This window comes from Lycium barbarum, chromosome 9 (assembly GCF_019175385.1).
Source record: "Lycium barbarum isolate Lr01 chromosome 9, ASM1917538v2, whole genome shotgun sequence".
Lineage (NCBI taxonomy): Eukaryota > Viridiplantae > Streptophyta > Magnoliopsida > Solanales > Solanaceae > Lycium > Lycium barbarum.
In genome coordinates, this window is record NC_083345.1 from 35,016,191 (window position 1) to 35,088,279 (window position 72,089).

The 72,089-nt window shown below is 38.3% G+C and overlaps 1 protein-coding gene, 2 long non-coding RNA genes and 1 other non-coding gene across 4 annotated transcripts; 1 reads left to right on the forward strand and 3 right to left on the reverse strand.

Annotated features, from left to right (window-relative positions):
* The first annotated feature begins 2,473 nt into the window (after positions 1-2,473).
* LOC132611239 (uncharacterized) lies at positions 2,474-3,182 on the forward strand. Its single transcript, XR_009571517.1, has 2 exons — positions 2,474-2,753; positions 2,896-3,182. It is a non-coding gene; the product is annotated as an uncharacterized LOC132611239 (long non-coding RNA).
* A 979-nt stretch (positions 3,183-4,161) lies between these two features.
* Positions 4,162-7,210, reverse strand: LOC132611238 (two-component response regulator ARR17-like). The gene is made up of 5 exons (XM_060325663.1): positions 6,640-7,210; positions 5,165-5,244; positions 4,966-5,043; positions 4,777-4,847; positions 4,162-4,414 (listed from the first exon to the last, which is right to left on the reverse strand). Exons 1-5 carry the CDS (start codon positions 6,782-6,784, stop codon positions 4,327-4,329), a joined length of 462 nt encoding a protein of 153 aa, XP_060181646.1. The 5' UTR covers positions 6,785-7,210; the 3' UTR covers positions 4,162-4,326.
* Positions 7,211-20,227: 13,017 nt separating this feature from the next.
* LOC132612457 (small nucleolar RNA R71) lies at positions 20,228-20,333 on the reverse strand. The gene has a single exon (XR_009571816.1). It is a non-coding gene; the product is annotated as a small nucleolar RNA R71 (small nucleolar RNA).
* Positions 20,334-32,608: 12,275 nt separating this feature from the next.
* LOC132611241 (uncharacterized) lies at positions 32,609-38,487 on the reverse strand. Its single transcript, XR_009571518.1, has 3 exons — positions 38,305-38,487; positions 38,138-38,230; positions 32,609-33,002 (listed from the first exon to the last, which is right to left on the reverse strand). It is a non-coding gene; the product is annotated as an uncharacterized LOC132611241 (long non-coding RNA).
* Positions 38,488-72,089: the final 33,602 nt, after the last annotated feature.

Consider the following 72,089-nt stretch of genomic DNA (forward strand, 5'->3'; position numbering starts at 1 on the left):
CAGTGAGTGCAATCTATTGACTTCAACTCAAACTCTCTATGCTTAATTTAAAACTAGTGTATACAACCGCGCTTCGTGCAGTCATGAGAACAAACAAAGTAAGATTAAAAGTAATGTCATAGTTTTGTTTAAAAAACTTTTTTTTTTTGGATTTTTATAACACCTTTTCGAGATTCTATCTTTATAGTGTTTTTCTAACATTTCCTTCACTAAAATTATTTGACAAAGAATTTTTAGAAATATGCAGGTTCAGTATGAAATAACCCATTGAGATCAGTATACTTGAACTTGATTAAGAAATACAAAAAATAAGAAAATAATAAAAAAGAAAACAAAGGTAATGCAAAAATCTGGAGATGTAAATCGACGCATCTTTTCATTATTCATCTAAAACCTATTTCTTAATAAGGATAACTAAATGTATCCATTCTTGTTGCACGTTAGATCAAATTCCTAGTTCTATTACTTTTTCCTCCTTTTTTTATTTTATCCCCTTCTTTTGTATATCTCAATCATATTCTTTTACGTCTTTCAGTTCCAACAACTCATTCTTGTATAGATCATTATATGTTTGGTTTGATTGTTTAGCACAACTTTATTTTCAAAATGAATATGAAATCTCAATAATTTAAGAAGACATAGTTGTAACAGTATTTTTAGATCAAAAAAGTAGTAGAACAATTTCATACTATATTTCATGAATTTAGTACTGCTTAATTACTAAGTGATCAACATAGAAATATTAAACGATCAACATAGAAATATTAAACTTTTAGCAAGAGAACCTTTCCGATTTACTTATCTGACCTACCGTTGCCTCCTTGGGTATGCAACTACTTATAATATGAAGTAATTACGAACTGATACTTCTTTTCAAAATTTAAACATACAAAGTAAAAGTAAACCAATTTTATCCATCTATGAAATATAACAAATATATAAAAGGAGGAGCTAAAACATACATGGCCTGTGAAAAATGTCAAAAACATTTTAAAGAAAACTGAGAATACAGGAGACAGAGAATTCCGTTATTGTAGAGTTTTAAGCATCTATTTACATTTACAAAAAGCGAACACACTCAAAATCAAATACTCCTATCAAATATCAAAGAACAAAAATTTGACGCCAACATATCTAAACCTAATGAATCAAATAAATAATCCATCAAATAAAACAACGTCCTCCCTGTGTCAAAAGAATAATTTTTGCAGAATAAAGAACTACAGGAGAAAAAATTGAGAAACAAAGAAAAGTTAAAATTTCCTTTTACCTTATGTACCATCATAGCCATTTTTAATGTTGTTATTGTGTCATGAGCAATCAACTTTTTCTAATCTTCTCAATTTTTATAGCCTGCCAAGATGAAAGTGTATATCCTTCTCTTCTCTTAAAATTAAATATTCGAATAGCTATATATATTGCACCTGAGATGAAAACAACCTAAAAATATTTATTTTATGTAGCTTATCTTTTAGAACTTAGAAACACGTCAGTCTTTACTCTTATCATCCAAAATAATATTTTCTCCAAACTCACCTAGATAAGAAAATTTACAATATTATTACTAAAATGACATGAAAATTCAAATAGTAAGGTGACAGAAGTTGAGAAAGATTAGGGGGTTTATAAAAAAAAAAATATGTCAAAGATAAACTATTAAAATGTTGAAATTGAGAAAGCTAAGGAGCAACAGAAATGCGAATGTCCAACTGTTGTTGTCTTGTTTGGTTTATATATACTAAGATTAAGCATTTCACCTTGAATGAATACCACATTCAATATAATTAAATCATAAGAAGTGGAGTGGGAAAAGAGTGTATCGTGTAAGAGTAATTAAGGGAATAATTAAGAAAGTGGCTATTGGACTTGCCAGTAACGTAATAGGAGTAATAGTACGTGCACATTTACACAAAATAATAATAGGCATTAATCATAGGAAGGAGAAGATAACTGAAGGAGAATTAGATGCGGGACTTTAATTTGAGTTTTTCACCGTAATGAAGAAATTTAAAGAATTGCTTCTTTAGTTTTTTGAGATAGCATATTTACAAGCATATATAATTAAGAGAGTTAAATGAGTGATTTTTGAGATTTTTTAATCATAGCACGTAAATGTGAAAAATATAGAGAAAACCCCAGAAAAAAGAGAAAAAAGATAATTGTGCTTCTAGGCCATAGAGAGATGTCACATCACCTTGTCTATGCCTACCTTTATATTATATATAGATATAGATTACATATTCATACACTATTACAAGGAGCAGTGCATCTGTATTTTCCAATCTGACCTTAAAATATTGGTGCCTCCACATCTATCCGAAGCGTAACAAACTAGTACTATAATCATTGTCCCCTAACCTTTGAGAAAAGAATTTGCCCTTTTTCATATTCTAATTATTGTCAATATCAACTAAACCACCTACTTAACGCCACGTCTGATTTTTGGTCCAATTAGATTAGACTTGTAATTAACCAATTTGCTGAAACTTTATATTAGTAGGGTACAAGCTACTTGCCAAATGACTATAATTGTGACACCCATGATCCAACACTAAATTCACACGCTTTGTAACTCTTTTTCAATTCAACTACAAATAGTCTTCCTCCCAATTTTTTCTGCTTTGATACAGCTATTCAACTTCCAACCAATCTCCTCCATAACCTCCTTGTCATAAATCTGTATTATAACTCTCACTTTTGATTTTCTTTTAGCTTAAGAATTAGAACAAGAAAGAGGAGGTTCTTATCTCAAGGTAATCTATGCTCTCTGCCTGAGTTGTTGATCATTTTTTTATCAAAGATTTGATCTTTTTGCTAAATTATCAGAGTTTTCATAAGGGGTGTTTGTTAGTTTGCAAATTGAGTTGTGGGTAATCATTGGTTTTGTATATTCAGGTGAAAATAAAAGATGGGTCATCACCACCAAAACCATGAAGGAAAGAGAGAGAGGCCAAGAATATTGGCATGTTGTTGTTGCCCTTGTTTAGTAGTGTCCTCTACATTCTCTATGTTAAAGAGGTGTCTCTTTGTGGCCTGTTTTCCTGTTTTGCAGTGTTTTGGATTAGATGAACACAGACATCAACATCACCATCACAAACATTTCTGACAATACTCACAATTTATAGAACTGATTTTTGAGTCTTGAATTCATAGCAAGATTAACTTCTGATTAGCTGTCGAAATTCATAGGTTCATTAATGTTTTTTAAAGTTTCAACTTAGGTTGTTGGATAGTATTTTACCTGTATTCTGCTAGTTTACTTCTGAGCTATTATTTGTTGACCTTAAAACAAAAGGAAATTTGCAGGCACAAATTATTATTCACAAGGTTCCAAAATATTACTCCTATGATGTTTAGTTGGTACTTGATTGACTGGGGAAGGCACTTATTATATGTAGTCTAGATATGTGCTAAGTATTTTCCAGCTACAAGGATGTCCTTGACCATAAGAATTTGTGGTTTTAAAATCATTTTCCTCAATTACTCCTCTGTCTTCTCTTTGCAATCAATTTTGTTCCTTAAGGCTTAAAGGCCTTTGACTAAAGCCCTTACAAAAATGATATATTTATTTCCAAGAGAAACAAAATGTTGACGCTCTGCTATGTCGGATTATACCTATGAAAACGCATTCATAGTGCACTACTGCTGTTGAAATACAAGCTGTTGAAATACCTCATTTTATGGCCTGAAATTACCAGCTTATAGACAGCGGGAACAGAGCTAGAAGCTCGGGTATGGGCTTATTAGTAGCTTTTGCTCAAAAAGTGTATTTATATCAAGAAACTCAATAAATATGTACAAATATTAGATTTAGACTCAATTATTATCACTTGAAGTCGTCATTCAGAAATGCATTACCCCATAAAGTTAAAATCTTGGCTCCGTCTCTAAAACACAAAGGTGGGAGAAAGAAAGAAATTCAGAAGCAGAATATTCAGTCATTTGCCTTTTTGTGCTGATGAAATCAGGTCTATTTTTATTTTATCTACAGAGAGTTAACTGAGTATTGACAATGCTGATGAACAATTATCAAGAAAATAAAACGTCAGATTAAAGCTATCAAACAGTCTGTTTGGCCCCAGTTATGTTAGGTGTTAAGGTGACCAAAGGGGAAATGTGCTTCCCTTGATGCTTTTAATCCTATAATAAACTCACAATTCATTTGTGCCTTGTGAAAACAGGGATTAATTCTTTGTATATCATGCATACCGCAATCAAACATTATCAGTCTGAGAACTCTCATAATCATCCCTCTTATGCAAAATATTTCACAGCTTTTTTTTCCTCTTCATTTCATCTAGAAGATAAAATATTACTCTATTATTGTCATTGCATTAGTTGACATCGTAAACTCTTGACATCAGAGTGTTTGAGAGGTTTCAGCATGAACATCTGAGCCCCTTCTTCCATGCATCTGTTCATTTCACAAAATTGTATTTATTTGATTAGTTACATATCATGGATAACGGAGAAACTAGAGAGAAAATCAAAGAACGTGATGATAAACTCATTATATTATTCACTACATCACTATTTATAGAGAATTAAAGCTAATAAATAAAAGGAAATATGTTATTTCCTTATATAATCCTAAACTAAAGAAGGAAAATAAATATTCTATCATTAATACAGATTCTAAAGCAATTATAAAGTATCTGGAAAGCAATTATAAAGTATCTGGAAAGCAATTATAAAGTATCTCGAAATATATTTTAACATGACAGAGTTCAAAACTCGAACATTTTTGGTAATTAAAGTAGCCAATGATAAACTTACTGATCAATTCGAGTCGGGATGTTCTCAGATGACATAATCACGACTGGTACATCCTTCAAGATCGAGGATTCCTGCTTGCATTTCAACTAATTAAATTTGTGCTAGAAAAAACCTCTTGGGGAAAAACTAATTAAAGAATGACAAAAACAGTAATCTTTAAAGAATGTTAAACAGTCAAGTGAAGACTACCTTGATTTTCTTAAGCAGCTCATAACCAGTCATTCCTGGCATGCAATAATCTGTTATTATCATATTAACCTTTGAACCCTGTTGACATTAATACAAAAAAGGAGAGGAAAGAAAAGATCATAAACATTAGTACTAACATTCCTTGCAGAAAGAAAGCAAATATAAAAATCTATAACTATTTAATTCAAGAAACAATTACATTGCCAGTTGTAGAGTGCTTCTGATCAGATCCCAAACCCAAGTACTCCAAGGCCCTCAAACCATTTTCTGCTGTTGTCACTGAAACAAACTCACAAATTTTAGAAACATAAGATCCAACTTATTCAAATAATCAAATGACGTTTCACACTCATGTTAGAACCCATGTTAGAGCGAAACAATTGAAAGATTCTTTTTTCCAATTTAACCGTATCTGGTATTTCGAGGCCGATTGGCCCGACTAATCAAGATTTGTGTTGAATAGAACTACTTGCATACTTTAGCTTAGTTATTACTACATGTGATCTGAAATAGATAAAATTATCTTTACTAGGTACAGATGAATCAACTCGAAGCATGTTGCCTTAACTTCCGGCCATACCGAGCTAGTTAGGACGAATTCTTTTCCTATATATAATACTATTATGTTATTATTTTTGTAAAAATAGAAAAATAGTGAGAATGACATAAATTGAGTCTAAAAGTCTACATCAAAGGATTCGGAAAGATATGAGCCAAACACAAATTCAGTGTGATCACGTATACAAAAAGGTTGGCATATCTAAAAGGTTGACCCTAAAGTCATATAAATCGGTATCATTTTACTTTTCCTACACATTTACCCTTTTTCCCCATAGACTCTTCTCATTTTTTTCTTTTAAATTTTCTTTAATTACCATTCCTTGAGGAATAAGAGGGACAGATGATGTCATAGAATATCCAAAATTATGAAAAAAATCAGACTTTCTAGGGAGGAAACGAAAGAGAATGATGAATAAATTCATTGTATTATTCATTGTCTATTGTTTTCTGCATTTTTTTTTTAAGATAGAAGAGTACTTCATTATTTATAAATAAATAAAGATTAAAAAATAAGAAGAATATGTTACTTAAATATTTTATGATAAATGTAGAACCTAGACTTCACAAGAAAATAAGTATCCTAAATATTCCTAGACCAAAATTGAAAAATAAATATTCTACCATTAAATAACGTCGAAGAAAATTAAACATTAACACGAATTTCACCTAAACCTATTATTACTCCCATGTGATAATGGAGTCAACATAAGTATGTATATTTAATAACTTTAATCTTTATCATGTTCTTCATATTTTCTCTTTCGAGGAATGGTTTTTCTTGCATATATAATGCCACGCTTGAGAAAAATTCAAGATTTTATATGTTGATGGAGAATAAGATAGAGAGATTCAAACATATGCAACTTATAGTACTTTTAACAATTTTCAAATATGTAAATTTTATTTTAACAAACTTCAAAATTCTATGTCTCAATTAACGCAAAATTTGAACGTTTTGACTCACGAATTCAAAAGTATCACATAAATGGGACAGAAGAAGTATGCAGTTTTTTTTTGTTAGATAAATAGAAACCGAAACACATACATTATCCTATTTATTGTCCAAAATTAACTATAGAAAATAAGACAATGGAAGAAATAGAGAAGTATTACCTTTGCAAGAGGATTTCTTGAGTAATCTCTCAACAAGTTTACGATCAACAAGGTTGTCATCAACAGCTAGAACATGTGGTTCATCAGCAGGACAAGGTTCCCCTATCCCCCTTGAATTTGTCGAAGACGAAGAATAAAAATCCATTCTTTTTTTCACCCCACTTAGTAAAACACACAAATATGTCACTTGACAATATTAAGGATAAGAGATGCTAGAAGAAGAAGAACATGCAAGAAAGAAGGAAGAATAAAGAATTTAAGTGTAAAGAAAAAGCAATGTAATTGGTGGGTATTTAAAGTGGGGGTTGAAAGGAAAAGAAAGATTCTTGGAATTTCTTGGGAATATGAAGAAAAGATTTTGAACAAGTGGGGGTTGAGGGTGTGTTTAAGGGAAGGAATCACAAAAAAATAAAATCAAAAGTGGTCACAGATGTTTCGTGATCTCAAATTTTGGTTTTCTTGATTCGATGTATTCCGTCTCTCAAATCCTCTTTTTTTTTTTCTTTTTCTCTCGTATATATTGTATATCAAAATTACAGTATCTTTATCTGCTCTGTTCCTCAGATCCTCCCTCCAGCTCATTCTTTTTAATTTCAAAAAAAAGAAAGAGAAGATATAAATCCATGCATCATTTGTTTCGAGATATTTTGACGGCTACAGTAACCCGTTGTTATGCACCAATAACAAAATTTGATATTTAAATAATATTTAATTGTTAAAGCAAAAAAGATGTAAAATTCTAAGCTTAATGACAATTTGTATAAAGACAGAAAATCTAATCTTTTAATAATGGAAATATATATTCATATAATATTCTTTATATATACAGTGTATTAAAGTATCAAAATATTCGGTAAGTATCTATTACACCTCGGAAAATTTCCCGTTGGTACGCAAGTAAATGAACTAATGATGTGTGCGAGGAGTGCGAGTGTATAATGTTTCATGGGAAATGTATGTAAAGGGATGTGGATGATTAGAATGAAAAGTCGAGAAATGAGAAAAATTGAAAGTTGGCAAAACTGCCCAGTGGTCGTATAGTGCAAAATACGGACCGTAAAGTGCAATACGGTCCGTAAACTTGACGTCGTAAACTGGCATGTCCAACTTCAACTTTTTGCCAGCTGAGGAAATGGCTAAAATACGACTTGGTGGACGGACCCGTAAAGTGATTTACGGCCCGTAAACCATGGTCGTAAATCACCATGCATGCAGGCCAAAGTTTCTGGTTTTGCTTAAGCTTAAAAACGACCACGAGGGACGGTCCGTAAATTGAAATACGGACCGTAAACCTCCATGGACGACCACTGTTCACCCAGCACAGATTTTTCAATTCATTAAATATGAGGATCAAGACTTGTCTTATTTCATTTACAACATTACACCACTTCTCTCTAGAACTTCCCTCTACATTTATTTTATGAGTTTTCAAGGATTATAAGTCATCCATAACATTAAGACAAGTAAATCAAGGATAAGGGAATCATCAAGGATCATCCAAGTCAAGAAATCCAAATGGAGAAAAACTAGGGTTTTGCTCAAAGAAGAGTATTATCAACCAAAGCTGGTTCCTACAACTTCTAAGGTAAAATTCATGATTTTTACAAGATGTTTGAGGTATTGGAGAATTAAAAAAATACATGGATTGTAGAAAATGTGGTCAACTAGGTCATGAATGATGAATAGTGACATTTTGAGAAATAGTTTGAATTGAGTTATGAATGTTGTTGTGTTGTGATATGAATGTGTTATAAATGGTATTAAGATCATGAACTAAACACTTTAGACGAATGGACGAAGATGGGTGTTATAATCATGAATGTGGGTGAATTAGAGGCAAATTGAGGAATCTAGATAATGTGGTTAATGTGAATGACTAATGGCCATTGTTATGACATTAATGAAGGTATAAACGCTAGCATTGGAAGGGAACGTGCAAGTGTAAAATAGTTCGACGGAAAGGTATGTAAGGCTAACCCTTCTTTCATAAGGCATGGTTCTTGGCCAAATTCCTAAATTCCTCTATATGAGTATGTTGTCTCCACATGGTTGGCATTCCGAGCTCATAAGCTCACGACCCTTGATATGTACTATGATTTTACTATGTTCCTCGCTTGACGAGTAAGTCCATAATGTAGATGTAACGATAGTGATGAGGATAGAAATGATGATGAGAGTAAAATGAGATTAAAGATGCTTACGAGCTATGATGTATGTATATGTGCCTATGAAGGGCTATAATGATACCCCGAGCTTATAACGCCGGGTAGGATATATATATATGTATATGATTATGTATAAAGTATGTATACGATTACGTAACGCGCGCACACCTCTGCAGAGGGTACGGATAACCCTGATGCCTTGGTAGGGCCAGGTATGTATGACCTTGAGCCTTGGTTGGCCAAGTATGTATAAGACACCGATCCCATGAGGTCGGGTATGCTATGTAAATGCTATGTATATGAAATGACTATGTATATAATATGAATATGAATGTGAAAAGACTATGTATAGGAATACGAATAAGGACATGTATACGAATATGAGCAGAAGTATGGTACGAGTATTATTATGGGATACGAACGACGGTGTATGCAAGTAAGCGACATGATGATGATATTACTGTCTCCCCTCCTATGCTATCTTCATATGATATCTATTATGCTTCTATATTGATGTTGATCATGCTTTACATACTCAGTACATTCTTCGTACTGACGTCCTTTTGTTTGTGGACGCTGCGTCATGCCCGCAGGTGCGCAGGGAGACAGATTTGATCCTTAGCTGCTTATTCGGAGATTTCATAGAGAGCTCCATTTCCTTCGGAGCCATATCATTTGGGTACTCAATCTTTTGTGTATATAATTATGGGCATAGCGGGGTCCTGTCCCGCTAATGTGATATGTTATACTCTTAGAGGCTCGTAGACATGTGTGTGTGTGGGTAGATGTGTTTGGCCTTGTCGGCCTATGTTTTGTATATCATTTTGTCGGCCACGTTGGCCCATGTATATTGATGTGGCATGAATGCCTATGATGATATAAATGTGCGGTTGTCCATATGGGACTAGTTGACGAATGAATGGAAATGCATGTATGATTATGTGGACCACCTAGATGTAAGTATAAGAGTAAGCTAAGAGGGTGCTCGGGTGGGTTAGCACCGGGTGCTCGTCGCGGCCCCGAGTCGGGTCGTGACAGTATCGCTAGACTTATTATTGGTAATTTCCGAAATTCTACTTCTACAAAGATGGTTAATTATTTATGCCAAAAAAAAAAAAGTTGTTATAGAGGGGTAATTTTACAAAAAAAACATACCGTTATAAAGATGGTTGTTATTGTTATAGATAAAAAGTTGTTATAGAGGTCAAATATAACTTAAAAAATTGATGCCGCGAAAAACCTTATTATTATATAAGGATGTCGTTATAGAGATATTTTGTGCATGTACTTATATTTTTATTTTGAGGGTAATAATTAAATAATCCATTGTTGTTTTTTATTAAAAAAAATAGGAAGTAGGTCTGAGAAAATATCTATTTGATATGGTCAGAATGAGATAGGATCCAAAGTATGTGCAGGCAAAATAGAGAGTATTTTGAAAGCAATGGATACAACCTGGCTGCTAAATTCTACATTATCCAAAGTATCTTTGCTAAATCCTAATAATGGGGACCAAATCTAGGTGCTTGCATTGTTAGGATATTCTAAAACAATTTTTTTTCCTTATACAACTAGCTTAAGAAGATGTGTTGTCTCAAATATTCGGAATAGATGTGATTGGTATTAAGGCAAATATTTTTCGATTTTCACAAGAAATTTTGTCTCACTGTTTGAATTTTTTTAAAATTTTAAAATTCAAATTTTAGAATCCCCTTTCAAATGTACTTCACCAATTAATTCAGATGCATTTAGTGCGTCTTTTCACTGCACTAATTAATACGTCTACGTTCTTCCAGATTTTGTTCTCAATTCAAATTTTGAATGTATTTTCAAAATAAGTTGTGGTAGTAATTTCTTTCTATGTACCGGTTGTGACTACCAGAACAATAGAATTATTTGTTTTATGCAGCAAACTTCTTGTTTCACATATAGAATTTGTGCACTACCTCCGGTACGTCCATACTCTCTTTCAAAAATACCGTATCATTAAAAAGATATTTAATAACAAAAATCATAAATTGTCTAAACATTCTTCATAATCTCTAAAATGTTCACTTGATTAACACTCCAGAAGTTATAGCACTAATAGTGAATTTGACTAAACAATAACTAAATGCTTCTTGCTTTTCTAAATCAAATATTTCGAAACAAATTTAATTTGTCAAAACGATTAATATTTGACACAACGGAAGTATCGACTAAGCGCATTCAAATTCAACTTTTTCTGAACTTAATCCTTTCGGTAGAATTACTATCAAACTCATTAAATGTGTGATGAAACTGAAAATCTGCAGTTTATTTTCCCCCCAAAATAGGACTGGAGGATGTCACACAAATAGTGCGTTAGGGTGAATAAGAATTTCCAGTATCTTTATATTTAAGTAACAAATCGTTTCAGAACAAAAAAATAAATAAGGAACAAATTGTTTTAGTGCATGCAGTTTACTAAATGAACTAAAGGCTCACATGCTATATAGAGTTGCTTTATACAGTTCCATAAAGATGTCATGACTAAGAAAAAACAAAGATGCCAAACTCTATATAGAGTTACTTTATATAGTTCAACACTTCCATCTTCGGGAATTCCAATATATCTGCAAGGATCCGTCGTATTCTGTTGAATTGTTTGGTTTATGTATTTTTGGTATGTCTTTGTGGTATTTAATTGCTAATAAAAGCAAGAAATTCAAATAGTATATTGATGATTATATTCGTCAGACTCATTCATATCGTTGCTAACATATGTACATAAAAGAGGTTATATATATATATATATATATATATTTTATACTTATTTTATTTGGTATGGTTTTGATCTCTCTTCAAATACTTTTTTTTATTTGCTACCTGGTGTTTGATATCTGTATTTGGACTCGACTAAATTCGGATTCACATCGGGAAACATGTTTTCAAAGTGAATAACTTAAATGGTCACAATCATAATAACTTATTTTTCACTAAAGTCACTTATGATTATTTATATCAACAAAGTCACTCAAGTTAGATTAATTTTCTCACAAAATTAATACCGTAACAAAAAAATTAAATGTCAATGTGAAATATTTTCAACATGCGCAAATAAATAGTCGGTGTGAAATAAAACTAGAAATAGATGATAACATGACACTTATGTATATTTGGATCTGCATATTACAAGCAACAGTAAATACCTTGAGGTGGTAAATTCCAGAGAGCGATACATTTTACCTTCGCCGAAGATATGCGAGTGAAAACCATTTTTTTTCTTGAAAAATATAAGAGTGAATCCCACTTTACCCCCTAACATTTAGGGGTTGAGAAACAATATCCCCTTCATATATTGAATGAGAACGATAACCCCCTTATGTAATACTTTTCGGTAAAAGTTTTTTTTTTTTTTTTAAATAAAGTTCTTTTCTTTTTCTTTCTAGAAGTAAAGTATAAAAATGAAAAGGGTCAAATATAACTCTGTGCTATCAGAATAGGGTCAAATATACCCCTCGTTATACTTTCGATCCAAATATACCCCTCTCATTATACTTTAGCACAAATTTGCCCTCAAATTTAACGGAAAGACATGTGTCAAGCTCAGAATCAAATAACCCACCCCCGACTTTAAATTCCCGATTCCTTTAGAAAATCACCCATTTAATTGACCCGACCCATTTATCTTTCTTTTATTTTTGAAGTTTTTCCTCATTTTAAAATTAATATGCTATATACAAAAAATAAAAAATCCACTCTCTTGCTTCTCTTAATTACACTTTTTCCTCTCCTCTATAACCGTTGGCTATTTTCATTGGGATTTAACAAGACATTGTTCAAAGGTTGGAGCAGGTCATTGTGCATTTTCTTTTGTTTTGGGTTGTCTGAATGTGTGCTCCATATTATTTTTCGTCACTAGCCCTCAAAACTTTTTCTACTTTCCTTGTTCATGAAATCATATCAGTTCCTCTTAGATATTCCTTGGAATTTCTCAGAGATATGTTTAGTGATATTCAGTCTTTATCTCAGTATATTAGCATATTGAAATGTTGCTAACGGTAGAATGATTTTTGTTGTTTTAATAAATGTGCAATTGGCATTTGTTTGCAAGTTTCGAGTCAGATAAACGAGTGATTTCCTAAAGGAATAGAGTATTTAAAATTGGGGGTGAATTATTTGATTCTGAGCTTGACACGTGCCTTTCCGTTAAAGTTGAGGGCAAATTTGTGCTAAAGTATAATGAGAGGGGTATATTTGGACCGAAAGTATAACGACAAGGGTATATTTGGACCGAAAGTATAACGAGGGGTATATTTGACCCTTTTTTGTTTTTATATTTTAATTCTAGAAAGAAAAAGAAAAGATCTTTATTCAAAAAAAAAAAAAAAAAATCTTACCAGAAAGTATTACATAAGGGGGTTATCGTTCCTATTCAATATGTGAGGGAGTATTATTTCCCAACCCTTAAATGTTAGGAGGATAAAGTGGGATTCACTCAAAACATAATGTTTACAAAATTATAGTAATAAAAATATTACAAAGGAGAAATTAGTTAAATTATATTTTTTTAATTAATAATTAGGTTAAAAAATTATTGCAAAAAATTAAAATAAGAAAGATAAGCATAGTATCATAAACTACAAAGGAAAATGTTACGAAGCTAAACTTAAGAGGAGGTTTATGTAATTATCTATTTTTTTTTCTTTTTCGTAATGACTTTATGGGGAAACTAGTCTAAGAACATCAGTGATTTTCTCGATACAAAATAATCATAAGTGTCAATAACTTATTATAGTTGGGTGACCACATAAGTTATTAATACACAACTAGAATGGAGGTTTTAATTTTCACATCAACACTTAGTGAGAAATTTGTGCTATAAGATATGATTTTCTCACTTTGTTCCCCGTAGTGACATTGATGTCGTTAATAGGCAGCCTCTTGGAAACAAAAATTATTACTCAAATCTTTCTTTAACTAAATAAAATAACATAATTGTGTGTACATCGACGGATTGTCTTTTGGTCCAAAAGGAAATATTTTGCATCATCCTTGTATAAAAGAAAAGGAAACAAAAAGAAGAAGAAAGATGTTCCAAATTCCCAGGCAAATCAAGATCCGATTCGATCGAAGAAATCAGGAGCAAGAGTACTGCTAAGATACACCGACCAAGTCACAATCTTAGAATTTCACGAGTCTTACGAAATAAAATCTTTGCTATTTCTCGATAGATTTTCTCATACGAAATTTCAGAAACTTCCAAGAAATATATGGACAAACGTACCTAAGACATCAAATCAATTTCGAGGATATGAATAGAGAGACCTATTCAATTCATCAATTTTTTTTTTCTCCGTCTCTGTCACTACTTACCCTAAAACCTTGTAGGGGACTGAAGCGAGAAAAAAAAAAAACCCTACCTTTGTATATCCTAAACCTAAAACCACTAGATCTTGGCATGGCCACAGTGGCCGGCAGCCTGTTACATCTCGGAAATTTCGAGTCGTGTGAATCATGAGTAGACTAGCACGAGCCTAAAGTGAACATGAGGTCCTTATGAGATTAATGAGAGTATTTAATAACTTTAAGTGAGTACTTTAAGATTTTGAAGTCATATGAATATGTGGAACTAAGTTCGTTGAAGGAAGTGAGATATGAGCCATATTTGGAAAGGTTCTCGCTATAGTTGAGCTAATAGTTATTTAGTAATGTCTTGAGGAGGGACTATAGGGCCTCTTAGATAGTTAATGAAGTGTTCTACAAGTGCCAAGAAGGATATATAAGGATTGGAGGTCAAACGAATCGAAACGAGCGACTCATCGGATAGGGTCACTTTGACGGACCATTTGACGGATCGTAGGATATTTGACGGCCCGTCAAATGGTGGAGCACCACCGCATAACGGTTACAGTGAAATGTGCAAAGCTGGGCAGTTTGACGGTGCACTTTGACGGACCGTATAAATTTTGACGGTCCGTCTAAGTGGGCTTACAGTGAACTGTGAAAAGCTGGGCAGTTTGACGGTGCACTTTGACGGACCATATAAATTTTGATGGTCCATCAAAGTGGGCGTAGGATTGCCCGTCGGGGTTTTAAGTCACGCTTTATATATTTCGTTCCACTTCATTTGGACTCATTATTTTCCCCAAAATAGATCCTTGAGCTCTCCAAAACCCTCTCTCTAGGTCTATAAACTAATCCAAGCCAAAACCCAAGAAAATCTAAAAGATTTAAGAGGTTCAAGTGCTAAGAAGCTTGTTAGGGCTTGTGGAACTCAAGTTTTTCCTTGGTGTTGATGTTAGGGTTTTTCACTTTAGTGGAGTAAGTTGATCGAAGACTTGTTCTTGTGAGATTAAGGTAAGTTTTACATCTCTTGCATATGGTTAAAGTTGTTTGATTGTTATACCATGTGGTTGAAGGAAGAAAAGTGAAAATGGAGTTCAAGTATGAATTTGAGGATACTATGAGCTATATGTTGAATTGATACTCTTGGCATGTTATGAGTATAACCTTGTTGTAGATCTAATGATGTTGAGGAAGTATTGTGTGTAAGTGTATATGGTGTTGTGTTGTAGTCCTTGTTATGAATGATCATGAAAAGGGAGTTTTGGGGATTAAATGACGCTTAAATTGAATGAAGTCTCTTGATTATGGTATTGTTGATAATGTCATTGTTGATTGAGAGTTGTTTTGGAATTTGGGAGAAGTAGATGAAATAGGGGAAATGCTGCCCAATTTCTGTTAGCTCATGAACTATTTTAGTTTGACTTTAAGAGTGTCCTTAAGACTTAACCTTGGTATGAATCATTTTTAAATGTAGATCTCTCAAGCTTTAGCGGTGAACATTATATAGTTAAGAAGACAAAGAGGTATGTAAGGCTAACCCTTCTTCTTAAGGCATGTTCCCATTTGGCGTATACCTTCACATGAGTCCCATAATGTCTTTCATAATGACTTCATTTCCTAGAATCATTAAAGCTCACAGTTCTTGATATTCTCATGACACTAATGGTCCTATCCTATGATAATCGATCTCCTAAGGAAAGACATAATGAAAATGACGATGATGATGATGATGTTGCCGATACATATATACTTCTATGTATGTATATGTATAAGTACAACTATTAACAACACCAAGCTTATATGGCCGGGTATGATATCTAACGTGCACGCACCACTTCAATTGGGTACGGATAACACTGAGCCTAGGTAGGGCCAGGTATACATAACACCGAGCCTGGTCATGGCCGGGTATGTGAGACACTGAACCTCTACGGTCGGGTATGATATTACTCTGTATATGTATAAGCGCATGTAATGGAAGGTTCCCATTAGAAAAAGGGTAAGCGAATATGATGAACGTCGCTAGAGGTATACATGGCTTTATCATCCCATGATTTTTCATCCTTATGTTATAATTCATGCTTCTATTTATGCTATTGATTATGCTTTACATACTCAGTACATTGTTCGTACTGACGTCTTTTTGGTTGTGGACGCTGCATCATGCCCGCAGGTGGACAGGGAGACAGACTTAACCCTTAGGCTGCTTATTCAGCGATTGCTTAGGGGAGCTCCATTTGATCCGGAGCTGTAGCTGTTGGTACTATTCTTTTGTGTATATATGGGCATGGTGGGGCCCTGTCCCATCCACATGATGTCACCTACTCTTTCTAGAGGCTCGTAGACAGTTAGATGTCTTGTAGCCTTATCGGCTCATATTTTTGTATATCATTTTGTCAGCCTTGACGGCTTGTAAATATGTATATGAGCATGTTTGTTGATGTTGATATAAAAGCGCCTTAACCCGATAGAAAGTGTATTACCGATGCATAGAGATTATGAGTAGGCTATGTGGCTCACCTAGTTATGTTTGTGAAAGTATAATGGGAGGTGCCCGGTGGGTTAGCCCCGGGTGCCCGTCACGGTCCTCCGTTTGGGCCGTGACACAGCCAGCCACCAACAACGGCTGGCCTGCCAAATACGGATCAAAACAATTCTGCAAATTATCTAGCAGCTCTTCATAACAATACCATTCCTGAAATATCTGAACCTATAGATTTTAAAATCATCACTTATTTATATGGAGAACCTACCATGACATGGACAAAGAAAGAATTTGATCGATTATGTCTCAGGCAAAATCTACAATATGCAATAGTGGTGAAATTCTCATACGGTAGACCTGATATACAATCTTTGAGAAATATCATGCCGATACAATTGGAGATAAAAGGAAAATGCACTATTGGATATTTAGAAGAAAGACATGTGTTGATTAGACTATCACTATTGGAAGATTATGCTGCTTTATTGTCGAAAGCATGGGAGTTACATGTTCGAAATAGGTATTTTCCAATAAGATTCTTGAAATGGGATCCATGGTTTAATCCGAAAGAGGAAACCACAATTGCAATAGTATGGATCTCATTTCCAGGCCTTCCAACAAACTTGTTTGATAAAAAAGCAATGTTTTCATTGGCCAAAGCTGTGGGGGAACCATTGGTGATCGACAAGGCCACCAACAATAGAACAAGGCCAAGTTGTACAAGAGTGAAATTAGAGGTGGATCTAATGAAAGAATTGCCAAAAAGGATTCTGATTAAATGTGTTGATGAGAAAACTGGAGAAGTTAAATCTAAATGGCAACATATTCAATATGACTATTTGCCAAAATATTGTACCCATTGTAAATTACAAGGGCATGATATGGCAGGATGTTGGAGTATTCATCTAGAGTTTCGACCGATGAAGGAGAATGAAAAAGACGAAGAGAAGGAAAAAGTCAAGAATGGTAACATGAATGATAAGAAAAATACACTGGAGACACATCAAAATATAAATCAGGAGGACAAAGGAAAAGGGAACAAAATTGAGGAACAAAAACCGATTCCAAGTGAGAAGCAGAAACAAAGCATACCTGGTGGGAACTGGAACGAGATGAAACAATGCAAGTAATGCAGCATAAGCAAAATAAAGAGGCTAATGGCAGAGTTAATCATGGGGAAGGAGGACAAAAAGAGAGGCATACCAATGATAACCAGAAGAGGGAGAAAATGGCAGAGAACAAGAACCAATTTGAAACTTTGGTGAACTTGGAGGAAGGGGAATCTGGAAGAAGCACCAATGATCATAAGAAGCAAGAGGAAAATAATAAGCAGGTTGAAACTTCAAAACCCTGGGTAGAGGCCTCTTTTGGGAAACAAAAGGACAAAGGAAATGGCACTAAAGCTAAAAACAAGGCTCGATCAAACAATAAGGAGAATGATGCTGAGTCTCAAAAACTCATAGATAGTGCTGACAGTGAGAATTCAAAGGTGGAGGAAACTACAGTCAATAATATTCAACAGGAGATGACCAAAAATAATATAGGACCGGCCAATGAACAAATACAAGTGGATAACAATAAAGATACTATAGCACAGGCCAAGGACAGACATAATGATTCCTCAGAGATTGGCAGCTCCGGGGTAGAAGATACTGCTGATGATGCAAATCAACATGATGAGGTAGTGATATGCCGGGAAATTATGGCACATTTGATACTCTTTTACGAGAAGTTTTACTTGTTTTTAGGCAAGTATGTGCTGTTTTGATGTGTTTTTGACATGTTTCAGGTAAATCGGGAAGTTCGGGTTCAAGGAGTAGAAGTTACAGAAAAGTTGCACTGAAGCTTGATTTTCACGGTCCGTAGAAAGTTGCATGGACCATATTTCTGGTCGTACAAAAGGTGGCAACGTAACAGAATGTCACAGTGGATAGATGCTGAACCACAGACACTTATACGGACCGTACAATATTGTACGGGCCGTATAAGATGCGACGATGTTGGAAGATGCTTCACGATCAGGATTGTACGAGCCGTATAACATTATACGAACCGTGGAAGGCCAGTTCGTATTATTCGCTGCAGACACCTGGATGAAGGTCGTATAAGTCCTGTACGGTCCGTGGAAAGTTGTACGGACCGTATAAGTACCGCCTGGGACTTAAGTGCAAATTCTGTAATTTTACGTTTTTGAAATCTATAAATAGTCCACTGTAGGGTTTTAATTATTATCAGTCATTATATTTTTGACTTTTGGCTTAGAACATTAAATACTCTCTAGTTTTTGAAGGTTCAGACATCAATTCAAGTATTATCAATTCCTTTGTTTTCTTCCAAAGTAAGCAATTATGAATTCTTCAATTTCTTATTTCTTGTTCTTTGTCATGAGTAGCTAAATTCCCTTACTAGGGTTGTGAACCCAATGATGGGTGTTGTGTGATTGGGTTGTGATTGATATACACATAATGACTTATTAGGGTTTATTTATTCTTCATTCTTCATTCATAATTAATGGTAGCAAACATTGATTAAAGCCATAAACCTTGATTTATTTGGGAAATAATTAGGGTTGGTAAGAATAAATAACAAGGACTCAAAGCTTTAAAATTTGTTTAATAAATTCACTTAGGAATAAGAAGAATTTACTTGGCATGATTAATCGTTCTTCATAGTTACTTTCTTATATTTGGGAAAATCATAGAAAGAGATAATCTTTATTTATTGGGAAATAGTAGAGATTCATATAGTAATTAAGTGCATTCATATAATGATCCATTAGAAGTATATCAAGATCAATACCCATGATCATACACTCTATCTAACGGGGACACAACCTTAGTTTCTTTTACCATAAATTTCCACCAAAGCAAGTAGATAACAATTAGTCATAGTAAACCAACTATTACCAAAACCATCGGATCAAGACATTAGACCTAAGCTTAGCATCCTACGACTTTAGTAACCTTTTCACACCATATTCCCTGTGGGATTCGACCCCAACCTTGTTGGGTTACTATAATTGACAACGTCCGCGTTATACCATTAATAGGTGTAATTTGAGCGTATGAAATTTTGGCGCCGTTGCTGGGGAATACGGTTTTGAAATTACTAAATAGTGTTTGCTTTATTGAAGTCTTTTGCTTATTCCATCACACCTTGTTTGCTACTCTGTGTAAACTAGGTGAACATGAATCAAAATCAATAAAATTAACGTGCTGGTAACCAGGGGAATCGGTTGAACAATCAGGCGAATGAATCAGATGATGAGAATATTTTCGCTGATCTTGTTCCGGAGGAGGACTATGCATTTGCTATTGTTCAACCTCGAGTTGGAGCTACTACTATGAAAATTGACTCCTCTCTATACCAGTTGTTGAAGCTTGAGGGATACTTTCGGAACTTTACCGAGAATGACCCTCAACGTCATTTGCAGAATTTTGTGGATGTGTGTGCTAATCACATCCAGAATAACGTTCCACAAGATGCTATTCGGTTGAGGTTATTCAAATATTCCTTAACTGGAGAGGCAAGAACATGGTTTGAGAAGCTGCCCCGAAATTCGATTACTTTATGCGCAGAGATGGTGGCTGCTTTTCTCACAAAATGGTACCCCCTAGCAAGAAGGCTGAAATTCGTGACAAGATCTATGAATTTAAGCAGCGACCGGGGGAACAACTATATGAAACCTGGGAGAGATTCAAAGAGTATTTGCAGAAGAGCCCGAATCATGGTTTTCTAGAACACATATTAATGGAGAAGTTCTACCGAGAGCTAGATCCAATCATGCATTCAGTTGCTAATAATGCAGCTGATGGTTGTTTCATGAACAAATCTTATCGACGAGTGACCAACTTACTTAACAAGCTGACGACTCATAATCAGGCTTGACACTCAAACAATACTGATGTGGTACCGTATGGTAGTGCTATGATCCAGAATATAGTAAAAGAGAATCAAGACACCCAGCAAACATTGGCAGAACTTGCAACAACTATTTCCTTGCTAACGAAGAAGTTTGATGAATCCCAGATGAAGAAGATAAATGTTTGTGAGGATGATACAGTTTTGCCAAAAGGGATGTACCATACTCAAGATGGTCCGTTCCATGATGGGCCACCTATGCAGGTTGAAGATGCTAATTATGTTAATAACTCTCAAGGGGGTTACCAAAGACAGAACTACCAAAGTGATTATCAGAATCAGAATCAATGGAGACCTCAGCAAGGTCTAGGTGCTTATAACAACTTTGGGAACTACAACAATAATTATGGTGGTGCGAACCAAGGGAGCTACAACATCAGTAACAATTTTGGGAACAAGAGTTCTAATCCTTATATACCACCGAAAGGGCAGTCAACAGAGCAAGGTAGTTCGAAGGTTGAATCAATGCTTGAGAAGTTCTGGCCAATCAATCTAAGTCTAAAAGGACTTTATCTGGGCTGACAGAAACAGTGGATTCCCATACAACGGCTATTCAGAAGCTTCAGTCACAGATGAGGGATATTTCTAGAGAGCAGCACCCTCCTAAAAAGGGAGGACTTTCGAGTGACACTACTCCAAATCCAAAGAATGGGGGAGGCGGTGTAAACCGTGTGTTTGCCATCACTACTAGGAGTTGTAAAATACTCCAGGGGGTTGATGAGAAGGTGATTGATCTTGAGCCGATAGATGAAGAGGATTAGGTGCAGTCTGAAGCACCCATTATTGTTGATGAGAATCCTACTGTTATATCCCGTATTTCGCATATTCGGAAAATCTGAAATAATTGTGACTTGTAAGAGATGAGGTAATATTTTGACTTTGGTTAATATATATGTTGTGGTTCATGAAAAATATTGACGCGAAAATATCGAGGAAGGCTAGGGGCAAAATTGGAATTTTGAAAATTAGTTTCGTGAATTACAAATTATTTAACCAAGTAATTGGGCTAGGAAAAAGTCACAAAAATAGAGGCCCAATTTAAAGGGGTGGCCAACCAACCAACTATGGCCCAAGCCCATGTGGGATACTAAATGCAAGACAAATAAATATAGGAGGGTCCATGACTAGTCTTCATTTTTTTAGAAAGTTCAAGAACATAAAAGAAGGAGAGAGTGAGAGCTACAAAAAACAAAGGGGGCCATTCGGCCGTGTGAGAGAAAAAGAAAAAAATAATTGTTGGAGCTCAAATCTTTGGTTCAAAATTCATCTCTTTTGAATTCCTACTAAGCCCGGAAACCCTCTTCAACGTGATGCAATTTTAGAGGCAAGAAAGTACTTTTTTTACCAAGTGGAAAAATTGGAAAAGGTAAGAATTCTACTCCTTTCTTATGGAAAATTTAAATTGTTATAGTGAGTAGAATTTAATGAAAAATGTGGAGATGTTGTGTGTGGTGTGTGAGCCGTGTGTGTGTGTGTGTGTGTTGTGGCCGTGTGGTGTTTTTGTGAAGGAAGATGAATTGAAATTGTTTAGTATGTTAATTATGTTGTTGTGGCCTTGTGATGTGAATGGAAGATTAATGGTTCTAGTTGACATGAAAAAAATTTGTTGTTAAGTTGTTGTCGGAAAGTATGTGATTTTTTTTATAAATTATGTAATTGTGGGAATGGAGTTGTAAGATGCAAATTGTTGTTGTTGTTGATGAAAATGGAAGATGGAAAATGTGTTGTGAATGTTGTGTCGAAGGTTGGAGGTTTTGGGTGAATTATGATTTTTGGTGGGATTGTTGTATATTTTGTAAAATGATATGAAATGCTTTGGAATTGCACTTGAATGATCTTAAATTGGTATTGAGTGTGTAAGTGTCGATATTAGCTTGAAAATTCGTAGTTGAATTGAATGTTGATGAATTATGTTGAAAGGAAGGTTACTAATGTTAGAATGTGTTTTGAATTGATTATTGATGTTATTGGTATGGTTGTTGGTATTGTTGGTATGGTTGTTGATGAATTTGGCCGAGTTTAATTCTCGGGGATGTTGAATTTACAGGGGAGATGCTGCCGAAATTTCTGTAGACAAGTACTAGTTAAAACTGAATTTCTAAGTATTTGTAACTAATGTTTAGTAATTGATAATATTATTGTAGATATTGGAGAGCCCGAGACTTGAGTCGGGATTTGTTTGGCGAGTGATCGAGATTTGTTAGTGAGCGATCGAGGTATGTAAAGCCTACCGTTCCTTCTTTTTGGCATGATCCTTTTTGGAATAAACAAAAGTGTATATGTATGCTTATAAAGAAAATCCTACTCTTAGATGCCACTAGGATGACTAACATCTTTGACCTCCGTAAGCTATCCCATATGGTTCGATACGCATTTATGATGTTTGAAGATTCTAGTTGATATGTTTCCGAACAATGTCCGAAAAATATTTGATATGGCTAAAGCTTTGGATACATATATTTTGATACGTATATATGATCTTAAAGGCTCCATTTGATTTTCTCCTTAGTAATGGTTGAAAGCTCCCCTAATACAAATGTTACTTGAATTTTCCAAAAGAGCTTCTGAAATGCTTTTAGAAAGTTCTGTACTTCAAAAGTTCGTAACTTTCGTATATTAACTCCGATTGACCCGAAACTGATTTCTGAGCCTTCGGATGTCGTAAAAATATTTATTCATTAAGTTTTGAAGCTTATTTATTTATATGCATATGGTTTCCGCACTACTCCGCTCATGCCTACTACTATGATATCGTTCGCCGGTTCCCGGGCCGGTTCTGTGATCGTGCGCACTATGGTATATTCGGCAGTATGATGTGTTACGGTTCCCGAGACCTCGCCATAGGGTCGGGTACCGCTTATATATGGCGTTATGATGTGATATGACATATGATATGTTCTGGTGTTGTGATATGTTATGATGATACGATATGTTCGGGGATTGTACGGAGATGTGAAACCTTCTGGAGTATGATGTGTTGTGGCGCCAGCGTCGGAGTGGCGGCCACGTTCCTGAGCCCTATGCATGATTTTTTTTATTTGCATGATATATATATATATTCAGCACAGGTTTTGATATACTAATTCTGTATCCACATTCTGTACTCCTCATTTCGGTTATGATTCGGATTTCTGTATTTCATGCTTTGCATACTCAGTACATATTTCGTACTGACCCCCTTTCCTCGGGGGCTGCGTTTCATGCCCGCAGGTACGGACGTTCGTTTTGGTGATCCTCCAGTATAGGATACATATTCTGCCACGTGGATTACTCCTTTTGATCCGGAGCTCATATTTTTGGTACATATCTTCTGTTATACATATTCTGTATATATATGACTATTTGGGTATGGCGGGGCCCTGTCCCGTCATATGTTCTGTCATGATTTGTAGAGTCTTGTAGTCATATATGTGGGTCATGGGTCATGTTTGTTCGTTTGTGATTATGATCTGCGTCTTAATGCGGCCCCGTTTGCTATTATGGCCAAAACGGCCCATTTGCTTGCATATGTGTGTATATCTGGGCGATGTCTATTCCGCCAGCCTACAGGATTTGATATGATGTTTCTGTGCGGGCGACCGCTTAAGATGATATTTGTTTCAGTATCTGTTTAAAATAACGTATGTTAAGTTTGAATAAATCTTTGATATGTCGATCTGGTACGTAAGTCTGTTTGGGTGTCCAAATAGGGCACCAGTCGCGGCCCACGGGGCTGGGTCGTGACACCTACTGACAAGAAAGTTGTAGATATTCCAGAGATGGTCAAGCAAGCAGACTGTAAAAAGGGCTTTCCGCCCTTTGACGTAACTTTTCAAATCTAAACCTCCCTTTCCTTAGAGGTTGGTAAAGAAGAAGGAAGATGCTAAGTTCGAGAAGTTTTATGATCAGTTGAAGCAGTTATCTCTAAAGTTTCCCTTATTGGAAGCTGTCAAGGAGATGCCCGGTTTTGCTAAATATTTGAAGGATCTGCTGACCAAGAAGAAAACGGTTCAACATGAAACCGTGAGTTTGACTCACACTGTGAGTTCCATCATTTCAACTACAATTGTTAGAAAAAGGGAGATCCTGGGGTGTTCACCATTCCTTGTTCTGTTGGGCACCATGATTTTGCTCGTGCGTTGTGTGATAATGGGACGAGTATTAATTTGATGCCCCTTGCTATATACAAACAATCAGGTTTGGGGATGCCAAGGCCAACAATTAAGAGGTTAAAAATGGCTGATAGGTCTATCAAAAGACCTGTTGGGGTGGTTGATGATGTACTTGTGCGGGTTGGTGATTTTATGTTGCCCGCTGATTTTGTGATTCTTGATTGTGCTGTTGATCGGGACATTCCTATTATGCTGGGGAGACCTTTCCTTGCTACAGGGAGAAGATGGTGTAAGCCGCTGCATTGAATTCGCTGCGCGACAACTATCCAGATCCAATGGGCGCGTCGGGCAGCCAGCCCCGAGAGGTAACGCCTGATATTGCTGCGTCTGAGGCAGCACAGTCCCGAGTCGAGGAACATAGCGCCTAGGGTGCCCAGGTATCCCTCACCATTTTTAATATTGTACCTAGAGTCGATGCATTGGGGACATTGCATGATCTTCAGTTGGGGGTGGGGGTACATGATCAGGTTGTTTGTTGTACATAATTGTGTAGGAACCCCCTCGGCTTTTCTTTGCCAGAGTTCTTTTCCTGAGGGGTTTTATTTTGTTGAAACTGGCATGTTTAGGATGTTTCTTAGGTTGAGTAGAGTAGTTTTGACTTAGTTGGTATTGTTCTGTAACTGATGGCATGTTGTGATCGTTTGATGAAAAGGTTGGACCCGTCGAAAATGTGAAAAATGCATACTTAGAACAATTATTGGGTGACATGATTGATTTTTTATATGACATTATGATTGTTGGGGTGTTGTGTGCGATAAATGACTACTTAGGAGGTCACAATTGTAAAAATAATTGTCCTTATGCTAATGTATGTGTGAATTGTTAGTTTGGTTTTGTTTATGCATGTATAATCTAGAACTTGCCCGGTTGGTCGTGTTTGAAATCCGAAAGTTAGTTTGGTTGTGAGATGATCTTAGGCTTTCTTTGTATAACTAGTCACTTTGCCTAAATAAGCCTCACCAAAATTTGAAAATATCTCTAGTTTTCCTTTTTGAGCCTTTTGACCTTTTTCTTGGCTAGCCAATTATGAAACCTTACCCTGTGTACAATTAATCCATCTTCGCACCCGTTCTCTCCTTGATGCTACTAGATAGATGAGGCAAAATGCCTAAGTTGGGGGTGAATTAAATGTGGAGTAGATGTTAAAAACATAAGTTGGGGGTGCTGGAGTTTGCTAGTGGGAATTTGATGTGGTAGTTGCATATATATAAAAAAAAAAAAACACACACACACGCAAAAAAAAAAAATGAAAATAAAAAGGAAAAAATCAGAAAATTGTAACACAAAAAGATTTGCAAGTTAGATAGGAATAAAACCACATCGAGGTCGAAAACTTGAAAGAAAATAAAGGGGTTGGAAAGAAAAGAGGTGAATTAAGGTGAAGAGATGTTGTAGTGTTCAAGGAGGGGGAAGTCACTAATATCCAAAAAGTATCCTACCCGTTCCTAAGCCTACATTACAAGCCAAAACAAATCCTAATGTGATCACAACCGAACGAGCCTAGGGTGAAAACATAGAAAATAAGGGCAAGCCTATGGTATTTGCATGGGTAGATATGAAATTCTTTGTGAGTGTGAGTGTTTTTCTCTTCTCGTTTGTCTTTGTCCCATTCTTATTGTATATATGTGTGTTGGGACATTCTTTGGTCTATGTGAGAGCATAAGGATGAAACTCGAGCAAATTGAAGTGACCGCCCAAAGTAGCGTTTGTATGCATCATAATATGCTCGATAAGGTGATGTCATGCATTGAAGCTTCATTTTTATTCATAGCATTCTTGGGGTGTGTATATCGTTTGACAGTCGAAAAGGGGAGGGGGGGGGGGGGGGCACCTTGGAAGAAAAATATGCATGCCGATAGTTCAGAGTCAAAACCAATGTAGACATTATTACTCTATGATATCTAGATGTTAGTTGAGTCCTAGTTGCGTCCACTACTTGCTTGAGGACAAGCAAAGACTTTGAGTTGGGGGTATTGATGTGCCGGGAAATTATGACACATTTGATACTCTTTTACTAGAAGTTTTACTTGTTTTTAGGCAAGTATGTGCTATTTTGATGTGTTTTTGACATGTTTCAGGTAAATCGGAAAGTTCGGGTTCAAGGAGTAGAAGTTACAGAAAAGTTGCACTGAAGCTTGATTTTCACGGTCCGTAGAAAGTTGCACGGACCGTATTTCTGGTCGTACAAAAGGTGGCAACGTAACAGAATGTCACAGTGGATAGATGCTGAACCACGGACACTTATACGGACCGTACAATATTGTACGGGCCGTTTAAGTAGATGCGACGATGTTGGAAGATGCTTCACAATCAGGATTGTACGAGCCGTATAACATTATACGAACCGTGGAAGGCCAGTTCGTATAATTCTCTGCAGACACCTGGATGAAGGTCGTATAAGTCCTGTACGGTCCGTGGAAAGTTGTACAGACCGTATAAGTACCGCCTGGGACTTAAGTGTGTTTACCTCGAATTTGGATAATCAATTAAATTTGTGAGTGAGTATAAGATATGTGGTTAAGTCTCAATCTTCTTGATAAGAGAAAGATATATGTATAGATATGATATGAAGAGAGCAATGATAATCAGTGGTTTGCTATATACTTGTATGTTTACTAATGTATGAGTGTTACTTGATTGAAGAAATGTAAGAAATAAACACAACAAATGTGACCGAAATCAGATATTTGAGAGAGATTTTTTATATTTTGGCTATTACAAGAGTTCTTGATATGAGGAAGCCAACCCTTTAAGAGGGGGACAATGCCCCTTATTTATAGTAGTGTCCTATGGGCTTCATACAACATGAACAATAAAATAATGATGAAAAAGCTATGAGTTGGATTAGGTTGGGTTAGGTTGGCCGTACGGTCTGACACCCGTACGATTGGCAGTTGAGCATGGTAGAACGCTATCGACGCGTGGCAATCGCGTAACGGATCTCCCGGATCAACGACCATGACCAAAACGAACTAACGGCCAGGATCTCCCGGACTAATGGTCACGATCTAACGGACTAACGGCCACGATCAAACGGACTAACGGCTATGATCAAACGGACCAACGGCCACGATCAAACGGACCAGCGGCCACGCTCAATTCGGCTATGGAGAAATCGGACCAGATGATGGTCTTCCCTCTTTTCCTTCGATCTCTGGTCTTACCGGTTCTAACATATGTCCGATTTTTACCGTATACAGATAGCCCCCACACTTTTCGGACTGTAGTTTTATCGGAGTAACGGGAAGTGGATGAATCACGCCTTCATTTCATTCTTCCTCCATTTTATTTTCTTCACTTTACTTTATTCTCTCTTCATTTCGTCACCTCTAATCATCTTTCATCTCAAGTTTGTTGCTAATTTAACCGTTTATCCCCTTTGGTTCATCGCTTGTATTATGAACTGTGGAAGTCTCGGAGGATCACCCTTGAGCAAGTCGGGCATGGTTTTGCGGATCTTTCGGCCCTGATACTTGAAGCTAAGAGGGTCGAGGAAGAAGCTAAGAGAGGCCTCGAGATTGACTCCCACGACTCCAAGCGGACAATGTCCGAACACTCCGGATCCAGCCATACCGGATAGAGCAGGGGCTGTACTTAGCCTTTTGTTTTTTGCTTTTGTAGGGGTTTCCGGTGTAAAGACCTTCGTATAAATGGAACACACATTTTTCTTGATTTTCTTTATTCTTTTGCTTGAATATCTGTTATGACCTTCGCCCGAGTTGTCGGTCCGATTTAAGGACAAGCAGACTCAGAGTCATTATTCCGCGTTGTGCCTGAATATTGGCTTTTCTCTTCATCCGGTATGTTTTGTCCGGGAATTTGATGGAGTTTTTGCCCGTGAGACTTATCTTATGCTTTGTGAATTCAGACGTCTCCGAATCACGATGGGCATTTTTAGGGCCAGTATTTTTTGGCTATTTTTTAGGGATGGTATTTTTCGGACACCTGAATCTCAGCCTTAGCTAAATTTTGATGTAACAGTCCCCGTTTGAGGGGTTAACGATTTTGGCTCGGTTCACTATGACCTTGTTGCCTTTATCGAATTTCGACCGTAGTGCCCGGAATAGGGTATACGAATGAAGTAATGCCGAAATACGGCGACAATCATCGAGGTAGAGTATTTTAATAAGAAGACATCCGAGATATCGTTATCCGAACTTTCGATGATTTTTGTATTGCAAGTATTTGTACAAGATATGAGAATTTTGTTTCCTTCTGCTTTTGCCGTAGCTAATACTGTTTGGACACGATTCATTCTGATCGTTTGGTCCTTTCATCGACACCGAATGCAGAAGATCCGGTTTTAGTTTTGCCGTAGCAAATATTGGGGGGACACGATTCATTTTGATCGTTTGGTCCTTACACCGAAACCTAATGCAGAAGGTCCGGTATTGATTTTGCCGTAACAAATATTGGGGGGACACGATTCATTCTGATCGTTTGGTCCTTACACCGAAACCTAATACAGAAGGTCCGGTCTTGATTTGTTGAGCTCATCTGTGTTCCATTAACCGGGGTAAACCTCGATGTGGGTATAAGTCCCCTAGTGCTTATCCGAGCTGCAAGATCAGGCGAGCGCTATCAAGCCCCCATTCGTAGGCCGTGACCCCGAGTTCCCGGGCGTTTGTCCTTATCTTTGTTAAGTAACACGTTGTACTTGTTGCCTCATCAAAAACCTTGTCGGAAAACCCATTTTGGGACAAAACCGTACTAAAGAAAAGAGTGCAACACGCGTTTTCAGACCTAGATCCTAACTTTATCTGGTACATGACTTCCTGCAAAAAGAAAAAGGTTAAACATGAGGTGTCCATATCTTAGTAGTAACATCCCTTCAAATGAGCCATATTCCAGTTGTTGCACAATCGCTGCCCGTTCATGGATTTCGGCTGATACGATCCTTTGCCTGTTACCTCAGTTATCTTGTACGGTCTTTCCCAGTTCGGACCCAGTTTTCCTCCGTTGGGATTCTTGGTGCTCAAGGTAACTTTCCGAAGCACCAAGTCTCCAACTTAGAAATATCGAAAATTGGCTCTCCGATTGTAGTACCTTACCATTCTCTGCTTCTGGGCTGCAATACGGACCAACACGTTTTCGCGAAGTTCATCCGCGAGATCGAGTTTCACAGCCGTGGCCTCCTCGTTTGACTCCTCGGTGGTATACCTGAACCGGGGACTCGGCCCGTTTATCACCCCCGCCCGGAGAAATGACTCGGGCCATCCCTTGATTTTTCCGACCTGAAGCTTGGTTTTCGAGAGTATGGCCGATACCTTTCCCTCGATGGTCCGGCCTCCGGTTCGTAATTCTTTCGAGATCTCTCCAAGATTTTGTTCATTTTTACGGGCCCCGGGGGAAGCTCGAGTTGGTCATCCTCTATCCGAATTTTTGACTTGTATCGGTTATGGACATCCGCCCAGGTCACAGCCTTGTATTCCAGCAAGCTTTCCTTTAATTTGAACGAAACCGTCGAGCTCCGAACATTGAGCCCCTTTGTGAAAGTTTGTGCGGCCCATTCCTCCGGAACCGGGGGGAGCTCCATTCGTTCCCTTTGGAACCGGTTGACAAATTCACGCAATAACTCCTCGTCTCTTTGGGCTATACGAAAAATATCCGCCTTTCGAGCTTGCACCTTTTTGGCTCTGGCGTGTGCTTTTATGAAGGCATCGGCGAGCATTTCGAAAGAAGTGATGGAATGCTCGGGCAGATGATCGTACCAAGTCAATGCTCCTTTTGACAGAGTTTCCCCGAACCTTTTTAGCAACACGGATTCGATTTGATCCTTTTCCATATCATTGCCTTTTATAGCATATGCATATGAGGTCACGTGTTCGTGAGGGTCCGTTGTGCCGTCATATTTTTGGATATCCGGCATTTTGAACCTCTTCGGGTTCAATTTCGGAGCCGAACTCGGAGAAAAAGGCCTTTGGATGTATCTCTTCGAATCCGGCCTCTTCAGTAAAGGCGGAGCCCCCGGGATTTGATCCACCCGAGAGTTGTATGTTTCGACCCTCTTTTCGGTTGAGTCTACTCGCTTTGCCAAAGTTTCGAGCATTTTTAGAACCTCGGTGGATGAACTAGCTCCGGAGCCATTGCTTTCAACCATCCGTGCCTCATCTCTTCTAGGTTCAGCAACACCCTCCGCCTTTTTCGGGGTCGTTTTATCTCTTCCGTTTTGCAACTGGGCTATTGCGATTTCCTGTTCGGCAATCGCCGCTCTCTGTTCCTGCAACATTTCAAAAATTAAACGCAAGTCAATATTATCATTCGGGGTATCCGGTTCTTTCCGGACTTGTGTCCTGGACAAAGTAATTGAATTGTTAGTATTTAAAGGGTTAGTGGCCGGCTGGGCAGCATTCTCCTGGTCCACGGTGTTTTGTTGGTTGAGGCCCTCCCTCGAATTAACGGGGTTAGGATCAGCGGGGTTTGGAAATCCTCGTGGCCCGCTGCCTTCATTTTCGGCCACGATCTCGTTGTTGTTGACGTGACCAGATTGCCCACTGTTAGCCATTTGGTCCGTTTTTTCAGAGATGAACAGTAGATGTTTTTGATTTTGATGGGTAAGATAGAGATCAAGATCAAAGACCACTATTATCCTGGCCCCACGGTGGGTGCCAATCTGTTTACCCCGAATTTGGATAATCAATTAAATTTGTGAGTGGGTATAAGATATGTGGTTAAGTCTCAATCTTCTTGATAAGAGAAAGATATATGTATAGATATGATATGAAGAGAGCAATGATAATCGGTGGTTTGCTATATACTTGTATGTTTACTAATGTATGAGTGTTACTTGATTGAAGAAATGTAAGAAATAAACACAACAAATGTGACCGAAATCAGATATTTGAGAGAGAGATTTTTTATATTTTGGCTATTACAAGAGTTCTTGATACGAGGAAGCCAACCCTTTAAGAGGGGGACAATGCCCCTTATTTATAGTAGTGCCCTATGGGCTTCATACAACATGAACAATAAAATAATGATGAAAAAGCTCTGAGTTGGATTAGGTTGGGTTAGGTTGACCGTACGGTCTGACACCCGTACGATTGACAGTTGAGCATGGTAGAACGCTATCGACGCGTGGCAATCGCGTAACGGATCTCCCGGATCAACGGCCATGACCAAAACGAACTAACGGCCAGGATCTCCCGGACTAATGGCCACGATCTAACGGACTAACGGCCACGATCAAACGGACTAACGGCTATGATCAAACGGACCAACGGCCACGATCAAACAGACCAGCGGCCACGATCAATTCGGACCAACGACCCCGGTCAAATGGACCAACGGCCACGATCAATTCGGCTATGGAGAAATCGGACCAGATGATGATCTTCCCTCTTTTCCTTCGATCTCTGGTCTTACCGGTTCTAACATATGTCCGATTTTTACCGTATACAAAGTGCAAATTCTGTAATTTTACGTTTTTGAAACCTATAAATAGTCCACTGTAGGGTTTTAATTATTATCAGTCATTATATTTTTGACTTTTGGCTTAGAACATTAAATACTCTCTAGTTTTTGAAGGTTCAGACATCAATTCAAGTATTATCAATTCCTTTGTTTTCTTCCAAAGTAAGCAATTATGAATTCTTCAATTTCTTATTTCTTGTTCTTTGTCATGAGTAGCTAAATTCCCTTACTAGGGTTGTGAACCCAATGATGGGTGTTGTGTGATTGGGTTGTGATTGATATACACATAATGACTTATTAGGGTTTATTTATTCTTCATTCTTCATTCATAATTAATGGTAGCAAACATTGATTAAAGCCATAAACCTTGATTTATTTGGGAAATAATTAGGGTTGGTAAGAATAAATAACAAGGACTCAAAGCTTTAAAATTTGTTTAATAAATTCACTTAGGAATAAGAAGAATTTACTTGGCATGATTAATCGTTCTTCATAGTTACTTTCTTATATTTGGGAAAATCATAGAAAGAGATAATCTTTATTTATTGAGAAATAGTAGAGATTCATATAGTGATTAAGTGCATTCATATAATGATCCATTAGAAGTATATCAAGATCAATACCCATGATCATACACTCTATCTAATGGGGACACAACCTTAGTTTCTTTTACCATAAATTTCCACCAAAGCAAGTAGATAACAATTAGTCATAGTAAACCAACTATTACCAAAACCATCGGATCAAGACATTAGACCTAAGCTTAGCATCCTACGACTTTAGTAATCTTTTCACACCATATTCCCTGTGGGATTCGACCCCAACCTTGTTGGGTTACTATATTTGACAACGTCCGCGTTATACCATTAATAGGTGTAATTGGAGCGTATCAGGTAGCCATACAACATGTGGATAATCCTGCACAAGGGGAGAAAAATGATAAGTGTGATGATGATTGTAGTGCTAAAACATCAATTGAAGATAAAGTCATTGAAGAAAAGCCACCTGATGACCATGGAGGGACAGAAATATCAATTGATTTAAATGATCAACCCAAGGAAACAGTACAAGAATTCACAGAAACATCATACACACAACAATGAAAATGGAAATCAAGAAAATGTAAATAATACTGAGGGAGGAGAAAGCATAGACACTGATCAGGCAAATACAAAAGGGAATAAAGCTGAACATGCAAATAAATAGGAAACACAAAAAGAGGTACAAATTGATATGGGGGATGATGATGAGGTGGAAAATAACACAGATACATCGATCAGTATAGAAGAAGGAGATCAATAGAAACAAAAGAGATGTGTCACCTACACAAGCTGCAAAGTTAAAGAGAGAAAAAGTCCAGAGCTAATAGAGACAAGAGTGTACCTGCTAAGGCAATAGGGGGTGTACAAACAAGGTTAGCTATTGCCAAAATTACTTCTCAATGAATAACTCTCTCATATGGAACATAAGGTCTGTAAATACACAACAGGACTTTGAGAGAGTGGTGATGATGCATAGGCAAAAGCATTTTAATTTTATTGCTTTGATGGAACCTTTCCAACATATTAGACATATTGATATGTATAGACAGTGAGTGGGAATGCGTCCGGCTTGGCACAACAGTAATGGGAAGATCTGGGTGTTTGTACAAGAAGATTATCAGGTGGAGGTATTAATGGACTCTGATCAGGTTCTAACTTTACAGTTGACTCAGGTGGATGGTAATCAGGAAATCACTGCATCTTTGGTCTATGCTAGTAATGATAGAGATACTAGAATAGAACTATGGGATGCTCTGTATGAATTATCCAATCAAATTCAAACTCCTTGGCTGGTGGGGGGGTGATTTTAATGTTATTCTGGATGACTCTGAGAAACTTGAAGGTTTGCCTATTTCAGTTATAGAGAATGAGGATTTTAGAGTGTGTTTAAATGTTTGCCAACTATCAGACTTGGGGTTCACAGGTAGTATTTACACTTGATGGAATGGCAGATCAGATGAAGCTTGTATATTTAAGAGACTTGGTAGGTGTTTGGACAATCAGTTGTTAATAAACAAGTTTCCTAATATGGAAGTAGAGCATTTGATTAAACAAGTTTCTGATCATGCCCCTTTGCTAATATTAATAAGAAATCATTCAGATTCCTTAATTTTTGGGCGGAGCAAGAATCATTCTTGGAGGTTGTGAAGCAAAATTGGTCAGGCAACTTTGGTACTAATCCTTTTTTCAAAGTGTATAACAAATTGAAGAAGGTCAGTAAAGCTTTGTCTAAATGGAGCAGAGATGCTTATGGGGACATTTTCAAGCAGATTGCAACTTCGAAGGTGCATGAACTGGAATTTGAACAGAATCCTTCTAGTGGTAACAGGGAGAAATTGCAGAAGGTACAAGCAGAACTTATCAGATTCTATGCAATTGAAGAGAAGTTCTAGAAACAAAAGGCAGGGATGCAATGGTTTAAGGATGGAGATAGGAATACTAAGTTCTTTCATTCCCATGTAAATGGAAAGAGGAGAAGATTTCTAATCAAGAAGATTCAAGATCAGAATGGGATTTGGCTTGACAAGGAGGAGGCTTTTATTCAAGAGGCTGTCAGGTTTTATTCAAACCAGTTTGCAGAGGACTATATTCCATCTGATTTTGAGATTTTGAATCATATACCTCAACTGGTCAATACGGAGTAGAAGAATTTGATGCATGAAATACCAGGAAATGAAGAAGTGAAGAGAGTTGTGTTTGGGCTAAACTCAGACAGTGCAGGAGGGCCAGATGGTTTTACAGGGAAGTTCTATCAACACTGTTGGGAGATTATTGAGGAAGATATTGTGAAGATGGTCCAATCTTTTTTTTGTGGACATGAGCTACCAAGATATGTCACTTGTACAAATCTAGTGCTACTGCCTAAAAAGAAAGAGATCATGACTTTCTCAGATATGAGGCCTATCAACTTGAGCAACTTTAATAGTAAGATTTTTTCCAGAATCATACATGACAGAATTGCACACTTACTGCCAACTATTATTTCTCCACAGCAGGCAGGGTTTGTAAAGGGAAGAAGCATTGTGGAAAATATTCTGTTAGTTCAAGAAATTGTGCATGATATCATCAGGAGGGGAAATCCAGCTAATATTGTAATCAAGCTGGACATGACAAAGGCTTATGACTGAGTATCATGTTTATTTTTAACCAAAGTTTTGAGAAAAATGGGGTTTGGTGAAATGCTGATTGATATGGTTTATAGTATAGTTTCTAATTATTGGTATTCTATTCTTATTAATGGACAGCCACAGGGATTCTTTAGATCCACTAGAGGTGTGAAACAAGGAAACCCTCTTTCACCAACAATATTCATTCTAGGTGCTGAATGCATGTCCAGAGCTTTTAATACACTACACTTTAAAAAGCAGTTTAGAGGGTATGGAATGCCTAAGTGGAGCCCTTATATCAGCCACTTAGCCTATGCAGATGATACTATAATTTTTACCTCTGCAGAGGAGAATTCCTTGAAATTGGTGATGGAGACTCTTGGTGCATATGAGCAAGTTAGTGGACAGCTGATTAACAAGGAGAAAAGTGCAGTGTATATGCATGAAAAATGTAGAAGCAGAGGTGGAACAACTGGTTCATACAGTGACAAGGATTCCTAGGAAAGATTTTCCCTTTACATATTTAGGGGTACCGATTTACTACAGTAGGAGGAAGAATGAGCATTATAAGGAGATCATTGACAAGGTCAGTAACAGGTTATTCTTATGGTCTAGAAAATTACTATCCATTGGGGGAAGGATCACTCTCATTAAGCATGTTCTTCAAAGCATGCATATTCATTTGTTGTCAGCATGTGATCCCCTTGCAGGGGTTATTGCTAACTTACATAGGATGTTTGCCAAGTTTTGCTGGAGTAACCCTGTTGGAAACTCTAGTAAAATTTGGACTTCTTAGACAGTGCTATGTTATCCTCATGATTAGGGTGGGTTGGGATTTAGAAGTCTTCAGGATGTGTCAAAAGCTTTATTTGCCAAACTGTGGTGGAATTTTAGGACCAAACAGTCCTTGTGGAGAATGTATTTGAGCAATAAATACTTAAAGAAGGAGCATGTTGTATTAGCTGGATGGACAAGAAGAACCTATATATGGAAGAAAATGCCACAAAAGAGAGATCAGATAGAACAAGAAATATGGTGGCAGCAAAAACAGGGGCAATCACACTTTTGGCTGGATAATTGAACTGGTTTGGGAGCATTGTATCATGTTACTGGATCGCAATTTGTTTGTGATAGAACTGTGGTCCAAGTCTATGAAGCAGTGGAGCAAAGAAGTTGGAATATATCTAAACTAAGGGGTTTGATTCCTAATGACATTGTGGACCATTTCTTAACAAATATTCCTCCTCCTAGTGAGAATGGACCAGCTGATATACCTTTCTGGAGATTAGAAGCAAAAGGTAAATTTACTGTGGGTTCTGCTTATCAGCTGGTAGACAGAGGCAACAAACAAGTATGCTGTACAGAAACGTGTGGATAAAAGGTTTACCTGTTGAAACATCTTTTCTTTTATGGAGATTTTGGAAGTACAAACTCCCTTTGGATGTTATTGTAAGGAAGTGGGGATTTCAATATCCTTTTAGGTGCTATTGTTGTCAATCTCCTAAAGTAGAAGACTTTGCACATGTTTTTTTACAATCTTCAGCTGCTCAGTTCCTATGGAAGCAATTCAGTGGTGCAGTTGAGTTGAATATACAAGGATTGTGGATTACACAAGTGGTTAACCTATGGTGGGATGCCCCTTTGAACCCTAATGTTAGAAATATTTTTCAAGCAGTCCCAGCAATTATATCGTAGGAGCTTTGGGAGAGGAGGAATGCCATTAAGCATGGAGGGAAGATTTCCCATGGGAAGCTAATGTATAATGTCATGCACAATACTATCATGTTCATGAAAGTGAGAATGAGTAACTTTAAGTATGTACCCTATAATTGGAATGAACAGGTGCAAGTGTTACTGGCTCAAACTCATAAGTACAAGGTTAGACAGGTACTATGGAAATTTCCAGAAATGGGATGGATCAAATGTAACACAGATGGTGCATCGAGGGGTAATCCTGGTAGAAGCTCGTGGGGTTTCTGTGTTAGAAATAATACTGGAGACATTATTCATGCTCAGGCAGAGGAGATGGAGGGGGCATATTCTACAAATACACAAGCAGAAGTAATGGCCATACTTCAGGCTCTGAGATTCATTAAGCACACTCAGAGCGATCAGATACTCATTGAAACTGACTCTTTACTTCTAGTGAAGGTGATTCATAAAATCTGAGAGGTGCCTTGGCAAATAGTGAATGAAATGGAGGAGATTTGGGAAATTATGGCCACTAGGAGTGTAAGTGTGAATCACATTCCGAGAGAAGGAAATAAAATGACAGATTATTGGCAAATTTGGCACTAGATTATGGCAGCGCCCTAGTTAATTCATTTCAGCAACTGGAAAGGGAAGGAAGAAGATTACTCAACAATGACAAGTTACAATTGTCATATCTGAGAAGGAGAATTTGCAAATGAAGGAACTAAATGGAATGAAATGGAGTGACTACAATCCCTATGTTCAAATCCTTTAGGAGAAGAATATAGGGATTAATCTGACTAACTGTTTGTTTCCTTTTTGCAGGTACCAAAGGACAGTAAAAAAAACATACAGGGAGACTAATACAACACAGCAATGAAAGATTCAACAAAGAGGAAAAGGAAATAAAAAAAGGTTCATGAAAGGATACACCCATGGTAAAATACTTTGCTATCAGACAATTGTTTAATGGTGGTATTAGTGCCATTAGGTGCTTATCCCATTGAACAAAAATCTGTTATGCAAGGAAGGCTGCTAAGAATGGGTAGTATCAAGACGTTATATAGGACACTATAACGAAATTTCCCAAAAAGCAGAGTACATCAGTTAAAACACAAGCAAATCGGCAAATTGACACATATAGAGAAAACAATGAGCAGATTCAGCAAAATAAAATCACAACAGCTAAAAAAGGAATGGATAGAAGGCATACCTCTACAGCCTCAGCAAATACAACTCAGGAGCACTCGATTTCTGGAGGAAAAGGATAAATTTCAGCTCGATCTTGATCAACAACTTCTCAGATCTGAAGAACACATCCAACGGACTGAACACGGTGAAGTAAAAGATGAAAATGATCAAGAAATGAAGCATACCCACCTTGGATTTCAAAAGATGGAGACCAAATTTCAGATGGATCTTGACCAAAAATGTCCCATATGCGAAGATGAAGATCTGCCAAGTAGAATACAGTTTCCTAATCTTAACCCATGTAGATACTTCAGCTTTTCCTTTTTGCATTTGTTTTATTTGTGTTTTGTTTTAGACTCTTAGTTGCTTTTGCTTTATTAATAATAATAAAAAAAGAAGAAGGCTTTTATGCCCTTTGATTTTTTTTTTTTTTTTTTTAAAAAAAAGAGAGACCTATTCGCCTAATCCAATACTCCCACATTGTCGTCTTACTTTAAAGTATGCCTTCCTATAGCATCTTATTTCGATGGTTGTTACGCATGGTATATCGTATTGTATTACATAGTATTATATTAATTTATTTTGATGAATATGATATTTAGATATTTTGTATCATTTTTCATCGTTACTTAATGTTATGTATCAACAATCTGAAGAATCAACTTACAATATTATAACAAAAAAAAAAAAAAAAGAGGATACGAGGCGAAGTTATTATTAAAAAAAGTAAGGTAAAAGATAAAATAAAATTATTAAATAATAAAAAAATCAGAATGAGAAAAAAAATAACGACTATCATGCACTAACACATAAATAACAATCAAAACAAACATTTCATTTAAAGTAACAATACAAATACAATAGGTAACAACCATCTGAAAGTTGTAAATGTCAATAACATTGTCTATGCTCACGAGACAAGAATTAAGTTTTTTTAATCATTTCATGCTCAAAACTTACTTATCAGATTTAATCATTAGTCATTTTATTTTAACTATTATAAAAGAGTGAGTTACCCTTGGGATCGACATGCCTGTTTTAGAGTCTTTTTATTTTTGTCTAAGGGTATTTTGGTCTTTTCAGTGCTTAATAAAACGTGAGTTGACATCTAATTTTTGACCTCCCATAATTTATTTTAATCTCCCAGAGTCCCCGGATATCAAACGGAGTGAAACACATGTTTTTAGAAGTCAAAATGATTTTATAAAGTTATCTAGACAATATTTTACCATTCTTATTTGGTAAAATAATTTTTGTAATATTATAAATCATTTAGAAATTAATTTACACATTATTATTACAAATATGGTATTTGCTAAAAATAACCAAGAGAAAACAATTTATAAAAATTATTTATTTAATTGTCCAAAATTGTTAAAATGGTAGTGAGCAAGTATTTCACTATGTTTTAAATTCAAGGAATCTGATTGATTAAATGAATTAATCATTTCAACCCTCAATTCTCATTTTTTGCATATTCAATTTATAAGTATTTTATCATAATTAATTGAGTCTTTAATTATGAGTAATTCTGTAGATTGTTGACTAAATGTCTACAATTGAAATAATCAATTGATAGTTCAATTATGACCCAATTGGAAATTAATTCCCATATTTGAGGTCATTATTTCAAATTTATCTTTCAATTAAGTTCATTTTTGCAGATGTTCTTTTAAACTGGCTAATTGGACGAGAAGGGTCATAATTGAGATAGCCTGGTTAGATTAAGTCAATTGAAGGATATCGTTTGCAAAATCTAGCCTTTACTTATCAGTCCTATTTAATTATGCTTAATGGTCTAAATTAATCAGCCTTTCTTAAATTTGGTTATTTATTAAAATAGGTGTCAAAATTCTGCCCATATACATGTATATACGCAGATATATATGTGATATACATGTATATCACACGTACATACGTGTATACATCAGGACCAAGTCCCATTCTCCTTAAAAACGGACCAGGCCCAGTCCAATTGGACCGACCCGGCCCAAAATGACGTTAAAGAGGGGTAAACCCCTGTCACGCCCCGAACCATGGCCTAGGCGTAACACGGCACTCGGTGTCTTGCTGCATGTGACCGAGCGAACCACATGACTTGCTGAATCTACATGGGACATGAATTGATGCGGAATATAAAGTAAACATGCATGAATTGTGAAACTTGGAATTCAATAATCATAAGTCTGAAAATATTATTATTATTATTATTATTATTATTATTATTATTATTATTATTATTATTATTATTATTATTATTATTATTATTATTATTATATCATGAATGCAGAATTATGGTAATGTAGCCATTAAGGACAACTCAACTGAACATGACAACTGACTAGTCTATGAAACCTCTGACACGAATCTGTCTGCTAAACTGTTCACCGGGACAAGGCCCTCGGCATACCTTAAATGCATAACTGACATAAATAGAAGTAAAGACACAACCCCGAATGAGATGGGCTCACCAAAAGCGGATACGAGCAATGTCCTAACGAGCAAATCTGCTGTCCTGTCAATCAATACCTGCATCGTGAAATGTCCTAATATGGCAGAAGACATGAATACATGAGTAGCATGGCATGGGGCATGAGAGACACGGCGTTTACATAAGTACTTCGAAGCTACATACCCTGACATTTGGACATTAGGTCATGAATATTGAAGTGTGAATACGACATAAGTGTGACTTAAATGGAGTATAAGTTGTAGGCTTCACTCTTGAGTACTTAGAGACAGAGGGATGGATAAGATATCACTTTTGGAACTTAGCCATACTTACAGAATGGGACATGGTTCAACATAGTTTACTCTTATTACTGTAAGTCGACACCCTCATTATAATATAAGACTCATGAAGGAAAGAATCATAGGCATGAATGCTTCGTTCGTCAAACACCTAAGGCATAAGTAGAAAGTCACCTTGAACTTAAACAGGGCATAAGTACTTCGAAAAAGAAAATGGCATCCTTTGTGCCAAGCTACGAGCTGCTTTAAAACAGTAACCAGAGGAACATAAGCATGAGTTACGTAGAATCGTGGGTAGGACATTCATCTTGACTTACTCTTGTCATTACCTACCAACCCCACTATTATGTTATTTCTATATGTGGATGCTCAAATAATTCGGTCGTGGGAACGAGTACGTGAGAACGTAGGCAGCATATCTTTGGAGTTGAAATAAATCATTTACCTAAGGCATTTTTTCCCTTGTTCAAGGACCAGGTGGGCATTCCATAGGATTCTTAGTCTTTCAACTATTGTGTTACCTTCTCCTCAATCATTATCAAAATCAACATCATATTCAGAAAGCACTTAGAAGCTAGAATGTGGTCATGGGTATAAAAGCACGATAGATACGTAAGACATGAATGCAGTCTTTAACCTTGGACATGAGTACAACCTGATGTGAGAAACATGAAAGAACATTCCCTTGCATAGCTTACTATCGTATGGAGTCTTAATTCTTGTATCTTAAACATGCAGTGTAAAGCTTTAACAGGGGCATAAGATAGGTATGCTAGGTATGTGTAGAGTACGTTTGGGCATTGGTACTACATAGTGCATGAATTATTCTGGAATTGGAAACATTACACCCTTAAAACCCGCTATTCGATCTAGAATTTTATCTCATAACATAAGTACCTAGTACTTGATCTCAACGGGCATAACAAAAATCGTCTTCTACGCACCTTATCTTGGCTACATGAAATTGTGATCTTCTGACATTATCCTCTAATGCCTATCAACTTACGAAACACAACATCTATATCGACACCTTATCATATTATCTGCCCCTTAGTTCAAAAGTAGACGTCTAAAGCCTGTGGATCCCTTAAGTTAGCGATAAGTGGTCATCTAGTGGTTCCGCTAATTTCCTCTAAAATATTGATGACTCATTTATTTAGCTTACTTCAAGCAAGTCTTACTTAGTGGGAAAATTGTATTACTTAAATGAATGGGTTTCTAATGTACATAACTGGCATAGCCTAGCTTTGTCAGTCTTGGGGAAAACTCTTTTCTGATAATTCTTAAAGGCTTTTCTTTGTAGCTTGCTCTCTTACTGCTTAGATGGTTTTCTTCTTTCACCCATGTCTATACCTCGAATTTAACTTAAACCCTTTGGGTTCTAACGCTCCTTCGGTGTATTTAGAGGGTTTCCCACTCACTAGTATTAACTTGACTAAGTAACTCAAATCATACTTCTACTAACTCTGCTGAAAATTTCTAATTCACTGTATCTACTCAAACTTACTTACTAAGCTTCTGTTACCACTTGCTAGTATCATATTATCTAATTCTTCTCTGAGTACTAAAGTGAAACATAAGGTTATTTCTATTTTTTTTCTCCTCATCTAACTTTATTCTTGGATTGTATACTATCTTTCTAAACTATAGACATAGATCACACTCAGGGAAATTTCATCTGTCTCAAATGAGAAATTGGAACAACTGACCCCCACTTTCAAAATTGTACCATACTATACACATCAGGGATAAAATACTTAATAATATAACCCTAAGAGGGAACTGCCATATCTTTTTATCTCATAGTAATATTTGGTTCTTGTAGTAACTTACTAACGTCATACTTTCTAGGTTTGATTTGAATAAGCTTAAATAATCTAAAACTATCCCTAGAAATTTAATATCATCTGCTTGTGGTTAAATTCGTAACATGTTACCTTGTAGGGTCTTAAATCTGAACTATCATCCTTATACTATAGCTCCATGGTCAAAGAACCCAAATAAACTTACTATGTAAGGTAAATAGCCTACATGTACTACCATACCGAAACTTGTCAAAAAAAATGGTTTTACCGTCTGTTAAACACACCAGGCCCATTTGGCAAGTCTTGGTCTTAAATTTCCTTCTCATCGCTTACGCATTCAATACGTCCAGAATTTGATAGAAAAAAAAATGTCACTTACTGCTCTAAGCTTCATGGCACGAGTTAGAATAATTCCTGATGACTCCATCTGAAAGCAACATATCGATAATGATTAGAATTTACATCTCCCTTATCCGTTGAGACAAGGCGTATTCGGTAGAAAGGGAAATAATGCACGAGTTCAATTGATTTCTGATAACATAGCTCTATTGCACGATCTAGAGTTGAAAGAAGTGAGACAATCCTAGATGTCTTGGTGCTCAACTATTTATATGTGTGGCGTGCACACACATATAAAAGTGACCCCGCTAGACACGGTTTCATAAACTCCCTAAGACACTTGAACCTAGGCTATGATACCAAGCTTTGTCAAGCCCCGAACCATGGCATGGGCGTAACATGGCACTCGGTGCCTTGCTGCATGTGACCGAGCGAACCACATGACTTGTTGAGTCTACATCGGACATGAATTGATGCGGAATATAAAGTAAACATGCATGAATTGTGAAAACTTGGAATTCAATAATCATAAGTCTGAAAATATTATTATTATTATTATTATTATTATTATTATTATTATTATATCATGAATGCAGAATTATGGTAATGTAGCCATTAAGGACAACTCAACTGAACATGACAACTGACTAGTCTATGAAACCTCTGACACGAATCTGTCTGCTAAACCTTTCACCGGGACAAGGCCCTCGGCATACCTTAAATGCATAACTGACATAAATAGAAGTAAAGACAACCCCGAATGAGATAAGGCTCACCAAAGCGGATACGAGCAATGTCCTAACGAGCAAATCTGCTATCCTGTCAATCAATACCTGCATCGTGAAATGCAGGCCCCCGGGCAATAGAAAGGGGACGTCAGCACATTGAATGTACTGGTATGTAAAGCAACTGAAAGAAATGACATGGGACATGAAATAACATGATAAAAAGTGAAACTGAAAACCTGGACATGAGCATGAATACATATAAATAAAGTATGAAAACAGTAAATCAATAGAAATACATGTATATATAACTGCTTGTAACATGGGGAGTGCTATAGTATAACCGACAACATGATCTGGTACTTGCGTCCTACCAGCAGAACACTCATATCTTGCCAGGAATATGAGATTTAAGTAATAATAAGCATGTAAGGATCCAAACTGCATAATGAAGGTGTTGCCTCCTTGCTGACAACCCTTATCCTACGGTGGCTACGTAGTTTCAAGCTATCTGAGCCTTCTCGGTTAACTAAGCAAATCCCCAAAAAAAAACATGAACATGTAAAATAAGTGGCACTTGCTGCCCATGGTTTTCATGAATATAACTTGCTTGTACATGGATATCATGAATTATATCTTGCTTGCATGAACTTGTAAAACATGTATAGTATTTTCTTGAAAATAGCATAATATATCATAAACTAGCATGCATGAACCCATGGAATGAGATATATGGGTTTTTCATAGATTACGGACAGATTCTTAATAATCATAAAGAAATATTAAGAACTCAATATGGAACTATAACAATTCGTACATAATATAATCATGGACATAGACCTAGGGTTATCATGAGCATGGTATAGAAACCCTAGTTTTCGCAGAGAATCATAATTTATGGATTATGAGGCGTGGGGAAGAACGATGATGTTCCCACACGTAGCTAGTAACTCTACATACCTTAATCGCTCCAAAACTTGAAGAAAAGTCTGAATCTTTGAAGAAGAATTCCAAAAGCTTTGAATTTGGAAACCTTGAGAGGATTTTCATTGATTTTCGTAGCTACTGTTAGTGGCTCAAAAGGTACTGTTCCTCACCTCAAATCCAATCTCCACCGTTCATATTTTATACTTAAGTGTTATGAATACTCAGTTAAAATTTGGGCTTGATCCAACGGTTAGATTATCGGAAAACACCAAATTAATAGGGCTGGTCGGAATAAAACTCAACAGAAAAATATTAGAATTTTCTCCAACTTTTTTACAAATCTTGATTTTTATAGGGTAACGGGATGGATGGATTTATTCTAGTCTTTATAAATGATAAATCTTGTAGAATACAAAGGTTCTTGATTAAAATATTTACCTTGGAGGAAACCTTAGGAAACTAGATTGCCAAACCAAATTCTTAAAGGTTTCTTGATTTTTCTTGATTGCAAGAATGAGTTTCTTGCAAGATTGAAGTGTCTAGGTTCTTTAGGGATGGAGGTAGAGATAAAAAGAATAGTCTCTTAGGGTTTAGAATTGTGTTAGGGACTTTTTTACTTCATACAGTAATAAAATAAGGAGTTCCAATCGAGTAGGAAAAAGGCTAAAAACGTAACCCAAAATCTGAAAATTCTGCTTCGACCAGTGATAGTAAAACAGGCATAAATCTTAGCACAGAGCTCCGTTTGAGCTTCATAAGATACCGTTGGAAAGCTGTTCCAAAGGGATACAACTTTCATGTTTTGAGTTTTCTCAAATTATCAACTAATAAAGGAGTTACGGGTGCCCGAAGTAGGCTGGTTAATCATTTTCGTAATACGTACAAACTTTCAAATTTTTCTTTAAAACTCTAACATTACGAGTCTAACATGAGTTCTAAGATACGAGGTGTTACAACCCCTACCTCTCATTCTCGTCCAAACGACCCCTTACCCCTTACCCTCCTTTTCTCTCCCAAAGAAACCCTAGGCACTGTGTTCTTTCTCTTTCTCTCGTCGTCATCAATGCCATTTTTGGCAAAGGTTCAGAGCTCTTTTACTTTCCCCAGGCCTGTGTGGCCTTAAGGAGCAAAGCAATTAATGTTTTTCCACCGTTACCACCGCGAATCAACCAAACAAGGTGCTAGCGGTTTTATTTATTTGATTTTTCTTATTATTTCTGCAAAATCAAACGCTTAACACTGTGAAACTGTAATTGTTCTTGTTTTTTTGATTATTAATACCATGTTCTGATTAGTTCTTGAAGAACCTTTGAATTGATTTTTGTTGGTTAAAATCCGACCCTTGATGCTTTATTTTGACTCAACCTCGACCCTACAATATAGATATGTGAGGAGAAAATCCCATTTTTGGAATTTATCCCACATCGATCAAACTAGGGTTTGGGATTTTTAGGGGTTTCTATATAAAGGGCTGATATGCCAGGAATTTTGGTACATCTAATGCTTTTTAACTCTAAGTTTTACTTGATCTCGAGCAAGTTTGTGTTAGTTTAATGTGTTTTGTGTGTTGTGCAGGTATTTTGAAATTAGAATGCTCGGAAAGTAAAAAACGAGGAAAATAAGCAATCTGTTCTGATAAGCATAAGGACGGACCGTCAACATGCTCGACGGTTCGTCGAGTTGCCTCGTCGATAAGTTCCTGCAAAGTGACAAATCATCAGATCGTCGACTTGCACTGTCGACATAATCGACGGTCCGTCAAAGTGCTTCGACGGTGGAGTTCCTGCAGAGTGAAAAAGACTACTCAGATCGTCATTATGGTCGACGACCGTCGAAGTGCAAAGACGACCCGTCAAAGTGCAAGCCGAGTTGGAACAAGATGGGATTGATTATTCCGAGCTTGACTTGTATAAATACATGTTTAGGTTTTATTTTTCAGACATCTGGAGTTTTAGACTTGTAGTAATTACTTTTGAGTTGTTATTGCTTTTGAAGACTTTCCAAACAGTTACATTCATTACTTTCAAGTTTTATTCGTAAGTTCAATACAAAAATTCAATTATGCAATCTTCAATCTTTTATTGTTTTCTTGTTGCCATGAGTGGCTAAACACCTTTACTAAGGTTGCAAACCCAAGGATGGGTGTGTTGTGATTGGGGATCGTGAAAGATATACGCATAATGGATTGTTAGGGTTTATTTGTTCTTCGTTTTCATCATATAGTTAGTGGTCACAAACATTAGCTAACGCCATAAACTTTAGTTACTTGGGAAAATAGCTAGGGTTAGGTAAGAACAAATAATAAGAACTCAGGGCTTTAAACCTTGTTTAATAAATTCACTTAGGAATAAGAGGAATTTACTTGATATAATTAACCGTTCATCATGCATACTTTCTTATCTTTGGAAAAAGCATAGAAAGAAATAATCTTTTCTTATTGGGAAATAGTTCAGATTTACATAGAGGTTAAGTGCATCCATACAAACAGTCCATTAGAAGTATATCAAGATCGATACCCATGATCATACACTTTATCTGACGGGGACACAACATTGGTTTTTTTACACATATATTTACAAATTTAAATTTTCAGTCACTTTAAATTAGTCCACAAACCAAAACAACTATAAAACCCTTTTTTGGAATACATCAGGACTGCAAGATTAGTATAACACTTGTTTAGTTAACTTTTCACACCATATTTTCTGTGGGATTCGACCCCAACTTTGTTGGGTTACTATATTTGACAACGTCCGTGTTATACCATTAATAGGTGTAATTTGAGCGTGTCAAATTTTGGCGCCGTTGCCGGGGAATACGGTTTGAAATTACTAAATAGTGTTTACTCTTCTTAAAGTCTTTATCATATTCCAACACACCTTGTTTGCTACCTTGTAAACCAGGTGATCATGGCTAACAACGAACTTCCAATCGAGAATGTTTTTGCTGATAAACCAGAAGCAGATGAAGACTTTGCATCTGCAATCATTCATCCGAGGGTGACTGCTACTACTATCAAGTTTGATAATTCCCTCTATCATATGCTCAAACAAGAGGGATACTTTCGGAATGCAGTTGATGATGACCCTCACCAACACATAACAAACTTTCTGGATGTGTGCTCTCAGCATATCCAGCGGGGTGTGACTCACGAAGCAATTCGGCTGAAACTCTTCAAATATTCGTTATCCGGAGAAGCGAGAAAATGGTTCACAAAGCTGCCCCGAAATTCTATTGCTACATGGGAAGAGATGGTCAGGGTGTTTCTCAGGAAGTCCTCTGAGTAAAAGAGCTGAAATTCGTGATCAGATTTACGAGTTCAAACAACGTAATGGGGAATAATTTTTTGAAGTTTGGGAGAGGTACAAAGAATATTTGGATAGGAGTCCAAACCATGGTTTTCCAGATCCGATTTTGAAGGAAAAGTTCTATAGAGGGTTGGATCCTATGACCCAAGAGATAGCCAATAATGCTGCCAGCGGGTGTTTCATGAATAAGTCCTATGCTACTATTACTGATATACTTGATCAATTTACTACACATAGCTAAGAATGGCATTCAAGTAATTCTGATGGACTATCACTTGGAACACCGTTGATTCAAAATAATGTGAAAGATTGCCAGGAAACGCAGCAGACGCTGGCACAATTGGCCACTAGTCTCTCTTTACTGACAAAGAGGTTTGATGAGAGAGAAGCGAAGAAGGTGAACGTTTGTGAAGATATATCAAGCATGCCGCCCGGAATGTACCAAGTCCCAGAGGGTCCGTATCAAAACTGCCCCCTTTGCCAATTGAGAATGTTCAGTATGCAGATTACATAGCGAAGGGGGATATTCCTGCGCCAATTCAGAGATACTGGAGACCCCAACAAAGGCAGGGGTCATATAATCAAGGGAACTACAATAACAACTATGGTGGACCGAACCAAGGGTGATACAACAACAACAATGGTATTTTTGGGAACAAAAGTTCCAACCCTTACATTCCACCAAAAGGGCAGTCTAATGATCAAGGTAGTTCGAAGTTGGAGTCAATGCTTGAGAAAGTGTTGGCAAGTCAGAAAAACACTGAAAAGACATTATCTGGGCTATCAAAGACGGTGGTTTCTTAGTCAGCAGCTATTCAAAATCTTAAACAGCAGATGCGTGATCTTTCTAGAGAACAACATCCTGCTAGAAAAGGAGGGTTTCCTAGTGATACTATTCCAAACTCGAAGAATGGTGGGGGAGTGGAACGTACTTTTGCTATTAGTACGAGGAGTGGTAAAATACTTCAAGGTACTGACAAGAAGGTGGTTGATTTAGATCCGATTATTGAGGAAGAAGAGGTGCATTCTGACGTACCTATTATTGATGAGGAAGTCTGAAGTGAAGAAAAAGTTGCTGATATTCCAGAAGTTGCTGCTGATACAGGGAAACACACGATAAAAGGGGCTCTTTGCCCTTTGACTCAGATGTACAAAGCAAAGCCTCAATTTCCTCAGAGGTTGGCAAAGAAGAATGATGATGCTAAGTGTCAGAAGTTCTATGATCAGTTTAAGCAGTTAACAGTGAATTTTCCATTCTTAGATGCTATCAAAGAGATGCCTAGATTTGCTAAGTTTGTGAAAGACCTGCTTACGAAGAAAAGGTCTGTTCAACATGAGACAGTGAATTTAACTTATCGTGTGAGTTCAATTATTGCTTCTACCACAGTTCAGAAGAAGGGAGATCCAGGGGCATTTACCATTCCGTGCAATATTGGGCTTCATGGATTCACCCGTGCTCTGTGTGATAATGAGGCGAGTATCAACTTGATGGCCCTTGCTATTTTCAAACAATCTGGATTGGGGACTCCTAGACCGATTTCTATCCGATTACAGATGGCAGACAGATATACCAAGAAGCCAGTTGGGGTTATAGATGATGTGTTGGTGCAAGTGGGTTAGTTCATGTTGCCTGCTGATTTCGTAATTCTGGACTGTGCGGTGGATAGAGATATTCCCATTATCTTGGGTAGACCGTTTCTTGCTACGGGAAGAGCACTTATGGACTCTAAATAGAATGAAATTAAGTTCCGAGTGAATGATGAAGAGGTGACTTTCCAAGCAAGCAAGGGGATGAAGTTGCCAAGCGCTTATGAGAGTATCCCGGTTATTGATTGGTTTGATGGGATTAATGATGCTGTTGAACATAAAATGGATGAAGAAAGTCTGGGAAAAGATCTTGCTGCAGTTCTGATGAACTTTGATGCTTGTGATATGTAGGGCTATGTGGAAACTATAAATGCGCTTGAGGGTCTTGGTTCCTACAGTTACCACCCAAGAAAGCTTGATCTTGATCTTGCAAATAAAACTACTCCTCCAGCTAAGCCTTCTATTGTTGAGCCTCCAAAGCTTGAGCTTAAGCAGCTCCTGACACACTTGAGGTATGAGTTCCTTAGTCTAAACAAGACACTGCCAGTGATCATTTCAGCATTATTGACTGAGGAATAGATTAAGCGTTTAGTGGTGATTTTGCGCGAGTATAGACGTGCAATTGGTTGGACCATAGCAGACATTTGGGGTATTCCTTCTGGTATCTGTGAGCATAAAATTCAGCTAGAGGAGGACAGCAAGCCGAGTGTTGAGCATCAGCGGAGATTGAACCAGAACATGCAAAAGGTCGTGAAAAAGGAGATCATAAAGTGGTTATATGCTGGGGTAGTGTATCCTATTGCAGATAGCAAGTGGGTAAGTCCTGTTCAATGTGTACCAAAGAAATAAGGTATCACTGTGGTGCCTAATGGAAAGAATAGGCTGATTCCCACTCGTACAGTTACTGGATGACGTGTTTGCATGGACTATAGGAAGCTGAATACTGCCACTTGTAAAGACCATTTTCCCATGGCTTTCATTGATCATATGCTGGATAGGCTGGCTGGGAGGTCTTACTATTTCTTCCTAGATGGACACTCGGGCTATAATCAGATCAACATTGCCTTAGAAGATCAAGAGAAGACGACTTTTACTTGTCTCTATGGGACGTTTGCGTTCATCCGAATGCCTTTTTGGCTGTGCAATGCACCAGCCACTTTTCAGAGGTGCATGATGTCGATATTTTCTGACATGGTATTTATGGATGATTTCTCGATTATTGGTTATTCGTTTGATGATTGTCTTGACCATCTGGGTCAAGTGCTGAAAAGATGTGAAGAGATAAATCTCGTGCTAAATTTGGAGAAGTGCCACTTTATGGTGAAGGAAAGGATCGTCCTAGGTCACAAAATCTCTGAAAAGGGAATTGAGGTCAATCAGGCGAAGATAGATGTGATTTCAAAACTTCCTCCACCCATCTCAGTCAAAGGTGTCCGAAGTTTCTTAGGACATGCTGGGTTCTACAGGCGCTTCATCAAAGATTTCTCCAAGATTGCTAACTCGATGTGCAAGCTTTTTGAAAAAGAGGCTAAGTTTGTGTTTGATGACAAGCGCCGAAAGGCGTTTGATGAATTAAAGGAGTGCCTCACTACTGTTCCTATTATTGTTACTCCTGATTGGTCCTTGCCTTGTGAGTTGATGTGTGATGCTAGTGGTTTCGCGATAGGTGCGGTGCTTGGCCAGAGGCACAATAAAATTATGCACCCGATATACTATGCTAGTAGGACATTTAATGCGGTGCACATGAACTACACGGTGACTGAGCAAGAGCTGCTTGCGATAGTATATACATTTGAGAAGTTTTGGTCCTATTTGCTGGGTCCAATGTTGTGGTGTACACTGACCATGCTTCGTTGAGGTATTTGATGGCAAAGAAGGAAGCTAAGCCGTGACTGATTCGTTGGGTCCTTTTGTTGCAAGAGTTTGATTTCGAGGTAAAAGATCGAAAGGGATCCGAAAATCAGGTCGCAGATCATCTCTCTAGGCTTGAGGAAACTGGGGTGCCAGTAGAAGAAATTGATATTGAAGATGCGTTTCCGAATGAACAAGTGTTGGTGGTGTCTATGCAGGTGGCACCTTGGTTTGCCAATTTTGCTAACTACTTGGTGACTGGTATCATTCCCGTCGAGATAAAATCGTATCAGAAAAAGAAGTTTTTGCGGGATGTTCGTCAGTACTATTGGGATGAACCATACTTATTCAAAACTTGTGCTGATAACATTATTCGGCGTTGTGTCCCAGAGAGTGAGGTATTGGAGATTTTGAAGGCTTGCCACGACTCTCTAGTTGGGGGACATCATAGTGGTACGAGGACGGCTGCAAAGGTTCTCGAATGTGTTTATTATTGGCCTACTCTCTTTCATGATGCTAATTTGATGGTGCGTTCTTGTGATCAGTGCCAAAGGTAGGGGAATATTTGTAGGAGGCAAGAGATGCCTATGAACTTTGTAATGGAGGTTGAAGTGTTTGATGTTTGGGGAATTGATTTTATGGGTCCCTTTGTAAGCTCTTGTGGCATGAAATACATCTTGGTGGCTGTGGATTATGTCTCCAAATGGGTAGAAGCGGTGGCTTTACCTAATAATGAAGCCAAGAGTGTCATGGGATTCTTGAAAAAGAACATATTTACTTGTTTTGGTACCCCAAGGGCAATAATCAGTGATGGTGGTTCTCACTTTTGTAATAAAGTCTTTGCAGGATTGATGGAGAAATTTGGAGTCAGGCATAGGGTGGCAACCCCGTATCATCCTCAGACAAACGGGCAAGTTGAAGTCTTTGATCTGGAGATAAAGAGTATTTTAGCAAAGACGGTGAATACAAACAGAACTAATTGGGCCCGCAAGCTCTCGAAGATGCTCTATGGGCCTACCAGACTGCCTTCAAGACTATGATTGGGACTTCGCCTTTCAAGCTAGTTTTTGGCAAAGCTTGTCACCTGCAAGTTGAACTCGAACATAAAGCCATGTGGGCCTTGAAGAAATTGAATACAAATTGGGAAGAAGCGACCAAGTTCAGGTTGTTTCCACTCAATGAGATGGATGAGTTCCGCTACCAGGCCTATGAAAGTGCAACATTATACAAAGAGAGGATGAAGCAGTACCATGACAAAAAGTTGCTAAAGCGGGAATTCTACAAGGGTGATCTTGTCCTGCTATTTAATTGTAGATTGAAACTACTACCGGGCAAATTGAAATCACGGTGGTCAGGTCCCTTTGAAGTGGTAAGTGTCTCACCCCATGGAGATATTGAATTAATGTCCGAAGATGGAACTCAGACATTTAAGGTGAACGGCCAGAGGGTGAAGCACTACCATGGTATGATTACAGAAGATAGAATTGTTGACCGATATCGGTTGAAGCACCTTAGAACGAATGCTGACTTGGCGAGTCCCGACCAAGAGTAAATTGATAACACCATTGTGCTGTGACATTAAATCAAGCGCTTCTTGGGAGGCAACCCAAGTTTAAAATTCTGTAATTTTGTTTCTGTAGGTTTTAGTTTTTTTTTTTTATTTTTTTTAACGGGTGTTGAGTGCATAGGAACTGAAACTCGGAAAACCAACAAAGTTACACCCGAGCACAAAGACAGGACATCAACATGTCAACGGACCGTCAATGTACAATGACGATATGCAGAGCTGAACTTCTGAGAATTAGCAACTGCTAATCTGCAGGTAAGTAAGTCGGTGAGCATGTCGATGGACCGTCGATGAGCATGTTCGACGACGCCATCGAAGTGCTCGTCAGGTCAGCAATTTTTTTTCTTTTTTGGGTCGTATTTATGCTTTGAAAAGTCGTCGAAATGTCGATGACTCGTCCAAAAAACTTCGAAAAGAAAATATTAAAGAGGGCAAACAGGCACGAGTTAAAAGAGATAACGGGCAGAGTTTATTTATTTTCCCTGGCACCAATCGAGTGAAATACTCCATAACCGTTTCAAATCCATAAATCCCTCCATAACTCCCCATTAATTTTGGAACCTTCCTTCACAAAATAAAAGAACAAACACTCTCCATTCTCATCTCCACTCAAAACTGAAACCCTCTGCCCGTTGTCCACAAAAATTGCTCTGTTTTTCTTCAATATTTGCTCAGGTATTCTTCTACTTCTTTTGTGAATCAGGTATGTTAAGAGAATTTCGTCCCTTTCTTGGTTTTATTTTGGTAAATCTGCTCGAAAATATCTAAAAAATAGGACCTAGGTCTCCTAACTTAATGGGTACAGAAATTGGGAACTTGGTTTGTGTTTTTACCATGATTAAATCAGTTGGGGTTGTGTTGATTGGGTTGGGGTAGTGATATCGGTGATGTGAATACTAAGGGTAGGAATTATGACTTATGGTTTGTACTTATTGATTGAAATCCATGCTTAAAATTGAAAAAATCGAGAAATTGTGGTTGGGGGAAGAGAATTTGGTATGATTGCTGTTAGGAGGACTCGTGAAGGACGAGAATATCGTGCCCCCATTGAGTCGGCGGGCATTTTGATCAACTTGTTGGATCATCATGCCCGCCAATGGTACGAAAAAGAGGAATTCTGTTGAAACATGATACTTGAGGAGCGAAGTCTGAGTAACTCCAATAGGTAGGAGGGTATTTCGATTAAAAATCTCGATTTAATATCGTTATACCCACCAAACGAAACTCGAATAATTGCCTAAAGTCAAAAAGGTTGAAAAAGAGGGTGAAGTCTGAGTAACCCGAAGCCCCAACCCGTAAATGTGCAAAATAGTTGAATACGGGTTCTCTGATTGAATGGAGTTGAAAACGCAAAGCCAAAAGAAAGTTTGATGTCTGTATACTGATAAGATGTTGTTGCCAGGGCCATAAAAGTGTCAACGTCATCGTCCACAGGTCGATAGACCGTCTTTTCACAAAGACGGTCTCGTCGAGCTAATCGATGGCTTGTTGATATGTTCGACGGTCCGTCAAAGCGCATCGACGGTATGCAGACAGAAAACATCAGGGAATTGAACTGAGACTTTTTATTCTTTTGAAAATCACTGTGCTTTGATTTTAATCATACGGATTAACTAGATTGTGGTTTTTGATGAATACAGGTATGGCACCACCCAAGTTTACAACCACCCGAGGGGGTGGCTCAAGGCAAACCCAAAGAACAACGGGTAGAAGGAGGCCTAATGGCCAACCCATACTTAGAGACGAGGATGATAAGCCTGAGGTTATGCCCGTGAGGAATAATAGGGCTGCTCCTCCCTCGTGGAACAGGTAGGTCACAGTACCGGCTCCTACACCTCCCAGCCTGACAAGGAGGAATCGTCTACATCTGGGTCCAGTGATGGATCCGAGGAGGAGGGATCAGAGGTTGCATCTGGAGATGCCTCACCTGCTACACGAGCACAGTCTACGGAGGATGCTGCTCAGTCCTCTCAGGCACCTTCTAGATCCCAGACCTGTCAGAGCTCACAGTCTGGTGATGATGAGGCTGATATTGATACTGATGCTGAGGCAGCTATGGCTCGGGAACTTAGAAGCAAGAGGCTTGAGGATCATTTTACTGTTGAGGATGCCAGGAAGCTATATGAGTATGGCATTAAATTGAAAGGTGAAGACACTCAGCATGAGAACCGCACCATAAATGAAGAGGCGGATCTGTTTTGAGGGGCTTGAGATCTTACCCAGGGCCAGAGAGCTTATTCGCCATTATCAGCTAGAGTTTATGCAAGAGCTGCCTGGGGATTATTGCCCTATCTTGGTGCATGAGATATATGCCACATATGGGGCCTTGATCAGGAAAGTCAGAAAGAGGCGCCAGAAATTGCAAGAGTTAGAGCCACTTAGAGAGGTTGAGATCAGAGGGGTGAGTGTTGATATATTGGCCCAGGCCATCAACAAAGTATACTTCGGCGATAATTACACCGCCCCGAGGCAGACAATTGAGTTGAAAGACAAGTTGCTGAGACGCAAGGAGCAGTCCGTTAGGGACTGGGTAGCCACAGTGATTGGTCATCCGAGCATGAGGGCCGAGTATACTAACTTGGCCAAGAGGATAGTGAAGAGATGGTTGACATTGGAGGGCAAGTTTTGGTGGAGCGTGGTGCAGTTGCGGCTTCTCCCCACTCAGGCCGATAATGCTCTTACGGCTGACAGGAAGATTGTTATAGCTGCGTTGATGTCCAGATACCCGATTGATTTCGGAGCTTTGGCTAGTACTGAGATACAGTTGAGGGCTTCCCAGCCCAACACTTCCCTGATATTTCCATGCCTGATTATAGAGCTTGTTCGGAGGTTACAGGAGCAGTTTATAGATGATATTGACCACCGGATTACAGCTTCATCGGTTTATTCGATAGAAAAGAGCAAGAAAGAGGCCGTTGATGAGAGCTAAGGGAAAGCAGATAGGTTCGCAGTGGCACTTAAAGGGGTACCCCTACTGCAGGAGCTTGTTCATCTAGGGACTGCGGGTGACTCTACACAGGAGTTACCCGCCGCTACTGCCCCTATTACTGAGACTGTCCAGGCTGCAGATTCTGAGATTCCAACTACTGATATTGGTGATAATTCCATTGAGCCACAGACTGTTATTCCTAAGCCACAGACTTCAGCTCCACAGCCTCCGAGTCTAGCCCTACAGCCAGCGGGCCTAGCTGGATAGCCCCAGGGTACCGCCAGAATTGATCCATATGCCTTCTTAATGGATAACTTTAGGAAATTTGCAAAACAAGCGGCTACAACAGACGAACAGTCAAAGATCATAGCGGCCCTGCTCAATGATTATGTGAGATCGAGAGTGGACGAGGCATTAGATCTTGTGAGGACAACACTGTCCGCTCGGCTGGATGGATTTGAGATGAGATTGACTGCATTGGAGATAGCTCGCCCGACCACTTCCACTGATGCTTTGAGGGCAGAGTTAGAGCAGCTTAAGGCTGGTGTTTCATTGTTGATGGCTCGTGATCCGAGCCTAGTAGCAGCACCACTGTCTGTGGCTGAGGAGATTGAGGAGGAGCTTCCAGTGGTGCAGTTGTTTATGCCTACCGCATCGGGTAGTCGGGGAAAGAGAAAGAGAGTGGCCCGTGATGAGGAGGAGGTACGAGAGAGCACTTGCCCTAGGGGCTCGAGTATGGAGGAACAGCAGATGGCAGAGGTTATTCAGAGATCGGTCGTGGAGAACGTCTAGTTTGGGACTAGGGGAGCCACCTCGAGCAGTGCTCCTATTGGTGAGATGTTTCCACCACCCCTTCCTACTCCAGTGTCGGTGCCTACGGGCACTACTATTGAGGCTGCTACAGAGACTACTGCTGGTGCGGTTGCACCACTTGATGCCTCGCAGACCGATGAGTCGTGAGATGAGCAGCGTGCCTAGTGCACCACAGGTATTCCTACTCCTTGGTTTTACTTTTATTACATTGGTGACATTGTAGACTTTTTCAGTTGGGAGTGGGAGTATTTGATTTGGATATATGTGTTTAGGACCCTCCCGGATTTTCTTTGCCATGGCTCTTTTCTTGAGGGGTTTATTTCTTGTTGAACCTGGAATGTTTAGGTCATGTTTAGGTAATGTAGAGTATTGTTGACTTATGTGGTGGTGGTTTGATTAACTTAGGGCTGTCTCGTTTTGATTTGAGAAAAAAATACTCCTCTCCGATTTTTTTTTTTGAAAAAATGGACTTGGTTGTTTAATTGACATGCATGCTTTTTTGTGTGACATTTAGATTATTGGGATACCTTGTGTGCAGTATTATAGTGGGGAGACTAGTGTGTTGACAATTGTGATGCCATGTGTTGTGAGGCTTTGTAGATATATTCTCCAGTTGTGTATGTAATCTAGAACTTGCCTGGTTGGTCGTGCCTGCATTCTGAAGACAAGTGAAGTTGTGAAATGATCTTAGGCCTTGTTTATGTTAGGAACCCCTGTTTAGCCTAAATATAAGCCTACCCGTATATTAATATCCCTTGTTAGCCATTTTAAGCCTGAAAACCTGTTCTTTTATTAGCCGTAACAAGCCGATACAAGTTCTGAATATCCATCTCTTTGCACCCGGTCCCTCCTTAGCACTAAAATAATAAGATTGAGGCTAAAAGCCTAAGTTGGGGGTGATAGGTGGACTAAGGGGATCATGAGGTGTAAGCCTAAAGTGGGGTTGAAGTAAAGTGCCTAGTTAAAAGACAACGGTATGGTAAGTGTAGAGAGAAAAAAAATGAAAAAAAAAGAGAAAAAAAAAACAGCAAATAAAGAAAAAAAAATAGAGAAGTAGAATTGCAATAAAACCACACCGAGGCAACAAAAAGAAAGAAGGGAAGAAAACAAAAGGCGAAAAGGGTAAAAGATAAGAATAAGATGTAGTGTTCAAGGAGGGTGAGTCACCGTTATCCAAATATCTATCCTACCCGTACCCAATCCTACATTACAACCTTGAAAAAGTCCTAGTGTGATCACAGCCGAACTGTCCAAAGTCGAGGGCGCTGAAAATAAGGGCAAGCTTATGGTATTTTCACGTATAGCTAGAGAATTTCTTTGTGAGTGTGAGTGTTTCTCTTCTCCTTTTTCTTCTGTCCCATTCTATGTGTACATATATGTTGGGACATTCTTTGGTCTTTGTGGGGGCATTAGAATTTGTTAAGTGACTGGTTTCCGGTGAGTCTTGATTCGTGTGCGCTATGGTTTCTTTGATAACTAGATGTCATAAATTGAAGCCTCATTGTTTAGTTGCAACGAGTCCTTGATTGGTTTTGTCTTTATTGGGGGAGAGTCATTGTGATACACATGATATGTCGAAAGTTTATTGCCACAACCACTGTAGGCAGCTTTACTTTGTGATATCGAGACATTTTTAGACTGAGCTTATTAGTTGACTTACTTGAGGACAAGCAAAGACTTTAAGTTGGGTGTGTTGATGTGCCAGGAATTTTGGCACATCTAATGCTTTTTAACTCTAAGTTCTACTTGTTATAGAGCAAGTTTGTGTTAGTTTGATGGGTTTTGTGTGTTGTGTAGGTATTTCGAAGTTAAAATGCTCGAAAAGCGAAAAATGAGGAAAATAAGTTATCTGTTCTGATAAGCATAAGGACAGACCATCAACATGCTCGACAGTCCGTCGAGTTGCCTCGTCGATTAGTTCCTGCAAAGTGACAAATCATCAGATCATCATCAGATGATCCTAATTTTGAGGTCTGAAATTGTTTTTTTACAAAATATTGTGGCTAAGTGCAAAAGTAAAAATATGGGATTTTCAGTTAAACTCAAAGGTTGATAAAAAATGTAGAAAATGATTCTTCAAATTAACAACTGATAAATTTTGGACTGTAAACCCACGATGAAACAATAATTTCCTGATAAGTGTTGCTTTTAAAATTAAAACTGAGCCTAAAAATGTATTGAGAATTGTTTCCTTCTATGTACCAAAGATAATTTTGTGAAACTGAAATGGACTTATTGAACAAAACAACTTGGACATTTTTATGAGATGGATCTGTGGACTTGGAATATTTTTGAATATTGGACCAAGAACGTTTTGGGCCTAGAAGCCCGTGATTCTGATGGACCAAATTGAGGTGAAATCTAATGGGCTAAGTGTTATATCCCGTAATTTTGCACATTCGGATAAATTGAAATAATTGTGACTAGTAAGAGATAAGGCCATATTTTGATTTTATTTAATATATATGTTCATGAAAAATGTTGATGCGGAAATATGGAGGAAGGCCAAGGGCAAAATTGAGAATTTTGGAAATTTGTTTCGGGAATTACAAAACAAGAACCATAACTAATTGGGCTCAAAAAAAAAAAAAAAGAGAAAAAGAGACCCAAAAAAAAAGTGATGGCCGGCCATAGGGGGTGTGGCCCAAGGCCTATTTTGAAATTTTATCCAAATTATATAAGAAAGAGGGGGCCATATCCTTATCATTTAGTTTCAAGAATATTCAAGACACAAAAAAAAAGAGGGAGATAGAGCAAGAAAGAGGGGGTTCGGCCCTAAGAAAAAAAAATAAAAAAAATTTGAGCCATCAATCTTTGGTCCAAAAATCTCAATTTTCTAGTATTCCTACGAAGTTCAAAACCCTCTTCAACGTGGTATAATTTTCGAGGCAAGAAAATACCTTTTGTGGCAAGTGGAAAATTTTAGAAAAGGTAAAGATTCTATCCTTTTTATATTATGGAAGATATATATATATATATATATATATATATGTTGTAGTGTGTGGAAATGAATGAAAAATATGAAAATTGGGTGTTGTGGGTATAGCCGTGTGGATGTGTGTGAGTGTGTGAGTGGCCGTGTGGTGTGGGTGGTGAAGGGAGGTGAATTAAATTTATTTAGTATGTTAATTGTGTTGTTGTGACTTTTGTGATGTAAATGGAAGATTAATGGTTTAAGTTGACATAAAAATTTGGTTGTAAGTTGTTGTAGGAAATTAAGTGATTTTAATATGGTTTTATGTAATTATGAAAATAGAGTTGCTAAAGTGTGAATTGTTGTTGTTGTTGATGAAATTGGAAGAAGAAAATGCGTCGTCGTAGTCTCGTTGCATTTGTAGAAGTTTCAGGTGGAATATGGTGTTAGTGGGATTGTTTGAATATTGTACAAATTGTTTGAAATGCTCTTGAATAGTGGTTGAATGATCGTGGATTAGCAATGAATACGTGAGTGTTGATATCGGTTTAAATGTATGTAGTTGAATTGAATGTTGATGAATTATGTAGAGAAGAAGGTTATTAATGTTAGAATATGTCTTAAATTGATTGTTGGTATTATTGCAATAATCGTTGGTATTGTTGTTGATATTTTGGCCGAGTTAAATTCTCGGATTTGTTGTTGATGATATAGCCGAGTTGGATTCTCGGGGATGGTAGCATTTACAGGGGAAATGCTGCCGAAATTTCTGTAGAAAAAGGTGTTGGTTGGAATTAAATTCTTAAGTGTTTATACCTAATGTTTGGTGCGCATTAATGTTGTTGTAGATCTTGTGGAGCCAAAGACTTAAATTCGGATTTGCGTAGAAAGCGGGCAAGGTATGTAAGGCTCACCTTTCTTTTTATGGCATGATCCCTATGAAGTGAACAAATGATATATATGTATGATTCCAAAGAAATTCTTGTTCTTAGAGCCATTAGGGTGGCTAATATCTTTGACCTCTATAAGCCGTTTCATATGGTTTCGATATGTATTCACGATTCCGAAGTTCTATTTGATAAGTTTCCGAGTTCGTCTACGATTTCTATTGCTCTATTGTGACGAGGATACGTAGTATGGTTGAGACTTTTGCATAATCGGATAATAAGCCAAGTATGCGAATTCATGTCCTTAAAATGATTTTGTAAGTATAAATGTTTCTAACTTTGCATATAATCTTGGATCGGGTCGAACGTTCCTCGGCAATAATAATATAATACGTTTATGGATCGGGCTGCACGTTCCGCAGCAATACAATGTACGATATTTTACGAGTATGCGTGGATGAATCTGTTAGATATATGTATGATATATGATGTCGGCATGATGTCCAAAGACTTATTTGATATATTCCTGAATTGGCATTTAAGAGATAAGTGATATGATGAATGTCTTGATTTTCGAATGATAGCACGCCCGACTACTCCGTTAAGTTTTGATATACTTTGATATGTACACACGGTTCCAAAATCTATATTTTATTTTATTCATCACGAGATCCGAAAGGTATTTAACATGATTGTTCCAAAATCTGTTATATGTATATGTGATTATTGCTTCAGTTTTCCAAAAATGGCTCCTAAAATGTCCGTAAAGGTTTTGTCGTAAAATATCCGTAACTTTCCTATACTAGTTCCGATTTGTTTGAAACTTGTTCTGAACCTTCAGGTGTCGATAAGTATACCTATCTATCGGGTCTCGATTTATGTGTATATGGTTTCGCAATACTCTGTTCATGCAGCTTCAGTATGCCCTTCACTGAGCCCGGGCCAGGATATGTTCTCGTGCGTACTCCTCTGCATTATTCACCACGTCCCTCTCACTTGCGGAACGGGGCACGTTATATATGATATGTTGACATGATGATATGATGACGGGGTGGTGGCCAGGATGACATATGATGATTCTATTCACCGCGTTCCGCAAAAAAGGGTCGGGGCACGTTACATGCATACACGATACATGATATTGACATACATGATATATGATTCACCGCGTCCCTCACCGAGGGCCGGGGCACGTTATATGCATACATGGTACATGATTTACCGCGTCCCTCACGGGAGGGTTGGGGCACGATATATGTTTACATGATACATGATCTACCGCGTCTCTCACGGGAGGGCCGGGGCACGTTATATGCGTCTATGACATATGATTTTGTCCTGTACGATCCATGTCTGGAAAGTGAGCTCTTTTGGCACTCTGGAAGATTCACTTATTTTTCTGTACTTTTCTGACATACGACATCGGTATACGTGATTGTGTCTGGAAGGTAAGTATTTTGGTATTCTGGACGGTGTACCTAGTTCTGTACTGTTATTCCGGTTATGATTCAGTTTTTTGTATTTCATGCCTTACATACTCAGTACATACTCCGTACTGACCCCCTTTCTTCGGGGGGCTGCGTTTCATGCCCGCAGGTACAGACGCTGATTGTGGTGATCCGTTTGCCTTGGGTGCCCATTCTGCTACTTGAGAGTGCTCCTTTGATCCGGAGTCCACACTTCTGGTACAGATCTTTCCATGGTACATATTTATGTATATATGACTATTCAGGGGTACGGCGGGGCCTTGTCCCGCCATATGATTCTGTTGTCTTTGTTAGAGGCCTGTAGACATTTATGTGGGTCGTGGGTCGCTATGATTCTGTTATGTCTGTGTAGGTTGCGTCTAAGTGGCTCCAGTTGGGGTGATAGCCTTAACGGCTGGTACGTGTATATATATATATATATATATATATTTTTTTTTTTTTTTATACGATACGTTTGTTATATGCGACCACTTAAGACTATGTTCGACCTTAGCATCTTTATGAACTAATATATGTTGGACAAGAATAAGTTATGGATATGTCGATCGGTTAGGTAAGTGTGTATGGGTGTCCAGTTCGGGCACTAGTCACGTCCTACGGGGTTGGGTCGTGACACTAAGCTTGATAGTATGATGGAATCTGGACTTGGAATATTATTAACCTATGAGCTTCAAATAATGAAATTGGACTTAGACTTAAAATGCTTGTGATCTTTGTATATGTTTAAGTATAAAAACCGCTGGTATACTCCATATTTTGTATATATACATACAATAAAACCCATAATAAGTAAACTCATTTTATTAGGACTAGAATAGTAGTGACTCTAGTCGGGAGAAATCCCTAGCGTGTCCTAGTCCGGAAATAAAGTGAGTTGAACACTTGCGTGGACTTTTAAACCCAAAACCCCTTTTTATAAGCGGACTTTTTGCCAAAATTTTCTTAAAGTTATGATATGAAAAAGAATGACATTTTGCGAAAACTTAAATCATTTTTAAGCAAATAATTACAAAAAATCACACATTGAAGCTCGTAGGTCAACCGTATTCTACGGATCTTTAATAATAAGGTGTGTAAAACCTTCCCTAGGGATCACCAGAACCCTTACCTCAAACTTTGGTCCAAAAGATTTTTTCTCTTGTTTGAAAAAATCTTTTAACCTGGTTTTCCTAGTTTTCCTTAAATAAATTAGGTGGCAGCTCTAAAATACTAAAATCCAATTAGAGCACCAACAACCTCTTAGTAGCTTTTATGCGCCCGCGTAAAAGTGAACCGTAATAGATGGCGACTCTGCTGGTGATTTTCTAGGTTTTAACCATAAGGATTTCAATATAATGTGATTTTAACTGTATTATTTGCTTATGTGTTTAAAATTATGCAATTTTGAACTGTCATGCATTCATGTCATAAACTCCGCCACTCCTGGCAAAAATATGGTTTCAAAGGGGACACGCGAGATCGCGGTCTAGTGTTCACTAAAAACCCGAAACACCTTTTCTTTGGAACGCGTTGGACGTTAAGTTGGTGTGCAGTCACCCAACGGTTTACCCCGAGTAGTCCGCTCGGGTCTAAGGTCAATTCGAAAATCCCACTCTTGCATATGCCTAGGTTAGAGCTAAGTCAAATCCAAATATGAAGTAGACCAGGTGGTTTGGATATTTTAGACATATCCAAACTTGATAGGAAGACTACCTCATGTCAAGTACGGTCTATGACCTGAAAAACACCACATCTCATATTATGTGCTTTTTGAAAAACACATAATGTTCCTATGAATGGAACTATTGCCTAGTGGGGGGTAAGGGAGGGGGGGGGGGGTGTGGGGGAAATTAACCTTGACTTCTGTTTTGTAGATGTCGATCAACTTAAAATTTGACATGGTTTTAACTACACTAGAGTTGCTGCGTATTTGGTGGGGCCAAATGTCCCCAAATGAGAAAAAGGGGATTTCATGTCATTTAGGAAATCTAGCATCCATTATGACTACGACGGGTAGCTAGGAATTAATAGAAGTAGTTACCAGGTTTTGGGACAGAGATAGGATGGTTTTCCGATTTGGGGACGACGTCGAGATGACGCCTACCTTAGAGGAGTTTAGGATATGATGACTAGCATAGGCTCGGAATTGAAAAGAAGAAAGAAACCTAACCAAAATGCCTTAATCCCAGAAAAACCCACCTACTCCCAAATTTCCAAAATGCTTTCCTTAAATTACTCCAATTGGGCCTATGGTCCAACCATACCCTTTAGAGAGTTATACAAAAGGTTTGGAAGCCCAAGTGGATTTGTGGAACATCCTGGGGAGTTCAAGACTTATGTCGAATAGACGACCACAAGACCTTTAGCTTTCGCCATTTGCTTTCTGGGAACCATGGGTTTTTCCAAAGATTGGTCATTGGCCAAAGACACCCGAGTCATTTCAATCACCCATGCCATGATCTTTGGCATAACGCAACAAAAAGAAATTAAATACTTTGACCTAACCCTAATCATCCTAGCCGACTTGTACCGAGCCTTGAGTCTCTGCCGAAACCATTACAAATACTTCCATGGTTGTAACTTACTCCTACAATGGTGGATCCTTAAGCATATGGTCAAAATTAAGGGTGAATGACACCTAAGTAAGCCAGCCGAAAGGGATGGCCTTCTGGATTTTTTCCCGAGCTTCGGGGAGCAAAACAAATAGAGTTGGACATTCACCTTTTCCAGGTTGAGAGAAGAAAGCATTCAATGGATGTTCCACGACTTCGTCTCTGATAAAGTTGTGGTTAAGGGTAGGAAGTATCCATTCTTACAGCTTATGAAAATTCGAGGGATTCGCCCTTACGCGCCTGCTAGGGTCTTGAGAGAATTTAGGAGGATTCAAGTCGTACCCCAGGTCGGAGGCATGGGAGATATTATCATTGACTATGACATTAATAGACCGCCGATGGCTTTGGATTGCAAACGCGAATGGAAGGGTCGCATGATTTTGGGTCCTGATACCTTAGCCGAAGATAGGTTTTGTCCAGGTTATGTTAGGGAGTATAAAGATTGGTTGAGGGCCTACTTACAAGGTACAATTCCTCCCATATCTATTCTCTACAGTTGTGTGCAAGATAAGGATTCGCAAGCCGAGATTTATGCCCGTTTGGTTCAGAGAAGATCTGACGACAGAGATGCGAAGTATTTGGAGAAGATTAAGCATGACAAAGCCGTCATAGAGAGTCTGAGACATGAGTTGGAGCTTACTAATGACTGTTTGGTTGAGCTTGATGATCGGATGAAGAAGACTTTAGATGATGTTGCTCCACTGAATTTCACACAGAAGGGATTTCTGATAGAAGCCACTTTGACATCGGCCTATCTTCATATCTAGACTACCCTCCGAAAGACGAAGAAGGCTTAGACCGATCGAGATCGGGCTTCATCATCCACCACTGGAGGACACTTTTGCTGATTTACTTATGCACTGTCTTTACTTTACTTTTGTACCCCTTTGGGCAAGAATATTATTATTAATGTTTATGGGGCAGCGGTTTGAATTAAATGGCACATTTATGTTTCAAACGATTAGTATGTTTAGGAACGCGAGTAGTGTAATTTTATAAACTGTTTTATATGACTTATTTGCTTTCATATGTTATGCTTAAATACTTAATTGATCTCAAGTACTGTCCACTCCCCCAAAGAAAAACAATGAACAAAAATACCCGTACTAAGTCTAGCAACCTTCTCAGAATCTGAAGATGAACACCAAGAACGCACCAGAGCTAGAAGCTATGAGAAAGAATGAGGTCATGCTTCGCCGAAAGATTCAGGACCTTAAAAAGAAAATTTGAGCAGTCAAGACCAAGATCAAAGAGGCTGATAAGTTAATGGATTCGGCAGAAAGTTTGCCCAAGAAACAAACTAAAACTCAAGGAATGAATGTCCTGGACAAGGGAAAAGAAATCCTTCCCGAATACATCCGGATAATAAAGGAGTCGAGGAGGAAGACATGGAATCGGACCCACAGGAGACTAATTAGCCATCAAGGGAGGCGTCCTCCGCTGCGCCATTGAGCCCAAAAAGGGAAGGGACTTCTGTTGCACTATTAAGTCCCAAGGGAGAACCCGAGGAACAAATTGAGTATGTCAGACCAGCTTGGCCCGAATGGTGGGCTATTGCGCTCAAGGCGTTGGATTGTCCCTACCGCGTCTCTCCTAAGCATGTAATAAGCAAGGAAGTGATGATCAAGTTTTTAAGCAGAGCGATAGTTAGTATCAGCTTCGACAGGTTGCCATCGTGTGCTCCGGTCTTCGCGCACAAGAGATGCCATTTTCACCAGGATCAAGCAGGGCACACCATCAATGAATGTTTAGCGTTCAAGAAAAGGCTCATCGAGCTAATAGATAAGAAAAGCATCACCAGGATGTGGGGCCCACAGTCACTTTTGGTCCACGACAACATCTCCCCAACAGAAGAGATTATGCTGAACACTCATATTTGGGGATATGACTTTACAGTATTTAAGGACTCTTACGCCAGCATTTTCCAAAAATTGGTCAGCATCGGAAAGATTAGCCCCGTCAGAACCAAAACGGCTCAAACCGAAGGGATTAGCCGCCGCAAAATGTGTCTGTACTATTCTAGAGCTTTAGGGCACGACATAGAAGAATGCGAGACATTCAAGTTTGACATGGAGAACATGGTCCACAAAGGCGACATTTGGTTGGTACTACCGCCTTAGTATTATAATATAGGGCCTTTAGGGCCGGGAAAGGGTTGAACGGACAAACAACCTATTTTGACCTCAAAAGAAAGGTTACCTTTTGGGTAGTTCTAGGGGATCCCATTTTTTGTACTTAATATAGGTTCCCCCCCCCCGGCGCCCTCCCCCAATTTTATATAAATGTAACTGCGCCGACCTGATGTCCCGACGAAGGATACGCAGGAAGCCCCTATCGAGCCTTTTCACGGCTAGGTTTTAAGGTCGGGAGTCTTATCTTATGTAAACCGAGCTATAGAAGGGATTGATTTCCTGCAACGTAGGACTCGGTCCCTATATATTATAAATATTATGTTTCCCTCACCTAACAAATCCCAAGTATCCAAAACCCGGCAGAAGAGATCAATCGAGCATTTAAATCAGACATATGATTATTTATGTGCTAAAGTGTTTTTAATTGCCACTTATGTGTGATATCTTGATTATCTTTCTATTACCTAACGAACTAACTCTGTTTGCCTTTGAGTTATTCTTTTCTTATAGAAAAAGAGGTTGATTCCTGTTCACACTGGCATACTTCCCCAGATTCAAAGCTGCAATAGCATCCTTATCCCAACAAGACAAAGGTAAAGCAGAAATGACCGATACTTCCGAGAAAGAGGCTGCTCCAACTGACATCACTCTTACAGATTCACCTCTTCGATAATTGGCTAAGTTCTTGCCTACTAAGGACGTTATGAAAATGATGTTTAAGAAAATTGCTGACCTGTAAGAAGAAGTCGTGTGAAACAAAGCTGCTAATGTTACCCGAGAGGCACCAGATGAAACAAGGAGGCCTCCGTCGCCGTTTCTGTCCCTAAGCTCACCACTACCTGATCATTTTCCCACCCAGTCCATTATGACTACTATACCATTTACCCCAATCGACGGACACATTAGTGCCTCGCACCATACCTCACCACCACTTAACACTACCTAGATTCCCGGAACCGCTCACTCTATCCCCTCTTACCCAGCACCACAAAAAACCTATCCCGGTATCACTATATAACCAAGAATCATATCACTACCAACTGCCAAAACTACCCTTACCCACCGAACTCACCCTGCTGTTTCCTTCCACACACCTGTCACCCCAGGAACCTTTTCACCCGATCAAGAAATTGATCACTATGAGGAGATAAAAAAGGCGTGGATGACCTAGCAGGAAAAATCGAAAGAAAGGCTTGAACAGAAGATGGCCGCAATGTTGGAACGGTCCATGAGAACCACCCTCACTGGCACGGGCTTGAGCTATGACGATTTGTGTATGCATCCAAATTTGAATTTATCCGAAGGCTTTAAGGGTCGCGTTTTGAGCTATATAATGGGACAGGTAATCCGAAAGCACATCTACGGGCCTACTGTGACCAATTGGTTGGCGTCTGATAAAATCAAGTGCTCATTATGAGGCTGTTCAACCGAAGTTTGACCAGAGAAGCCTTAGAATAGTTCCCATGGCTGCAGCCTTCATGGAAAGATTCCAGTTTAACATGGAAACGGTACCGGACAGGTACTATTTGGAAAAGGTTAAACAGAAATCCACCGAGAACTTCCACGAGTATGCAAGTAGGTGGAGAACAGAAGCTTCCTGGGTACTACCGCCAATGGGCGAGGAAGAATTATTGTCGATCATTATCCGTTCGCAAAAACGAACTTCTATGACAAAATGCTTTAAATGGCCGGAAGACCATTCTCCGAACTGGTCAAAATGGGAGAGGCCATAGAAGACGGTCTCAAAACAGGCCGAATCATAAATATGATCGGAAAGTCCGCTGGGTCAAGCACAATCGGGTTTATAAGGAAGAAGAAGGAAGATGTGGCAAGCATATCCCACATTCCTAGCCCAAAGTCCAAAAGAAGGGAAGAATTCCCGATGGAAGCATATACTTTACCTCCCCCAAATACTTACATATCCGCTCCTTACAATACAGTGCATGTATACTACGCGCAACCGACGTTCCAATCACCTCCCCTAAATTACCAAACCCCACAAAATACCTTCCAATCACCATCCCCGAATTACCATGCTCTACAGCCAAATTATCAAACTCCCCCACCCGCTTACCTCCTCCACAAAATAATCAATCCAATACCTACCAAAATCAGCCACCACCAAATACCTATAATGCGCCACGTCAGAACTTCGAAAAGAAGCCTGCCCGTATGTTCACTCTATTAATGGAATCACGGACTGGTTTGTTTAAAAGATTGAGCGCGCCGGGATAATCCAAACGCTTCCCCCAAAAGTCATTTTCCCAAAGAATCAGTTTTACCGAGCTGACCATACATGTGCTTACCATTCTAATGGCATAGGACACAATACTGAAGATTGCGTCAATCTTAAGTATAAGATACAAGACGTGATTGACCGGAAGGAGATCGTGCTCCAAATAGCTCCTCCGAATGTGAACACCAATCATATGCCAAACCATGGTAGCAACATGTTTCTTATGACAGAAAGAAAAGAGGACTACGTCGCAGGCAGGCCCACAATCCGAGAGTCTGTGAAAGAACTTGAGCGCACAGTGGCGTCGCTTTTTCTACAAGAACGCTCAAAATTCAAAGTACTAATCCCTACGCCAGTCGTTGCGCATGTGGACCAAGTAACCCCTGCACCACCTCGAAAATAATTTGCGGTCTAAGTTGTTGTCGCCCACGGAATTACGAGATCGGGAAGGAGCTATACTCCCGAAGATCTAGCCCAAGGGGCACCCCGAAGAGAGGAAAATCAGAAAAGGGCAATTCCTGAGGGTGAGGCTGAAGATTTCTGGCAGCGGATGCAGCCCAAAGAATACTCCATTATGGAGCAACTGAAGAAAACACTGGCCCAAATCTCGGTGTTGGCACTTTTATAAATTTCACCCTAGCACCGCTTGGCTCTAATGAAGGTGTTGGAGGAAGCCCATGTCGCAGATGGGACGAGCAGTGAAAATCTGGCTGAAATGGTCACCCATGTTATGGAAGAACACCAAATTACCTTCACGGAAAAGGAGTTGCCCAAGGAAGGCACGGATCACAACAAAGCACTGCACATCACTGTCATGTACCGCAACAAAGTAGTGAATCTTGTGCTGATCGACAACGGAGCGGGACTCAATATTTGTCCCGAGTTTACCCTAGCTCAATTGGGATATGACCTTGGAAAGGTTTGTCCGAGCCACACTAATATAAGAGCATTTGACGGAGGCCGATGTAATGCCACTGGAGCAGTTGACCTGGACATTCAAATAGGTCCAGCATAGTTCACTACCGAGTTTCAGGTTATGGAGATACTTGCCAACCACAATTTAATCTTTGGGAGGCCATGGATCCACATGGAAGGAGCGGTGCCATCTTCACTTCACCAGTCTCTGAAATTCGTCTTGGAAGGACAAGAGGTGATAATCAATGGAGAAGCAAGCATGCACAATTACCCGAATAATTCCGTGCCTGTCATCGAAGCGGCACCCAAAGGAACGGATTTCCTTGTAATGGAACTCATGGGGGATGCCACAAAATAGAATACCCAAGACTCCTATACCGATAGTATATAAGATGATTTCTTCAACTATGCTCTTAAATGGGTTCGAACCCGGGAAAGGTCTGGGAAAGAATTTTCATGGCATCACTGAGCCAATTCCCCTTCCCCAAGACATTTTTCGTTTCGGACTGGAATATGTCCCAACTGAAGATGAGATACCTACCAAGAAGAGGCAAGTGGTTGCGGATCTCCGCAAAACCATTCCAAACCTATACCAATAATTTTCTAGCCGAATGCCTATGCTGGACGATGCTGACATTGAAGAAGGGATAGGGATGCTATTCCGAGAAGAAGATTGCTCAGTAATATTAGAAGAATATACAGAAGCGCCCACCATCAGAGATGCAGATCCGGGCGAGCAACTATCCAATTAGACCTCTACCTCGCTACTGGATCTTCGGTAGAGAAAGGTAAATTTATTTTGAAAATAGCGAGAATCGGTCGAGGACTGATTACTCACTTTTTATCACTCTATGTACCTCGTAATGTCCTTAAAAATGAAAATGGCTTGACGTTGATCCAAGCCAGGACCACAGTTTGTACTTTTATTAATCTATGTCAACGGAGGTTTAATCAAAACAAGTTTATTTATTTATTACGCATGCATGTTTTATACTAACATACGTTGCCTTGAATTTTCAGTACTAAAAATGATAAAACAACCCTAAATGTCATGACATGTTGTGAAATGAATGAGTCAGGCATCGTAAAGGAAGAAGAGTACAAGGAATACGATGAGACCACAATGTTACCCGAGGGTCTCGTGGAAGAGGTAGAGCATTTAGCGAGTGAGCAAAAACCGAACTTGGACGAAACAGAAGCCATAAATCTATGTTACGAAGAGAATGTCAAAGAAACAAGAGTAAGTGCACACTTAGAGGCACCTTTAAGAGAAGAATTGATAAACCTACTGAAGGAGTACGCGGATATCTTCGTATGGCCATACGCTGACATGCTAGTGTTAAGTACCAGCATAGTATCCCACAGGTTACTTATCAATGCGGGTTTCGTTCCTGTAAAATAGAAAACCCAACAATTCAAGCCAGATCTCAGTATCCGCATCAAGGACGAGGTGGAAAAGCAAATCAAGTCTGAGATAGTAGAAATAACCTCATACCCCACCTAGTTGGCCAACATAGTACCAGTACCCAAAAAGAATGGAAAGATAAGAATCTGTGTGGATTACCGTGATCTCAATAAGGCCAGTTTAAGGGACAATTTTTCACTACCAAACATCCACATACTCATAGATAACTATGCCAAACACGAGCTACAATCATTTGTGGATTGTTTTGTCGGTTATCATCAAATCCTAATAGATAGAGAGGATGTGGAGAAAACAACCTGCATCACTCCATGGGAAGTGTACCATTACTGAGTGATGCCTTTTGGCCTCAAAATGCCGACTCAACCTACATGAGAGCCATGACTACCATTTTTCACGACATGATTCATAGAGAAATTGAAATATATGTGGACGATGTCAATATCAAGTCAAAGAAAATTTTGGAGCATACTACTCATTTGAGGAAATTCTTTGATAGGCTCCAAAAGTTCAACTTGTAGTTGAACCCTGCTAAATGTGTATTTGGGGTACTGATCAAAAAATTGCTGGTGTTCATAATCAGCCGAAGTGGCATAGAGCTAGACCCAACGGAGATCAAAGCAATCCAAGAATTACCTCCTTCCAAAACCAAGAGAGAAGTCATGAGTTTCCTAGGAAGGTTAAATTACATTGCACGATTCATAACTCAATTCACCATCATTGTGGAGCCTATCCTCAAGCTTTTGAAGAAAGAAGCTCCCACAAAATAGATAGAAGTGTGCCAAGA

What these genes read in the sequence shown, in the direction of transcription:
- LOC132611238 (XM_060325663.1), bottom strand. Translation starts at nt 6,784, where the DNA reads ATGGATTTTTATTCTTCGTCTTCGACAAATTCAAGGGGGATAGGGGAA. An exon ending in AGCTGCTTAAGAAAATCAAG is followed by an intron (nt 4,848 to 4,965) that starts GTAGTCTTCACT and finishes AAATGCAAGCAG; the next exon opens with GAATCCTCGATCTTGAAGGA. An exon ending in ATCCCGACTCGAATTGATCA is followed by an intron (nt 4,415 to 4,776) that starts GTAAGTTTATCA and finishes TGAAATGAACAG; the next exon opens with ATGCATGGAAGAAGGGGCTC.